At 38.1% G+C, this 72,089-nt stretch overlaps 1 protein-coding gene across 14 annotated transcripts; it reads left to right on the forward strand.

Annotated features, from left to right (window-relative positions):
• Positions 1-14,677: 14,677 nt before the first annotated feature.
• Positions 14,678-57,419, forward strand: LOC131041428 (uncharacterized). Of its 14 annotated transcripts, XM_057974525.2 has the most exons (16): positions 14,678-15,072; positions 15,231-15,366; positions 24,259-24,301; positions 24,715-24,795; positions 24,978-25,017; positions 25,182-25,323; positions 25,714-25,964; positions 26,069-26,252; positions 26,889-26,990; positions 27,115-27,447; positions 39,178-39,261; positions 39,385-39,543; positions 39,811-39,894; positions 40,157-40,291; positions 56,725-56,828; positions 56,929-57,419. In XM_057974525.2, the coding sequence occupies exons 5-16, from the start codon at positions 25,004-25,006 to the stop codon at positions 56,993-56,995; spliced, it is 1,659 nt and encodes a 552-aa protein (XP_057830508.2). In that variant the 5' UTR covers positions 14,678-15,072; positions 15,231-15,366; positions 24,259-24,301; positions 24,715-24,795; positions 24,978-25,003; the 3' UTR covers positions 56,996-57,419. The 14 variants fall into 14 exon arrangements, 12 of the variants coding, with proteins under 12 accessions (XP_057830508.2, XP_057830501.2, XP_057830502.2 ...); XM_057974518.2 differs by lacking the exon at positions 24,978-25,017; XM_057974519.2 differs by lacking the exon at positions 24,978-25,017 and having other exon boundaries at positions 15,231-15,322.
• The last annotated feature ends 14,670 nt before the right edge of the window (positions 57,420-72,089 follow it).

A 72,089-nucleotide genomic window follows, 5' to 3' on the forward strand; every position in this document is an offset into this window, starting at 1 on the left:
AAAAAGAAGGAGGAGGAACTGCTCCATATAAAGGAGGAATATTTGGTTTAGGGAGAAGACCAAGTCCATCATGACGAGGAGGTATAGGTCTACTCTTAGGAAGTTTATTAGGCATAGACATAGTCACATCCATAGGGATGGGTTGAGAATCTTCTTGAGGAAAGACATTAGTTTTATCTTTCAAAGGAAGAACTTCCTTCTCAAGAATGATAGGAATATCAAGTTTAGGTGCTCTAGGTTCACTTAGAGATAGGATCATATCTGTTTTCCACTTTTGATAAGATTTGAAAAGATGATCACTTCGCGGAGGAAGAGATTGGAATTGTTTAGGCCAAAAGTAATCAAGAGGAACGCTAGAAGTTCTTTCAGCTGGTTTAAAGAGACTATGATTGACAGTAACAACTTCACCATTATGGGGAAATTTCAAACACTTATGAATAGGAGAAGCAATAGCTTTCATGGAAGATAGCCAAGGATAGCCAAGCTTCACACGAAATTGTTCGGAAGATGGAATAATAGAAAAGTTCACATCAAGAGATTTGTTATGGACCTCAATAGGCAATGTAATAGAACCAATTGCAGGAGAAGAAAATGCATCAAATAATTTCACAATCACATCTGTTTTGTCATACATCACTTGATTCAATTGCAAAGTAAAAAGAAATTCTTCAGTAATAACATTAACCATGCACGAAGGATCAATAAGCACTCCACGACAAGGTGTATTCTTAACTTTTGCAACTATGTATAAAGGACCATCAGGTGCCCTAATAGTTTCACTGGAATCAAATGTGATGGAAGGTTCTTTAGGGTTTTCTTGCTGCTCTACAAAGTTAATCACATTCGGAGTCATAGACACAAGACCATCAGATGAGAGAGAGGAATCATTAGCCTCAATTGCATTAGAGGTATGAGAAGGCAATGGATCAGTGAAAATCTGAAGATTTTGGTTAGGAGGAGCTACAGATGTGTTGCCTTTATCATTCACTCCAGAAACAGAGATAGTATTGTTATCAATCAAATCTTGAATTTTACCCTTTAAAGAAAAACATTTTTCAGTATCATGCCCAGGCTGATGGTGAAATTGACAAAAGGCTTTGTTATCAAAATAAGGTGAAGTAATCTTTGCAGGATCAATTTGTCTTATAGGAGGAAGAGTAAGCACATTTTGTTCCAATAACTTATTCATAATACTATGCAATGATTCATTCAAAGGAGTATACTTTCTTTCTTTCTTGAAAAATTTAGAAATAGGAGGCACACCTGATGCTACATTCACATTGTTGTTGATGATGTTTTCATTGAATTTGATGGAATCTCTGTTCAGTTTAAACTTCCCAAATGGTTGTTGACTGCTATCACCCTTATCACTCGGAGCCATAGGATGTGATTGTTCCATTTGACTCACAGTCAGTTGATAATTGTGAAGAGTGGCGCACAACTGTTGGAAAGAAGTAAACTCAGAAAACAGAAGTTTGTCTCGAATATCTTTTTGTAAATTAGAAATAAAGATTCTTTGAATATCATTGTCAGGTACTGGAAAAGAAATTTGAGCATACAAATGCTTATATCTACCAATGAAATCAGTCACTTTTTCTTTAACACCTTGTTTACAATGCATTAAATCAATCAAAGTAACTTTAGGACTTATATTGTTTTGAAATTGTTGAATGAAAGCATTTGCAAGTTGTTCGAAAGAAGTAATAGAATAAGAAGGCAACGAGCAATACCATTGTAGGGCTTTGTCTCTTAATGTTCTCGTGAATAGTTTTGCAAGCAACCTTTGGTCATAAGCAAAATCGGTACATATTGTTTGAAAAGTCTTAACATGTGTTAGAGGATCTCCTTTACCATTATAAAGTTCCAAATGCGGGATTTCAACATGTTTAGGAGGGATAGCTCGAACAATGTCAAGAGAAAGTGGGCTCGCAACATCAAATGTGGGCACACTAAACTTAGATTGATTCATAGAGGCAATTTGTTGCTGTAAAGAAGAGACAGTTTGTGCAAGATTGTTAATGGTCGCTTCAGTCGAAGAATTCATATTAGATGTGTTAGATTGAGATGGAGGTGTTATGTTATTGAAAGAAGGTAAAGAGTAAGGTGGTGGGACTCTATGATAATTAGTCATAGGAGATGATTGGACAGGAGGAACACTACAAGGAGGAATAGAATGGTTAAATGAATTGCCCCCTTGCGTCATGTTCATTTGTGGTGATATAATAGGGACACTCATTGAAGGAATGAATGAAGAAGTCGGATTGAATGAAGGAAGAGGGTTAATTGAAGAAGAAGGGTTGCCCCCATGACTAGTAATCACGGGGGGAATGTCTTGTATAGAAGTAGCCATGATGTTTGATGTAAAGGTAGGTATACTAGCAATAAGAGTTGTCAAAGGAATAGAATGATTGACTTGAGTAGGAGGTTGTGTATAACCTAAGGTTTCGGCACAACTTTTCATAGGCATCACATTCGAATCCACAATGTGTGCAATACCATGCAAAATATCAATTCCATTCTTATCACTTTGAAGCATACGTTTTAGACCCTCAATTAAAGGAAGAGCTTGACTATCAGGGTATTCTTGAGACATCCATTGTCGAAAATCGTCAAATTGGTTATCCAATTTCGAAAGTTGTTCTTCAAAAACCTCATGGAGAGCTTCTTCATCATTAGGAGGATTAGAGGAATTACCCATGTCCTCGTTAAAAAGGCTATTCAAATTAGGTTCCATCTCCTCAGTAGTTAAACCTCGGAAAGACTTAATTCTACGGCTTCGTCTAACAGGAATAGTGTAAGTAGGGCTTATTGTTGTAAAACTCATGCACCAGAAAGAGAGAGAAGATTTTGAATTTAGAGGTAGCAATTTTCAGTAAAATTAGCCAATCTTCTGGATTTAAGCTGTTAAATGCAATCACAACAGTCTCCCGAAATTTCGGAAAAAATGCCCGGGACCGTGGCGCTCGGAGTGCAACACGGTCCTTGCAACTTTTTTCGAAATTTGCAGGGATGAAAGGTATGATGATTTTAGAGCTAATCTGAAAAAATTGAGTGATTTTACGATCTGTAGATAGGCCAAATTAAAGTTGCAATCTCAAAATTGAACCTTATCAAGATTGTCGAAAAATGCAAAATTTGAAAAAAAGAGAGGGAAACTGAAATTTTGAATGTTATGATTTTAAAGGGAATATCCAGAGCAATGCAAATTTTGGAATTCAAAAATTGACTCAATTTCACGCAAAATTCAATTTTGAAAGCGGAAATCAAAGTTGTTGTAATTAAGCACTTAATTTCAAAAGTCACAAAATGCAAGAATTTGAATAAAGCACTGAAATTTTTAATGAATGCAAACACACTTTTCAGATTTAGGACAGTAAGAACACAATTTTGACACAAAATTTCAATTTCAATGATTTTTGAATGTTTAGAAGCCTTAATCCAAGCAATCACAAGACCAACTTTGACTGTTATTTTGAAGGTGTTAAAATTGATAAAATCAGTCAAAATTCTGGATTTTAGCAGGAAAATACAGTAAGATCTCGCTCCCGAAATTTCGGAAAAAATGTCGGGGACGATGGCGCTCGGCGCCACGGTCCTCGCAACTTTTTTCCAAATTTTCAGGGATGAAAGATATTGTGATTTTATTGTGGAATCCAAAGTTACAGCTGATTTGGAGATGTTTTGATCAGTGAAATTGTCGGACAAAGGTTGAATCAAGAGAGTTTCAAAAATTAGGGTTTTGACATTTAACCACTTAATTTTCAGAATTAAAGCACAAATATGAATTGAAAATTTGTAATAGCAGGGCAGATCTGAAACAGGCATTAACATTTAGACATTTCGCAGGTTCAATTACCAAAAAGAAAATTTAGGGTTTTTATGCAATCACCTCTAAAATTTTGCAAAAGATCAAACATGGAAATGTAATCAATTTTTTTTTTCAGATCTAAGCATGAAAAATCAGAAAGGATGTTCACGTCGGGTTCACCAAAATGTAAAGCGGAAAATCGCGATCGAACCCTATTTGCACTCCCCTCTTCCAACTCCGAGGAGAGAGAAGGGAGGTTCGCTAGGATTCGATGGTTTTCACTTAGGGGAGAGACTTTACATTCAAAAGAGGGGTTGAAACCCACAAGATCCAATCCCACGCAATGCAAGATTGGATGCTAAATGTGTTTCAAGGGTTAAGACAGCAAGGCTACCCTCTTTTGTAAAGAATGTTGATAGGAGAATTAAGCTAAGCATGCATAGACAGTGATAAAGATTCGCTTATAAACTGAGATAGGAATACAGTATGAAGCTGCGGACCTGGAATTAGCAGTAAAATGTCGATACGGTGCTGTCCTGCAAATTTGAGCAAAAGTCGTCGGGATGATGGCGCCCGGCGCCACAGTCCTCCGAAAAATCCGCGAAACGAAGGGGGATCTGTTCGTCTCTGCACAAGGATTCCAGATCTTCAATTTCAGCCGCGTACCTGCAACCTACACACAGAAAAGTGAAGACGATTGGGGGGTTAGGGATTAGGGGTTTGCCTTTAGATCAAACCCCGGTTTTGGAATTAACCAAGAAATGAGCAAGAGCTGTAAATGTAAATGACTGTAAAACAAGTACTAATACCTTGTTCTAAGGATGTTTGTATCCTTATGTGCGAAGGTTTAGATGTTGTATGTTGTATGTTGTAGTAGTATGTTGTATGTAACATGTAGTATGTGATCTCCTCTTCAATGGTTGAATCCTTGTCTTGAATGCAACACTTAGCCTTGAATGGAGACTTAGAAGGAATGCTTGAATGCTTGAATGCTTGAGTATAGTTTCCACGCCTTTTTCATCATGTATCTGTTATCCCCCAAATGAGAGAGAAAAATGTAGTTTATATACTTGTCATTTAGGGCTGATAGACTGATTTTCTCGACCTTAGGCCGACCAGGAAAGTTAATTTCCAATTTGCAAACAAAAAGACCGGAGACCCCTTAGGAGACCGGGCCCAAAATAGGACCTAGGGACCAGGGCGCTGGGCGCCCTGGTCCTGAAGGACCAGGGCGCTGGGCGCTCTGGTCCCACCTCCCGGGACAGCAGGGTGCAAGGAGGTTCAGGCCAAGGTGCTTGAAAAATGCAGTTTTCAGTGTCGTGAGCAAGTTTCAGGGTCTCCATTCAGGTTGCGTGTTGCGTCGCCATCGTGAAGACCGAAATGCAGTCGAAATTGCAAGTGTCGCAATTTTAGGACGCTACACTAAGAAACAAGACCTGGTTGATAACATTCCCAAGATTATTGAACCTCACCAGAATAAGACTTTATCTGCTATCCCTACTGCTGATGAAATTAAAAAAGTTGTTTTTTATTTTCAAGGGGATAAGGCTCCGAGCCTGGATGGTTTTCCCATGTTCTTCTTTCAGGAATATTGGCATATTGTTGGGAAAGATACGGTCAACGCTGTCAAAGAATTCTTTGGGTCCAGAAGAACCCATAAGGAAATCAATTCTACTTTTATTTCTCTAATTCCTAAGGTGGTTGGGGATGACTCTATGGGAAAGTTTAGGCCAATAAGTCTTTGTAATTCCTTTTATAATATTATTTCTAAAGTCACGACTTCCAGACTTTTGGTTATTCTCCCCTTTGTCATCTCTGAGGAGCAAAAAGGATTTGTCCCTGGTAGGCAGATTTTGGATTCTATTATTCTTGTGCATGAGAATATCCATTCTCTTAATGCTGCTAACAAAGAAGGGTTCCTAATAAAATTAGATCTGGCAAAAGCTTATGATAGAGTGGAATGGCAGGTTCTTTTCAGGATTATGGAGGCCTTTGTATTTGATGAGAAGGTAATTAAAGTTACAAGAGAACTAATATCTGCCCCAAATTTTTCTATTCTTATTAATGGGTCTCCGTCTAGATTTTTTAAATCTTCTAAGGGACTCAGGCAAGGAGACCCTATTTCTCCTATTCTTTTTACAATCTTGGCGGAGAGTATGAGCAAACTGATTCAAAAACTGAAAGTGAATAAAACCATCAAAGGATTACAACCCTCCTCTGCTAATGTGTTTTGTACTCACCAACAGTTTGTTGATGACACAATTTTAATGGGATATTCTTCTGTTGGTGAGGTTGCTGCCTTCAAAGGTGCTCTTAGCTCTTATTCTTTGGCTACTAGTCAAAAAGTTAATTGGGAGAAGTCTGCTATTTATTTCATAAATACCCCTATTATGAGGCAACAAAGAATTGCTAACATCATTGGTTGTAAGGTGGAGATGCTCCCCTCCACTTATTTGGGTCTCCCTCTAGGTTTGGTTCCCCCAAACTCTTTCTGGAACTTGTTAATTGATAAACTCAACAAGAAATTGGCAGGTTGGAAAGGATCTATGCTATCTCAAGCTGGTAAGCTTCAACTTCTTCAAGCCACTCTTCAGAATCTTCCTATCTATGCTCTTAGCTTGTTTAGTATACCGACTAAATTTGTTGAAGCTTTAGAGGATTCAGAAAATATTTCTTTGGTCAAGGGTAGAAGACAAGAAAAGGATAGCCTTGGTTTCTTGGGACAAAGTGTGTAATCCTCATTGCAAGGGGGGTTTAGGTATTAAAGTTCTTAAAACTTTTAACAAAGCTTTGCTTGCTAAATAGACATGGAGGGCTTATGGCATTAAGAAAGATTGGAGTTGGGTGTGGTTTGATAAATATATTCATAACCAGCCACTTCATTCTCTTCTCTACTCTGAAGATATCCCTATTGGGTCTTTCATATGGAATAGTATAATCAAGTCGATAAAAGTTGCTAAAGCTGGAGGTGGATGAGTCCTTGGCAAAGGTGACAAAATCAGGTTCTGGGAGGATGTTTGGATTAAAGATGAACCTCTCTTTAATCAAGATTGCAACCAATTCATTGATGAATGCAAAAGAAGGTTTGGGTCTATGGTTTGTAATTACTGGAAGGAGAATAAATGGGTGAGGCTTGATGCTATTTATGCTAGTTTTTCGCTGCTTCAGCAGGATCTGATGTCCTTTTCTATTAGTAAAGACTTTGATGATGTGTTTCTTTGGAAGAGCAATCCCAGGGGTAACTTCACTATTGCATCTGCTTATAAAAAAACTATTACTCAGATCAACAACCCAATATGGACTAAAATCTGGAATAGATTCCTCATTCCTAAAGTTAACATGTTTTTTTGGCTTGTAGCTCACAACAAGATTCTCACCATTGATAACTTGGCTCATAGAGGTTTCATGTTTCCTAACAGGTGTGAGTTATGTCAGAAAGAGGCAGAATCTATGGATCATTTGTTTATCCATTGCTCCTTTACTTGGGAAATCTAGAGTAAATTTTGGATGCAATGGAAAGTTGAATGGGTAATGCATAACAGTCTCAGGGAAGTCATTTGGCAATGGATCTTTCCCACCAAATTTCCTCTCATCAAGACCCTTTGGTCCTTTGTCCTTCTTATGACCTGTTGGTATATCTAGAAGGAGAGAAATAACAAAATTTTTAGGGAGGTCAAGTGTACGTCTTAGGTGGTTTTTGAAAAGATTTGCAGGGCAATTAAAGAAAACATAAACACTCTTCACAGAAATAACAAGCAGTGGAGTTATCTTAATATGAATGATAATGAGAAATGTATCCTCACCGAATGGAATCTGATTCACAAGATTTGCAAATTTGACATTAAGAGTAGGAGAGAAAATGTTGTTTGGAGATTTCCCTTTCATGATTGGGTTAAGGTGAATTTTGATGGGGCAGCCAAAGGCAATCCTGGGAAGTCAGGAGGGGGAGGAGTCATCAGAAATACTCATGGTGTTTATGTTGCTGCTATTGCCTCTCCCTTTGGAGTTCAAAACAATCATGTTGTTGAAGCTCAGACAATTTTAAAATGCCTCCAGCTTGCTTAGGGTTTTAACTTTAAAAAAATATGGATAGAAGGGGACTCTCTCAATATTATTCAGGCTATCAAAGGCACTAGTTCTCCCTCTTGGAACATTTACAATATCATTGAAAGTGCTAAAAAATTATTAGATGCCTACGATAGTGTTTTCATTTCCCATACTCTAAGGGAAGGTAACAAGGTTGCTGACCTATTAGCTAATGAGGGGGTTTATTTAGAGGAGGACATTAAATATATCGAAGAATCCTCTTGTAAGAAGGATGTCCGAGCGCAATTATTATTTGATCATGTCCATGGTTCAAGTTAAGTTTATCATTACTTTTCTGGGTCTAGATATCAAAGACAGAGATTGGAGTTATGTGAAGTGTCTGCTGATGATCATTTTTAGGCAGTGTGATTATGATCATTGGTGTGATGGGGCTAATCATAATAAGTGTTGGTTCATTATGACTGTTATTAAAGACCTTTTCAAAATCAAGGAAATTACCCTTTTTTTCGAGCTCAACATTCTGTTCAAGAGTCTGCGCTTAAGTCCTGGTTTTCAATTTTTGAGTAACTTGTGCTCTATTGAAGGCCTCGACCTGAATTACAACATGGGAGACAATCTTAATCAGAATGAGCCCTCTGGCTGTGATAATTGGAAAAGTGAATAGAAATTTTGGCGGAGGCTGCACAGACATGGTTTCACAGACTACATGGAAAAATTGCATGGTAGTAAAAAGTCGGTGTCTCAAGGTTTCACCAAGGGATGGACCAATAACAAAGTCACTCTGTTCAAGGAGACTTGGAAGCTAGATGAGGATTTGGTGGCGGAAGTTACTGGCTTACAAAAGGAAGGTACCAAGTTTTACAGAGATCAAAAGTTTGCGGTGAAAGCCATCAAGAACTTCCCTAAAAGTGATGAAGAGAGGGTTCAGCTCGCCAAGAAGGACAATGTTTCTTACTACCTCCCTCATCAGGTAAAATCCTTCTGGCAGAAGATGTTAAGGGTTTTTGATGGAATTCTTAACAATTGATGGTAGGTTTACGAAGGTTTATAATTATCATTTTGCTATTCTAAACCATTTCCGCCATGGTTTTAAGATCTCTTTGCCTTTCTATTTACCTTCTTCCCTGAATGAAAGCTTGGCCGACCATGCAAAAAAACCCAAATCCTATCCCATAGCTCACCAAGGTCTCATTCTGCTTATTTATGAGCATTTGAAGAAAAAAGCTAGGGTTAATAAGGAAGATCCTTTGGTGGCAAATGCCCACATTTCAGATGGTCATGATGGTTCTGAGTTTGATAATGATTCGTCTAACATTCCTCTTCATAAGAAAGGGAAGGTTGGTGATGGAGATAAAGAGGACACGGATGTGAATGCTGGTTCAGAGGAGGAACGAGGGAAGGCGACTGATGATGAAGTAGAGAGTGAGAAGAAAGAGGCTGCGAGAGAGGAGGAGAAGGTGCAGAGAAAAGAGTATGTTGAAGAGTCTGATTCAAACCCTATTGTCTCGGATAGCAGGAATGAAGCTCAACATACCACAGAGGAAGTTAACCCTAGGTCTGTGAGCTTTGTACAAGGTAGGGAAACGACAGATTCCATTTTAAACGCTGTCAGAAATAGCACTTTGAACTTTTTCAATTTCCAGAAATGGGTAATTGAAAATATCTCCACTATTCAGAACAAATAGAGAGATTTGGATTATAAGATTCAGAATTTGATTAAGGATACCAATACTGGGAAAGAGGATGCGGAGGTGGACACTAGTGAGGTAGATGATGAAATTGAAATGCAGGACTGGCTGAAAAAAGAAATGTTTAAGGGAGACTTGAAGCATCTTGAAGATGTGATTATAATCGTCAAAGATAAGGTTGAGGTTGATAATGAAATTATTATCAACCGGATTACTAAAACCGAGAAGGCCTTGAAGAATTTTATGAATCACAGCCTTGAGGTTTTGAAGGTCTCGTCTCAAAATATGAACGCCTTGGTTGATTGTCTGGAGAAGAACCAACAAAACAAAGAGATGGTGATCATTGACAATGTGCCGACCTCCAGCTCTGCTCCTCAATCCTCTAGATGAAGAACAAGGCAGACTACCAGCGATCTGGAGATGAAGACTAAAGACACCCATCAGAAGCAGGAGAACAAAGACCTGAGAGAAGCTGCTAAGGCTATGATGATGCTGGTTAAGGACGCGAAAGAGTATAAAGTTTTTATTTGAAATGTAATACTGGTCTTTGGTTGCTAGTCTCTCATTAGCTTTTTACTGTCCTTTTCCTTAGCTGTTGTTTTCTCTGCTGGTCTTTTGCAGCTTTTCTTTCTAAGTTCTGTTCTCTCTAGTTTCTTTCATGCTTATCTTCTCGTTATGTAAGTGGGTTTCGGGTCCCTTAAAACCTGATTTTCCTTAATCAAAAACATTGATTATTATATAATATAATATAACAATCAATTATGTTCAAGAATTGGGCAATCTCTTACTCTATCACATATGTGCTTAAGATGGTTTCTTGAATTGTAGATGATAAGCTGTTTGATCGTTTTTTTAAAGAAAATTAAAATCTTCACTTTTTCTTTATTAACATCATAAACGGTTTGAGATAGATAAGAATTTTCAAATGAAATTTTAAATTAAAATAAAAATATTTTTTAATGAAATTTTAAATAAAAATAAAAATAGAAAGTACCATTGAAATGGACGAATAATGTTAATGAAATAGTTGAACATTAAATCAAATTGAACCCTAACCTTAAACATAATTGAACACTAAACCAAATTCAAACCTAACCTTAAACATAATTGAACACTAAACCAAATCAAACCCTAACCCTAAACATAACTTAACACTAAACCGAATTCAACTATAACCCTTATTAAATTAGGGTTAGTGTTGTAATCCCAACCCTAATTGTGAATCGATATTTAATTTTGACTCTAAAAATAAGCAAAATTAAACCCTAACACTAAACTAAAATTAAAACCCAATCTTAAACATAAATCAAATTTAACCTTAACCCTTAAATAAATTGTTCACCCTACCATTAACAGTGAACCTAAATTTAGTGGTACTCCTAAACCACATTGAACATTGACCCTAAAACTAAATCAAAGTGAACTATAACCTTAAATCATATTGAACCCTCACCCTAAACCTAATTAAATATATTAACCATTGAATTAGGGTTATTTTTAGGGTTCAATCAAGATTATGGATTTATAAAGTAAGTTTTAATTTGGGTTTGCCTTTAGTAAGGGTCAACTTAATTTTTTTAAATGTTGAAGTAATCTTATTAAAATTAAATTATTTAAGTTTAAAAATTATTAATTACCATGAAATTTGATTTAAATAATTTATATGAAAACGTTTATTCAAATTAGAAAATTATTATTATTAGTATTCATTTATTTAACATATAAACATTTATTCAAATTAGAATATTATTATTTTTATTCATATATATAAACAGTTTAAAAAAAAATTATTTTATATTTAATTTGATTTTAAATAATTTTCTCTTGGTTATAAAATTATTATCACTATCATTTATTCAATTTCTTATGTGATGCACCTCTGGATGCTACTAGCATATATATATATATATATATATATCACTATCATTTATTCAATTTCTTATGTGATGCACCTCTGGATGCTACTAGCATATATATATATATATATATATATATATATATATATATATATATATATATATATTGTGGCTTTATTTTTTGAGTATAATAAAATTAAGTTATTAGAATAATAGAAAAATTAAAGCCTCGATATCTCTAGGCTTACTTTATATATATAATAATATATATAGCAGCCTAGAGATATTGAGGCTTTAATTTTTTAGTATAATAAAATTAAGTTATTAGAATAATAGAAAAATTAAAGCCTAGATATCTCTAGGCTTACTTTATATATATAATAATATATATATGCTAGTTAAGTGACATTGAAAGTCTTTGTTTGACTACATAGCCATTGATACCAAATGAATTGTTTAAGTTTTAATATAATGATGTCATTGTGACCTAACCAAATAAAATTTGATATACAAAAGAAAAATCTCCATGTGGCTAATCAAGGTGATCAAATCCTCTCCATCAAACTTCCATGTGTATTTTTGGTAACATGTTTCAAGGGCTGATGTAAATGTTATGGATGGGTTAAAGTTATGTTACATTTATATTATGAATAGGTTTCCTTGATGATATACATTATAGAATTGAAAAAATGGTTGTGAGAATTAAAATTTATTTGTAATATTAACAAGTGCCACATAGTAGCTAGTACTTGCCTTGTTTTTAGTATAGTTTTAATAATAATTATGATTTAATTTTAATAATGATTATATTTTAAAAATTATAATAATTAAGATAAAAAAATTAAACATAATTATTTCATAATAATTGAAATTTTACTAGAAAAAATAATATAAATTAAAGAAAAATAATTGTTTTAAGATGTTAAGGAAAAGTAAAATTATTTTTAAAAGTTTTGAGATTTTAGATTTTTTAAATATAAATTTAAAGATGTTGATTGCAAACAATATTGATGCTCTACAAAATGGACAAGGTTAGCCTGAGATAAATAATACACACACAAGAAATTGTTAGTGTTAATCAATCAAAAACTAATCTAAATAGGCATATCAAAAGAGATACTAAAAACATGAAAGGATATTTAACTAAAGAAGCAAATATGATGAGACATCTCCAAATACCTCCTAACCTGCTCTTAGCTTCTTCTCCTTTGTTTCTCTCCTCTCCAAGTTCCAAAATAGTGTAGCTCTCAGTAGCTTTTTGCACTATGGATGCTTATGGAGGATTGAGATTTGAGTATTTTGCTTCAAATGGGAAATGGAAAACTAAAATACTAGATGCTATTAAAATGATTGATTTTAACTAAAATAACAAAGATATTAGTTTGCTATGCTAAATGCTCTCTAAAATGCCTATAGGTTAAATGCATACAAGTTTTCAAGATCTGGATTATGAAGAAATGGGCTCTATTTATAAGAAAAATGGAGCAATGGATGGTTGAGATTGAGTAATCTCAACAAGGGTCAAGATTGAATGATTCAAATCCATGTGAGGGCTTTCAACCCAATCCCAAGATGACAAGTGTCAATGTGAGATAGGTTGAGAGGAGAGGGAATAAGCATTAAATGCTTGACATGACTTTGGGAGTTAAAGTCAAGGTTAATTGAATGAATAAATTTTTTATTCAAAGAATAAAACTTTTATCCAATGGATAAATTCTTGTGCAAAGGCAAGAGGGATAAATATGGTCAAAGCAATAAATGCTTGGGGGGACAAGTTTGAAATAACCATAAATGGTTATGTAAGAGCCATTAATGGTCATGTAAGAGCCATTAGTGGTCTTTGAAGACTTTAGAGGTTAAGTTGTTAATCATTAAATGCTTTTCAAAGACTTTTGAAGTCTTTGAGAAGTGACTCCATTTTGCTTAGGAATGTGACAACAATTAGGGGATGCATTAGGCTAATTAGGAAGGGGTTAGAAGAATTTAGAAGGGGATTAGATTTTGCAATTGGATTTGGTGGATGAGGGAAAATAGGATTTTTATTTAAAATAAAATTAGTTTATTTCAATAAATGTGTGCAAGTTGCATTTGTAGGAAAATGCAAGTGGTGGGGGTTTTAAATGATTTAAATAAATGTTAATTTATTTAAAAGAGGAAAAGGGGGATTTAATTAAATAAATAGATTTTATTCATTTAATTGATTGTGAATTTGGTATAGTGAATTAATTAAAATAAATTGAATAATTTATTTAATTAATAGGAGAATGTTTGAAGATGAATTAATCAAATATTAATTTAATTAACTGATGGCTAGTGGATTTTTAATTAAATAAATAGCAAATATTCATTTAATTAAACTGGACAGATTTATGTGACTACAAATATTATTATTGTATATTGTATCCAATAAATTTAATGAAATATAGAATTATAAATTTTTTCTTAACATGGGTTCTGCAAATGAAAGTTTTTCAATCAAATATAATTTTAACTAAAATAATTACAAAATATATTTTTTTAAAAGTTGGTGTATTTCAACAATTAAAATAATATTAAATTATTGAAAATCCTATTTTAATAAAATTTTGGTAAATTAATATGTTTGTACACTTAATAAAAAATAAAATAAAATAAATAATTTATTGAGATTATTGATTGTGTGCCTTTGCATCAACAAATAGTTAAATTTAAAATTAAGTATTATAGATAAAAGATATATTAAATATATATAATTTTAAAAATATTAAACTCCAAGATATATCTCTTAACATTTTTAAATAAATATATTTAAATTATTTATACTAATACATAATCTAATTATTAATTAATTAAAAACAACATGCTAGAGTTATAGAAATCTTGTAAAATCAATTAACTCAAGTTAAAATATAAAAAAAAAATTTATTTTGGATTTTCTAAAAATCCGCTTATAACAGCTAAATTGTATTTAGCCAATAAGTGTACAGAAAAATAATTTTTGTAATTTATAATGTTAAAAAATGTACAATTAGACTTTGACCAATAAAAAGATTGAAAAAATTAAAAGTTAATTTTTTTTTGTGATTGATTCAAATTAATTTTTTTAATAACTAGTTAAGGAAAAACAAAAAACTCATTACAATAGTATTATGTATTGAATCTATCAAATATATATATCTTAATATTATAATTAATTATATGTTAAAATTAGAATTAGAATTATGTTTAATACATATCAAAATCCTGAATTCAACTATTCTACCATGCAAGTTTTTAAAATTTTAACTAATTATCCGTCCCTCGTCACTGCTGTCACGAGCGTATTATCAGGAATACCATAATCTCTTCCGATTGAGAAAATATAGAAGTGCAGGGATTCAATTCCCCGTTTCACAAATTGTTGCTGTCTAAAGGGACATGCAAAACTGATAATTAATTATTGCTTTTACAAATGGTATCGCCCTGAAGTCTAGTGAAATAGTAAAAGGCCAGAAAATATATGCGTGCCTCCTGGTGAAAATTTTCTGCAGCAAAGGTTTCAATATTAAAGAATCTGCAATGCATCCTATAAAATTCTGCTTCATGTGCAACTCTTCATAGATTGCATAGATAGCAGATTTTTTTTTTGTGGCAGACGAAGTTTGTTGGCAAGAAATTCGCTCCCTGTCAAGATAGCTTGCTCCTCTTCCTTGCGGTATAATTGTTATAATTTCCCTGTCATGTTTCGTCTCTAATCTAGATAATCTTTCTTCTCTTCAACATAATCCTATTAAGAATTATTAGCTCCAATAGCAGAATTTCTTCAACTCTCCACTGTCATTTGACTTATATTATTCAAGATCTCTGCATCAGGTCTTCATCTTGCATTCTAACAAAGAAAGTATACACAGCAGGGAAAATTTTGCTGGGGACGCCTAATTTTACAGGTTTTTCTAAGGACAAAGGTGAAAGAATTTCAAGCCTTGCTAGCATTTTTCTTATTTTCCAGGTTTTAATTAATCCCCTATCTTATTGTTTTGTTTGGTGAATATTTGTTCTTCAAATGTTTTCACAAAGTCCTTTTTGTCTGCTAATGCTGTTTCATGACAGTATTATACATATATTTTCTGGAGCTTTGGAACAGGGTATGGGCATTCGTCAAAGGATGATGAAAGCAGATTTTTGGCCCTTATCATCATCAAAATCGCTCTTCCTGTTGGTAATGCTCAGATAGACATATATGCAAGGTCTGGAAGCATAGACCAGCCCCTTGAACTGCTTAATCGATTGCCTAAAAGGAATGTGTCTACTGAAAAACCCCAAAACCCTCCTCCTTTGACCCCCTCAAATTATGCAGCCCATACTGAGTTATAGGGCACCCATACCCCCCCATGTTTGTTGTCAGTCCATTTATTTCTACCGCCCAAAGCCTATATTCTCACCTAAAGTGCAGCGACATTTCAAATCGCCACAAATGGCTACAGCTAACTCCTTTGATGGAGTTCACCAAGCCCTCTGATGGAGTGCCTACCTTCCGTTCATGCTCCCTCAAGTCGTCACCTTATTAATGTTTGCATCCAAGGTGGGGGATGCCATCCTGACTTAATTTGACGATCCCTGTGTTTGTCATGTCCAGTTTTTAGATGCGATTCCTTCCTGGAACTTCTCGCATGCTTGGCATTTGGGATTATAACAGAAGCCGAGAAAGCTTTTTCTCCTTGCTATCTTCCAGTCTTTTTATAAAGTGATTGGCTTCTCGTATATGTTATTCCTTTTCAGTCTCCTGCACTTAACTAAAAAAGAAAAGTGCTTTCAGTTACTAATGAGCGTGTCAAATTTTATTGAAATAATCATATGGGCCAGAGTATTGTTCAAACATGCAAATCTGAGATTTCACTTTAAATTTGAATTATAATAAAAATTGATTTAATCAAATATAAAATTATTTAGAAAAATCAGTATTACTGTTTTTATTACAAAATATGACGTTCATATATATGTGTAATGATGTTCTATAACAATAAAATATTTTATCAAAAAGATGTGTAACAAATGTGTAATTTTTTTAATATTTATGTGATCTCAAATTTTCTTCTAAATTTCTTCAACCGTTTATATTTTAAAGCTAGAACTTTAAACATCATATTGATTGTTAATATATGTAAAATCTCTTTGAGAACCAAAATGCTCGTCAGCCATTCATATTTTTTTAGTATTGGCCCTTTCTCTTTTGTATCTTAGGTCTTTTCTTCCCAATTCTAAATTATTATTTTGAAGTTTAAAAAAATTAACATTAAATGTGTTTTGATTCTATTTTCTAAATACTATTTACCAAATTTAGCTTTTTATCTTTTTTTTCATACATTAAAACAATTATTTTCCATCTACTTTAAAAAAAAATCATATTACACTTCAATCTTAATACCCTCAAGATTGTAGTGAGAGGCATTTTGAGGAGGGAGATTGGGATTTCTTTCGATTGCAACCCTACAAGCAAATCTCATTTAAGCAACATAAGAACATGAAGCTTGCACCCAAATTCTATGGTCTTTGTAAGGTTCTCCACCGAATCGACAATGAAGCTTATAATTTGGAACTTCCAGCCTCTTCTAGAACTCATCCTTCATTTCATTTCTTTTCCCTGAGAAAGTAATCCATAACAAACTTCCAATCTAGTTACGATTGTTTGAATTAGATGATGAAGGGAAGTCTATTTTGGAACTTTAGGCAATCAAATAGAAACGAGTGAAGAAATTGCAAAATCTAGGCATTTATGAATTCCTAATCAAGTGGAAGATTTTACCAATTGAAAATGCAACATGGGAAGATGATCTATTCATATAGAAAATCTACAGTTGCTAAGTGTTTAGGGCAACCCATTTTGAAGGGGATGGGTATGTTATGTCCATAATATTTTATTTTCTTAAGTGTAATAAGGTTAAGCACTCATGACATGCCTAACCTGAATATTTTCTTTTATTAATTCTAGTTATTTCTTTATGCCAGCCTGATTAAGATGAAGGGGTGTGTCCATACCTAATTACGTCTAAATAAGAAAGAGAAGGCCTTTTCTAGACCAGCATGAGTTGTAATATTTTATTTTATTTTCTTTGTTTGTTTTGAATAAATGGGTAAAAACTTAATTGAAAATCAGAATCAAGAATTACAAAAGAGAACCAGAGTCTCAAAACCCCATGAGGGAACCACAAGCCCAACCCAAGAGAGAACTAGAGTCTCAAAGCCCCGGGAGGGAACCACAAGCCCAACCCAAGATCAGCCGGCTTTGTAACTATCCATATCCTCAGCAAATATCTTATGCAGGTCCTAACAGTAATCCGGGGAGATTTGCTCCCAACCTTCAACTTTCCAATCATCATCATGTTTCGAGGCCCACTTAACCAAACAATCAGTTGCTCTATTCCATTCACGAGGAATGTGGATGAAAGACACCTTCTCCATCATAGAACTAATTTCAAGAATCTGGTGAATGATCCCTGCCAGTTGCCAATGAACCCCATTCACCTTCTGCTCAATCAAAAAGTTAACAATAATTTGCGAATCCGATTCGCAGATAACCTTCCGCCACCCCAACTCCAAGGTACACTCCAGGGAATAGAAAATTGCTAATCCCTCCATAAAGTTATTAGACTGCCGCCCTTTATGCATCGAGAAGAAGAAAACCACCTCCCCCCTACAATCCCTACCAACACCGCCAATCCCAGCAGGGCCCGGATTACCCCTAGAGGAGCCATCGGTGTTAATCTTGATGGACTCATCCTGAGGGGGCATCCACCTTCCCACCATTTGAACCTTCTTCATAGCACGTCTACCTCTCCTGACACACGCTGAGGCGGGAGACATCTCCTGCAGACCCAACTTACTCATAATATCAGCGTCGCCTCTATCGAGAGGAAAATTCACCGCACATTTAGCTTCCACCGTCTCCCGAATTGTATCAATGATTCTATTCCACACTTGCTGAACTAACAATTTGACCTCCCTAAAGATCCTCCTATTCCTCTCCAGCCAAATCTGCCACAGTATGAAAATGGGCCCAATATGCCAGATAGTCTGGAGAAAAGAGGACAGAATAGGAGACCTGCCCAAATTGCTCCAAAACTCCACCAAAGAATCCACGTGAACACAAGGATGCTTCCACACCCCCCACCAGTAATGCCAAATTAGCAGCGAGAAAGGGCATTTGAAGAACAGGTGTGAGGAATCCTCCTCCCCATTACCACTCAAAACACAGATGGAAGGCCCAAGGAATCCCCGCTTGCGAATATTGTCCCAAGTTAGACATCTATTCAAAGCCAAAGTCCAAGCGAAACAGTTACACTTCGGCCAAGAAAAAATATTCCACACATGTTTCAACCAAAGCACCTCCCTCCTCTCCAATCTTCGGGACAACAGCTCCTGGTACCCACTAGCCACAGTAAAAACGCCCTTAGGATTCGGGGACCAAGAAAGTCTATCCCTACCCTTAAGGGAGCTACAGTGTCTACTTGCCAAAATGCCATACAGCTCAACACACTCTTCATCCATACCAGCAATTGGCCATTCATTTGGAGCCTTCCACAACTCCAACTCCAAACGCCCACACCTATAAACAACCTTAAAGTCGCTCACCCTAGACCACCCAGCCTCCAGGAACCTCTAGCAAAGATTCCCAAGGTTGGGAAACTGATCAAGGATGGGGGGACATCCATCCCAAGAGTTGAACCAGAAAAGCACCTCTTCCCCCCTCTTACATATCCAAAAAAGTCCTTCCTTTATAAGAGAAGCCCCTTTCTTGAGAGTACTCCAAATCGATGAACCTTTTATCCTCAAGTGGATATCTTGGGATTTCCTCCTTCGGGATCCTTTGCATATATTTGCAGGCCAAAATCCTAGCCCAACCTCAATCTTGTTCAACACACCACCTCCAGTACAATTTAGCCTCCAAAGCCTCCCCAAATAAAACAGACTGCCTTAAGCCAAGCCCACCCGACTGCCTCGGGCTACACACCAAGTACCAATTGACAAGATACCATTTGTAGGAGGACATGTTGCCTGCCCATAAGAATTGCCTTGCCAGAGAATCCTATCCCTTCAAGAACCACTTAGGGGCCACTTGGAGCATACATTGATAAATCAGAAGAGCCTGAACCACCGACTGGATCAGTTGAACCCTCCTAGCAAAGGATAACCATTTGTGTGTCCAATGTTCAACCTTCATGCGAAATTTGTCCAAGATACCCTGCCACGAATCCTTGGGAGGATTACCAGTAGAGATAGGAATACCCAGGTAAGTCAAGGGAAGAGAACCAACCTGGAATCTCAGGATATGAGCAATCCTCCTCTGAATAGTTCTAGGTGTGTTGAAGAAGAGAATGGAAGATGTATCCTCATTGATCAACTGGCTCGAAGCGACAAGATAAACATCCAAAACTTTATGCAGATTCAAAGCTTCTCTAATCCGAGCTAATCCCATCAGGGCCGTGTCATCAACAAACTGCAAATGGGACTGAGGATGCAGGTCATTTCCCCAACTCCTACCTTGAATAATACCCAAACCCACATTATGCTTAATCAACCTCCCCAGACCCTCAGCCAGAAGAATGAATAAGTACAGGGAGAGGGGGTCCCCCTGGTGAAGACCCCTAGAAGCACCAAACAACTCAGTATGATCTCCATCGATTAGCACAAAGGAGGTAGACGTAACACAACTCATTACCCATTGAATCCATTCATCAGCAAAGTCAAAGGCCCTAAGGATGTTCTGGAGAAAGGACCACCAGACTCTATCAATAGCCTTAGCTATATCCAGCTTAATAAACATAGCTTTTTCCTTGGAAGTCGCCATAGAATGAATGGTCTCAGTAGCAATGACCACACCATCCAGGATTTGGTGACCTTCCACGAACCCACTTTTCTCCTCTAAGATGACATCCCCAAGCCAGTTCTTCAACCTCTCTGTTATCAACTTAGAAATAATCTTATAGATCACATTATAGAGAGAGATAGGGCAGAACTGGCCTAACCGGTCAGCCCCATCACACTTGGGGATTAGTGCAATGAAAGTCGCATTCAAAGCACGAAGCATCTGCTTATTCCTCTGAGACTCTTGGACCACCTCCAATAAGTCCAATTTGATAAAATCCAAGAAATCTTGAAAGAACTCAACCAGGAACCCATCTGGACCAGAGGCTTTTCCTTTCCTCATGTGAAAAAAAATCCTCTCAAGTTCTTCCAGCAAAACGGGACCCACAAGCTGTTCATTCATCTCCGTAGTAACTAGAGAAGGAATACAAGCAAGAACCTGATTCTCCTCTTCTGATCCCCCCTGAGTATCCTCGCTAAAGAGGGACCGAAAATACTGTAAAGACTCCCTAGAGATTTCCTGCAAGGATAAACATTGCTCACCTCTATCTTTGACCAGAACAAGAATAGAATTGCCGTGTCTTGTTGCTTTCACTAAATTGAAGAAGAACGCAGTATTCTTGTCCCCCGCTTGAAGCCAATCAATACGAGCTCTCTGTTTCCAATAGATTTCCTCCCTAAGCTCCCATTCCTCTAAAGCCTTGATTGCCCTGTCTTCCTCCCTAAGCAAGGCTTCAGACAAACCATGCTCTCTTATTTCCCTGGTAATGCCATTCAACACTATTTGAGTGGCTTTCTTAGCATGAAAAATATTCCCGAAACATTGGCGATTCCACCGTTTAAGCTGAACCTTAACAAATTACAGTTGCTTGGCAAAAGTGTACATAGCAGTGCCAAAGGCTAGCCTCCCTTTCCTCCACCACTCCGCAACATAATCCTGCAAAGAAGGATCCCGCAACCACATAAGCTGGAATTTGAATGAAGGAGCGCAAGCGACCCGAGCAGAAAAAGACACCAACTTTATGGGCCAGTGGTCCGACCCTCTCCAGTCTAGAATCTCCGAACATGTGGACCATCCCCCCACCAACCCAAAAACTAGAAACCAGAAAGCGATCCAACCTCTCTGCAATCCAATACTCCCCAACCCTCTCGTTGTTTCAAGCGAACAGACCATTACCAGGCTTAATGTCAACAAGATGCAATGAAGATATACTATGCCGGAGAAGGAAAGAAGAAGGTTCCAAATGCATAACACCACCCTTCTTCTCACACAACTTTAAAATGGCATTGAAATCTCCCGCCAAAATCCAAGGATGAAAGGGGAACAACCCTCGCATAAAAGAAATGTGAGACCATAAATTCTGCTTACCCTAAAGATTAGCGGGGGCATAAATGTTAGTAAACAAGATATATTCCCCAGTCTCAAGACTAGAGGCATCCCCGGATAAAGAAGATCTAGAAGCAACCCACCAAATAGGACGAATCCTCAAAGGGTTCCAAAGACAGGCCACCCCACCAGAGGAGCCAACTGCCCCAATACACTGACACTCGCCTCTCCCCCAAAGCTTCGGCACCACACCCATCATACTTTCCACAGAAAGTTTAGTTTCCTGCAAGAACAGGACATCAGGTGAATGACTCCTAATCAACTCCTGAACAACTTTTTGTCTAGGGCCACTGTTCAAGCCCCTCACATTCCATGATAGCACAATCATTTCGGAGGATTGGAAAAGTGAGAATCCAGAGTCCTTACTGACCCTGACTCAACGAAATTCTCCCCCATCAATTTGATCTTATCCAAATCCTTCTTTCTGCCAACCTTCAAATTCTTCTCCGATGCTCCTTTCTTAATGTTTTTCTGATGAAGACCCAAGTGTAAGGAGGTCTTATTACTTTTGACCCTAGCAGGTTCCAATTTCTGAGCTGCAGGAGAACCCTCCCCCCCAGCCAAATTCACTGCCGCACCAGAAGTGGTTCCCAACTAGGCCACTATTGGTTGATCCGTCTCCATTTGCTGACTTCCAACCACTTGCAGGGCCTGGGTAGAGTCCCAGATCACCCTTTCCGGAACCAACCCTGATGCACCTTGATCCAAAGGAAATAACCCCGGGTTCACTTCCTGTTGGCTAAGGTCATCCAAGGCTTCAAATCTGTTAAAGGTATCCTCCCCTCGTCTCTCCTGCAAGGACCTCTTTTGTCCTCGATTCTTGTTCTTTGCCTTAACTAAGACAAAACCATCAACACCCACCACCTCGTTTGACATGGCAACTTTTCCTTTATCAGCCCCATCTAGGTTATGGGTCGGATGTTGAGGTTGGCACACCACCAGTTTATACCTAGGACACTTGCACTGTAAATGACCATACTCATGACATAGACGACACCAAAATGGTAAAGTCTCATAATCCAACTGTTGAACCCAAGAATAAGAGCCCGCACACATATCTATAGCATCTGGCAAAGGTTTACTAAGACCAATTTCAACACAGATACGAGCGAAAGTCATTACCTTTCTCCCCAAGGTTTGCGTTGAAGATCCTAGTGGCTTCCCAAGCAATGAGGCGAGCATCCGCAACACATCCTCTCAGCAGCATTCCATCGGAAAACGCGATAATCGAACCCACACTAGGACCCTATTCGGGAGCTCCTCCGAAGGGTTAAACCCTGCATGCCAAGGTTTGATGAACAACCCCACCTGGTTGTAAAAATACGGGCCTCCTTCAAAAACCCTATTGCGATCCTCCATGCAGTTGAATGTAACCATGAAGTAGTTGTTTGCTAGCAGCATAATCTCCATTTCCCCTTCCGATGCCCAAGTCCTCTACGCCCAGTTTTCCAAAAACTGCAGAGAAACCCTCATCCCCCAAAACTTGCAATATAGCGAGTGTTTTGAAAAGTATTCAACATCTTCAGCTATCATCTCCGAAGGAATAACCAACGGCATCTCACTACATCTCTCCAGACAACCATTAATCTTCATAATCCGAGAGCCACCAGCACTACCAGACCCCGAATCTGAGGTAAAAAGATTATTATCAAAAGTCTTGATACTTTGGGATGGGGATTTTGAACCCACCGCAACACGAAAATCCATGACGGGAGGTGCCTTTGAGGCCTCTCCACCAATACTCGACATTGAACCTCACATAAAACCCACACCCCAAAGGGGACAAGCAAGGAATCACGGCAACAAAAAATCCACCCCTCCCAGCACCATCGAATGGCAGAGCAGACCGCAGCCCCTTGCCCCACTGGCTATCCATGAGCCCGCAGGGAACCCTGAGCCCCAGCTGCGCGCAACACAACCTCCCTCCCGCAGACCACCGCTCAACCAGCAACACCCGCCACCCCTAACGCATCTCCTCCCCTCCCTGTACTAGCCTCCACCGCCCTCCCCCCGATGCACTAGCAGGCAACGACCGCCCACGAGCTAGGGCATCGGTGCCCTAGCTTGAAACCCTGCAGACTCCCTCACGCACGACGCCATAAAATTTAAACCCCGCATGAGTTGTAATATTAACTCATTTTATCATATTTAGTTTTTTTGGAGGTCACCTCTTGAAGTGGTCTAATATTTTATTGCCTTTGGCCTTTATTTCAAATAAGTATACTAACAATTTATTTTGACAGAGCCTCAATAAATGTGCACTCAGCCATGATTATTACTTTTGCTTGCTGCCCCTTTCAGCAAGAAAAATCATTGTATTATATAAATAATGTTGACAACACTATTAATAAAACCATTTGTTTTTATTTGCTTTACTACTTGTAAAAGTAAATGATGGGCATTTTTGTTGGAAGGATCATTTCTAGCCAATTACTCAACCATTTCTTTTAATTTTATATTGTAAGTTTTTGCTTTCAAGTGTGTTCCAATTTTTTTATTTTTCAACAAAGCTTTCAAATTTTAAATAGACTCTCCAAGCTATTGGAAGACATCGGACTGCATCTTGTTTGTGATGCCTTTTTGTTAATTTGCATATGGCATTGGAGTAGTTTGTCTTGATTCATTTCTAAGCTTTTGTTATCTTTCTTGTAGTTGATGAACATGGCGCTGGATTTGAATAAGCATCATGAAGAAGGTAGTTGCATCACTTATTTTATACTTATTTGGATTTCATCAAAAGAAGATATAGATTTGTAATTCTAAATCCATTTTTTATTTAGTTTAAGCTTTTTTTTCTCAAACAAAATAATATTCAGAATAAGGTCATATGATGTATATAATATTTTGATATTTAATAAGCTTCTTATAGAAAGTTGTTGCATTGTATAAATTATGTATATGTAATGCATATCCAATCTTGATTTTGATAAAGTTCCTCGAAGCAGGTATTCTCATTACTGTTTTTAAGAATAAGAGGAAAAGTATATTTGAGTGCTAGAATTTATCATGTTGAGCTCTTTTCATATAATGAATATTATGAGTGTGATAATGCATTGTTTATATTGGATTTTTTTGACATGTCACTCTTGCATTTTTATGGGAGACCAGATCAATCATCAATCCTTATCATGCTTTTGAAAGATGGCAGCAAATGGGCCAAGTTTCATGTTCTAATTCTCCAGTGAAAACGTAAGATTATATTGACATAATATGTTTATAAGGTAGCTTTGATGGCTGGACTATATGAGTTGTTTGATAAGTTTGGTGCATTAGAAATACATTTTAATTCTATCTTTGATGATAAAACTTCCCTTTAGGGGAAATGGCAGAAATAACCTTTATTTATGTAAATTCGGTTCTCAAATTGCCAGAATTAACTTGCCTCAACAGCTGTAAAATGTGGTGTATATTGTAAGATGCTTGCCACTCCAGCTTGCATGTACTTGCTCATTATCTGATTGAAGTTATATATGTGAACAATTTTTTCAGATGGCATGTTGTATTTTGCCCATTCTTACTTTTATGTTTTAAGGGTTTGTTCATACTAAGTGACTTATATTTGAATACGTTTACAGCCTTGAATCCTTGCACGTCAGGGAATTTGCTCCTGCAGCTTTCTATCCATTCGAAAGTTTGCCAAAAGTTTACTTTCATGCAGCTTACCATCAAAATTATGAGTGGCAAAATTTTCTTACTTATCTCTTTGATAAGGACGAGGTGAAGATCTAATTTGCTTCCGTACTTAGCTGTTTATAAAGCATGCCAATATTTCATTTTCATTATATAAAGTCATTATGCTTCCTATGATATAAAATAGCCAGCGAGAAAAAGTAGAGTTATTTAATTTTGGTTGCTGCTGCCATAGGATGGGATTTACTTTGTTTTGCTGGTAGTAATATTCATATTAAAAGTTTTGCCGCTTCCTAAGTAAAAAGTGGCTGAGTTAACTATCCTCACTTAGGTTTGCAGTCAAAACTTTCTCTCTGTAAAGATGTGTTCACAGTTGCATGATGTATAACCCATGTTTGCACATTAACCAGTGTAACCAAATAGGTCCACCAATTTTGAAAAGATGATCTGAAATTATGCTTATGGTATTTACTATAGGTTGCAATTTACCAACATGAAAATTGTGAGTTCGTGATAACACCTCCTGCTGGACAAGACCCAGCAAATTGGGATCGTGTTGCTGTTGCTTATCGTTTTAAGGAGTTACCCATTTATGGTGAAGTTGCAAAGAATGTTGTGGTACACTGTGGGCCTAGATTCTTGTATACACATCATTTACTTCACAAGGGATGGACTTTTGGTGCTCTTGCAGAGCTGATTGATAATGCCAGTGATGCTAATGCATCAAAGTAAGCTTTAAAACTTTAAGCCGAATTGATTGTTAAATAAAGTTCCTATTTTGTATTTTTTATGAGATTATAAATTAAGATTTTGAGCTGGCTGTTTTTAACAGATTGCATATATCAATTCAGATGGAGTTTTACGAAAGGGCACAACAAAATATACCGGTCCTTTCTGTGATTGATGATGGACGGGGCATGTCACATTTGGATGTTACAGGGATGGTTGGAATTGGATCTGCATGCCCCACTGAACACCATATGGATCGTATTGGAATACATAGATTTGGATTTCTGGTAATCATTAGCTGCTGTTTGACATCGTGACCTTCATTGATTACTTTTAAATTTAAATACATGAAATCAATTGTCTTTGTATAATAATAACATTAGATGTCTATCTTCTGCAGCCTGTTTTGTTTTGATGTTTTGAATCTAAACCTTTTAGAATCTTCTTTGTAAAGGGTTTCAGAGCCCCTTCAAAACCTGTTTTTGCCTTAATCTAAAACATTAGATGTCTATCATTATGGATAACAAGATATATGTTATTCACAACATTTTCTGACCTGGCCTTATGGTCTCGCTGTCCCAAACGGTCTGTCCTTGTCTCACAAACTCAGAGAAACACTAATTATTACGGTTTCTGACCTGGCCTTATGGGCTTGCTTTCCCAAAACGGTCTGTCCTTGTCTTACAAACTCAGAGAATCACTAATTATTACAGTTAATGAGTGAAAACTATAGGATTTGAAACTTTCAATAGGCATATTAGGTTGCTTAACCATTGAATTCTTTAATGTTTAAATCTAGGGCATTTGTAGAGTCCCTTTTTAGGGAATGTGCATCTGGGATGTATGGTGTTCATAAAATGTTTAAGCATACATTTTTATATTCTGTATGATTTTTTGACACTTTTCTACTATAACGTGTGCAGACAGGATCCATGCAACTTGGAAAGGATGTAGTTGTTCTTACTCAAAGTAAAGAATCTCGGTCAATAGAATTTGTGTCACATTCATACAATGAAAATAACAAAGTGAGATTTCTCCCTTTGCATTGTTGCGTAATGATTTAATATGCACCATGCCCTTGCATTTTGTCATTTTATGTTTTTGCTCTGCTTGTTTTAGTTCTCATGTTTAAAATCTGAGTGTTCTCAGGAGATAGATATTCCAATTATAACCTATCGAAAGGATGGAGGATGGAGGGATTTTGACCTTGAGGTACATAGCGAATCTGAAGCAGAGGAACGTTTGAAATCCATTATGGAGTACTTGCCATTCAATGAATATACCATTAGAAGCAAGTTTGCAAGATTTGGAGAGAATGGCACTGGGACACACATTTATATCTACAATCTAGCTAAATGGGGTTCAGAGTATCGTTTAGCCTGGGATGAAAAATGTGACGATGAAACAGATTTAAAAAAGAAACGAGATATATGGATAAGATCAAGGTGGGTGAGGAAACGGCAGGGTCAAATTAGTCGAGAGGTCTGTTAATGAGCTTCTTAGCTGCATTGCTTCATCATTTTGACTTTTCCTTCTGAAAAATGTTTTAAATGTTTTAAAATGCTTAGCCTTCTTCATTCTCTCTCTTGCGCTCTAACTGTTTTTCTCACTTTTAAGTTTTCCTGATTTTCAAGTATTGCTGGAGGTGTTTGATGCTCTAAGAGTCCAGAACCTTATTTTTTTGTTAATTCTTTGGCATGTTCAGCAAATTGGAATTTTGTGTAGATTGGAAAGGGGTGTCTTCTTATTCACCCTGTTTTCAAACCTTTAAATCTGAAAACTCTCAACATTGTGTTTGAATTTTTCCTTTACAGTTAAATAGTAAATAAATTTGCACTTTTGGATTCTTTGAGGTTGCCATGTATTTCTCATTGACAGTTAACTGATTCTCAGAAAAGATCTGTAGCAAAATCCTCTTGGGTACTTCTAAAACTTTCTAAAACCAAGATGTCATTGAGCTTTTTAAGGATTTAGATAGGCTATAAATTTAAAACCTTTGTTCGGACCATCCACCTCCATGTGAATTGGTCATTCAAGTATAGGATAGGCTCTATTCTTCATGATGCATGTTTTGTTTTAATGCTTATGGCTTGTTTAATGCCAATATGTCTGAATGTTAAAACATTGCATCTTCCATGCTTGTCTTAATTTGATGTCTTGTGCATGAAGGGAGGATCTTGCAGATGGAGGGTAGCTTATTTCTTGATGCAAGAGGATGTATCTCTCTTTAGGCCCCTCTCTATCATCGAAGAAATAAATTTTGCTAGTAAATGTATCTAGGTACCTATATATGACCTAAAATCATACTCAAGTTTAAAGTTTTACATAATGTGAGCTGGAAAATTGTTAAAGAATCCTAGATTGATGTTTTGGTTAAAACCCATATCCACGGGAGAAAAAATGCAGTGTTTTTATCTTTAGCTTAGACGGTTACAAAACTACCAATCTAGCTTTGCTTATATTCAAATCACTGTATTAACCTTTTGATTAAGGACCAATATTCAGGTATAAAAAGATTTTATTCTTACTTTATCAGCCCCTCCCACTCTTGAAAGACCTTGTGGCAGGTACAACTTTAAAGGAGGTCTTGCACCTATGGATGGGGCGATTCAAAGATTTCTTGCAGGTTCACCAAATAATTAGACCTACGAATTCTAGCACATTGAATGACATTTTAGGCTATGTAAATTAAACAAAAATAATGATATATGCTGAGACTAGGATTTTGAGTGGGGATGGTTAACAACCATATTAATATGGTTAACATGTGAGTTGTGTTGATCATGTAATGGAAGTTTGAAATACAAATGTAGAAGGACCATTACATATTCAAAGAGAACAAAGCATATCAGAATTAGCTCTGTTACGCATCATGAACATGATATTGTATATGGGTGTAGAGGCTGGACTTAAAAGCGAAAGTCTTATATGATTGTGGTACAAATATAGATACAAAGTGGTGTTAGTGAATATGCTATGTAGAATAGTGAAGTCTGTTAGATGACAAGTTCAACCATGTTCCATCATGTCTCAATAGGAATTGAGAGGATGGGAGTTATAGATTCTCAAATTAGCTAGAAGGTGATTTAATTCCGGGAACTGTTGATGTGTTGATCATTTTATTGGCTAATTGGTGAGATGTGTGATTTTTAAGTGTCCCAATGTTTTCTTGTTTAGCACATGGAAGTCGACATGATGATACACACATTACTGTGCTGCAAGCTTTATGAAATTTACAAGCTGCAAAAGGGCAGTGCTAGTAACTTGCAAGGAATACAAAGATTTTTTGTTGGCAGTTGTAATATCTAAAGTAATGAGCTGTAAATATGATGTTGTAGGATGCTAGAAATAAATATTCATCATACAAACAAAATTTGAAAAAGATCAACATAATTCATGCAGAAGAGATTTCTGACACCCTAGTATGCTTGAATCTTCAATATACTTGAAAATAGAAATAGATAGGGTAGGGTTACACCTTAAAATAAATATTTTAAGGAATCCCTATAAGATATCTCCGGTTATGAGAGCCAAACATTCTTCCTAAATAAAACTTACCCATGTTCTATGATCTATGATTTACAATTATAGTTACCCTTCAGACATCAGGCACATGGAAAACCAAATATATGTTATTTACAAATTACCCCTTGCGCCCAATTTATTGAATCAATAATTATGCCCACCACAAATTGGCTACTCTATAAACTTGATGCATTGTAATATCATGTCCTTAAATGTATAATATTACACAAAAGTTTCACTTTCAATGCTTAGCAATTTTAATTATTAAAGGCTCTAAATGAGAATATTACAGTCTATATGATTTAAAGCTATTGGAATTTTAAGGCGAAAAGCTTCTTGAAGAATTATGTATTCAAGTTTAAGTTAATATCATGTCCGTAAATGTATAACATTACACAAAGAGGTTTTACTTTCAATGCTTAGCAATTTTAATTGTTAAAGGTTCTATATGAGTATATTTAATCTCGGACTCGGCGCGGACTTGTCAAGGCTGACCCGACTCAGGACTCGGCAAAAAATCGACAGGACTCGGCAAAAACTCGGCAAAAAATCGATAGGACTTGGCAAAAACTTGGCAGAACTCGGCAAAAAAACCAATTTCTAGTGATTTTTGCCTAGAGCGAGTCCTAGAGAGTGGGGACTCGGCAGAACTCGGCAAAAAAACCATTTACTATGCAGGGACTGGATTTTATTGGAGCAATAAACCCACTATCGTCAGCACAACACATACATTCTGACAGCAACCGATTATTGCACCAGATGGTCTGAAGCTCAAGCATTAAAGAAGTGTACAACAGATGCAGTAATTAAGTTCCTTGAAGAGCACATTATCACAAGATTTGGATGCCCTCATGCCCTAGTATGTGATAATGGTTCCGCCTTCACTTCCCTAAAGTTTTCTAACTGGGCATTCGATTATGGCATCACTTTAAAGTTCTCCTCAAACTATTACCCCCAGGGCAATGGATTGGCAGAATCAACCAACAAAAGTTTACTCAGTGTAATCAAGAAGCTACTTGAGAAAAACTCGAAAGATTGGCACACTCAATTGAGATTTTCTCTATGGGCAGACAAAACAAGAGCCAAGAAATCCTTGGGCACTTCCCCATATCATCTGGTCTACGGACAGGATCCAGTTTTCCCTATCCAACTAAGGATCCCGACTTTGAAGTTCATGCAAGAATTTTTGGATCCAAAAGAGAGAGTCCAAATTCGCCTCTCTCAACTGCTGTTATGAGAGGAGCAAAGAGATCAAGCCCTGGAGAAATTTGCCAAGTATCAAGGGACAGTCAAACGATGGTTTGATAGACGAGCTACCACGAAAGCATTTAGAATCTCAGATTTGGTCCTTTATTGGGATAAAGCCCACGAACGAAAAGGAGATCACGATAAGTTTGATTGTTTTTGGAAAGGACCATACCAGATTGCTAAGATACTAGGAGAGAACGATTTCAAATTGAAGACCCTGACAGGTGATGACATTCCTCAGCCTGTTAATGAGCAATTTCTGAAACACTACTTCATGCCTTGAGTTCCATGATGGAATTCGTTTGTACATAGTTAGAGTAGGTTTCTTTCATTTTGCGTGCTTAGTTTAGTTGTCTTTGTTTCCTTAGTTTAGTTTTCTTTCGTTAGCTTAGTTGTTTTTGCTTTCGCCTGCTTCCGCGTGCTTTAGTTCAGTAATAAAGGAGGATTCCCATTAGCAAAAGGTGATGTTGCTTAAGCACGTGCACTTTGGTTTGACCCTACTAAGTTATGTTCTGGGTATTCCTTTGGTAAATATTTGTGGAGAACTTTTGGATTTTAGATTAATTGTTTCTATAGTATCTTAAAGCTAGGATGAGCATTTGACTAGAAAGGGAATCGTCAATTGTATCTCGACATTGAGTCTTTTAGTCATTATATCTTATACACTTAAAGAATCTTGTGAGTCATTTTGGTCTCCCGAAGTGAAGTTGTGGCAAGAAAACATGAAGAAATTCGTCGAAAGTCTTACTTCAACGCCACTATAATGCTCAAGCCCATGGTAAGCTTCATTGCTTACAAGCCAAAGTGTGGAAATATGTGAAAGGAAAAGAAAAGAATATCAAGAAAGAATAAAAGAAAGAAAAAGAGGAAAATCAAAATACTTGGCTTTTGGGTGTGCAGAAATCTCTATAGGTGTACCCCTCAAATCAAAATATAAATCGCCGGAAGTAGAGAAATCTCCATGAGATTATAGAGATAACCTCGTCGGGGCTATGGACGCTCGCTGGCAACGAGGCTCTATCCAAGGATGCTTTTGACTGGCCATGATGGAACCAAAGAGTCATAATGGTCTTTTGAGATGGGAATGAATGCATTTGCACACACTTATAATTGAAGGATGAAGGATCTTGATACAATTTAGGATTCCTCTTTCCTTTTTTAATGCCCTTCTGAGCCGGCGGGTAAGTTAGCTATAATTAATTTTTGATTCTAAGTTTGAAATGGGTTTCATCCTAGGAATATTCAGGAACATTCCCCTCGTGGAGTCACCAGATGTTGTGACCTTTTTCACACATCGCCCCATTGCAAATGGTGACCCTCCCTTTTTCTTGCTTTCTAGGGTTTTTGTTAGTGCCTGTGGCCTTCCGCTTCAGTTTTGCCAAGCCTTGCTCAGTTTTGAACGGTTCGAGTCCTAGAGATTGAAAGTTAGTTTTTGCAAGCTGAGTGATAGCAAAGTCCAGATACTGTCAAAGTGCCTAGAAAGGCCAAAGGACAAAGATCACAATTGATTTGGACGAATTTGAACAACTTTCTATTTTTAGAAAGTTTGCTTTTTTGCTTTTTCCTATTTTTTAGGAAGATTCGTTTTTGGCATTTTTAGCCCAATCCCCGGTATGGCTATTTTTAGAAAGTTTTCCCTATTTTTTTAGGGATGCCTGCTTTTTTCTTTTTCGGAGTGGGGACCTAGGGTTTGCACTGATACCACTGACTTGCTTTGATCACGATAAAGAATTTCCAAGTTTTGACCTGAAAAGCTAAGTTCCTACATTTTAGGGGTCATGATGCTTCAGATGGTTTGCTTGAGTATGGATTTCAAATTTCAAGTTAATCTGGTTAAAATTGACAAAATTGTGAAATTTTCCAAATATTTTTCTAAGTCAAGGTAATGAATAATGTTGAGTGTTATGGCAGGTGATGAAAACTCTGCCCAAGGAGCTAATGATGGAGAGATGCTCAAAGTTTGCCTTGGTGGTCATTGCTTCCAAAGTCCGCCTTGGTGGAAGCCTAAAACTCCGCCATCCTTGGTGAGGACGCGTCTATTCTGGCTCCAAAAAGACAGTACGGATTGACTAACACGTGTGTTAGTCGCGCGTTTTACACCGTCGATTTTGCAATTAACGGCTGTGATTGACTAACCTGTCGCTAACATGCTGTACGAAAGGTCTGTTTTGGAGCCAGAATAGCTTCAGCCCCTTGGTGAAGGCTCAAAAATCCGCCTTGCCTAGAGCCTCCAAAAGTCCGCCTTGGAGGGAGCACGAAAGTCCGCCATGCTTGAAGAGGTCATTCAAAAAACTCCGCCCTTGAAGAGGTCATCCAAAAGTCCGCCCTCATGGTGAAGTGAAGAAAGTCCGCTTGCTTGAGAGGCCTTCAAACTCCACCCTCCAAGCAAGGTCATGTTGAGAAAGTCCGCCCATGGTGAAGTCTCAAAACTCCGCCCTATATGATGATGCCTCAAAGTCTGCCATAAAGTGGGAAGCCTTCAAAGTCCGCCATACTCAAACATGAAGTGGCTAAACCTCCAAAACTCCGCCCAAGCTATGATGGAGGTAGAGGAAAAGTCCGCCCTTGTCTTGGAAATTGAGGCAAAGAAAGTCCGCCACCCTTGGAGAAGCCTAAAAACTCCGCCCAAGCATCAAGTTGGAAGCTCAAAACTCCGCCCTACTCTTGGAAGTCAAACAAAGTCAACAACAAGTTCAAAATTGAGTTAGGATACAAGTGATGTCACCCAAAATTCCGTAGAGTTCGAACTGCTAACTGATTTAGAAAGTTTTAAAGAAAGAGATATTTGAAGATCGAGTTCGAAAATGAGCTGGGAAATCAAAATGGAAACTCGAGTTTGAACCATGAATCAAAATTAGAAAGAGGATATTTGCAGATTGAGGTGATTTTAAGACTGAGTTCCAAATTAGAAACCTTTTGGGAAGATGCCAATCTATAGGCCTAGTTCGAATATGAAGTGGGAAAACAATTTAGAAACTTGCACAAGAATAAGATTTTCGAACTCAAAGAGATGACAGCACAACTCGAAATCGAACTGGAAACTTTCTCAAGGTTGAAGTCAATTTTAGAAACATTTGCATGTTTCTAATTGTAAAAACCAACTTCATTACAAATAAATTCTTCATTTCTTCATTCTCACACAAGAAGTTCGAACTTTTTGAGCAAGCTAAGGAAAACATTAAGAATTATTTCGCAGATTGAAGGTCATTTGGAAGAAAATTTTGGTGTTGCAAGGATATCTCTTGCAGTTTGGGCGAGCTTCTTGAGGAATTTTGATTTATTAGCTTCATTCTTGTCAAGTATCCGCAGATTTTTGGAGTGGAACTAGCTGGTAGAAGGCAGATTCGTCAATTTTTCTGAGTTTTCTTAATATTCCTTCTATCTTCTAGCCTTATTCTCATTCATTTGAAGGTGAAGTTGGTTTTAAAATGCAAATCTATTGCATTGTCTGAGTTTTTCCAGATTCATCGGAAGTAATTTTTGTGGACTTATTCAAATTTTTAGTGAAAGAAAAATCATTTTGTTGACTAAATGGAGTGAGAGTTTTGAAGTTATAAAACTTGTTTTTTTTTTTTTGGATTGCAATCATAAATGTCCTTAGGTTGGAGAGTTTACATGTGAAAATTCCATTCTCATGGCTAAGTATTAAAATTGAATAAAAACTCCAAGCACTTAGCCATTCGTAGCCTCGATTTTCTTTAATCTAAGATTTGATTTCTAACTTAAGCTTCATGTTTATTCACAGATTTTAGGCATGATGAAGTTCCAAGTAGACAAGGATGCTCCTCCTGAATCAAGGATGACCTCAAAATGGAAGAATACCAGCGACACTAACCTTGGGCATATCAATCTGAGGGAGTTCAAGAAGCGGATGTTCTTTTTAGATAACCTCTTGCCTACCATGACCGCGCGAAAGATGATGAAGAGTGGCATCGTGCATGTTGCCGGTTTTCTCCCTACCATGCAGTGCACTGAGTTGGTAGTTGAGTGCGCTAGGCACTACAACCCTGTCAGTAGGGATATTGTCGCACCAGATGGAAGAGTGTTGGCAAACATCAGCGATGAGGCCATCAGGGAAGCCTTCAGAATTCTAGAATATCATAATGTTGTGTATGTAACCAAGGATGAAGCTGATCGCATGTATCAGGATCATTTGGAGGAGTATGATGCCATCGTCAATCATTCCTGGCTGGACAAGCCAAGGAAAGGTGCCTCCAAACTACAGAGGAAGAGGTTGGTGAGGGTGTACTTCAAAGAAGACATTGGAGATATGACTATCCTATTGAATAGGAGAATGGGGAATCCTCAAGGCGCTCCATTTGAGCCCTGGATGTATTATTTCATAAACGAAATAATGAACGGAGTTAAGATGATAGACTGGGCTCGAATGATAAGTGATAGCTTGGACCTTCTTCATGAGCTCGTACTTGTTCTATTCCTTGGCTAGAACCTATAGATACAGAGGCCTCACTTGCAGAGGGGAAGTGGGAAACAAAGAAAATCAGTCTCCCGTATATGACTGTTATCCCCAGCTTCACATGGAAGAAAAATTCTATTTCAAGAGGGTGAATGATACATTTCTCATGTACATCACATGGACGCTGCAAGGTGGACTACATCAGAGACTCTCTCAAGAGTCTATGGACTTCATAAGTAGATTTGGATATTGGTATATTCAATACCCAAAGTTCACTTACATCAAAATTCAGGGGTTTTCCGGATCTCCCTATAAGCTCCCAGCTTACCCTACCAATCGAGTTGTGCTACTAGAGGTTGTGAGGCAATTGGAGGGATATATGACAGTTCAAAGAGATAAGCAGAAGAAGGCAGGAACCTCCTCTCTCACAATTGGAAATGGACTAGAAACGTGCTGGTCATCACAAGCCGCTGCCACTGCTGAGAAAGAGCTGGCTTGGTACCCTTTTTACCAGTACAAAGCAAGAAAGAATTTCGATCCATTACATAGGATGAAAAGGGTCGAAGGGATGACATTTGAACACAGAGTTGATTTGGAAGTTTATTGGGCTAACGCAACCGATAGTTTCGAAATTAGGAGGAGATTTTGGTCAAGGATTCCCTTGAGCATGGTAAGAGCAACGAAAGTATTTAGAGTTGCTGATCAAGTAGAAGACAATCTTGAGTTTCAATAGCCAGGCTTTAAGAAGATGAGGAATGAACCACTAGCCTTGGTCGATTGGTCAGAGGGAGAGAAGTCAGATCTAGCAGACCTCATGAGGTCGGTGGTCGAATACTCTAAGTGGCGGGCATCTGAGAGGACGAAACAATTGAAGTCTAAAGGTGTGGCCCTGACCTATGATTTAATGGGAGTTGATGACTCTTTGTCCTCCAACCCTTGTATCTCTGTTGGCAATGCTCGGAATCCAGAGAGTGTTGGGTCTCGGAAAAGGAAGGAATTAGTTGGAAGCTCTGGAAAGGCCAGGGGAAAGAAAATTGTCGAGGAGAGACGTGAGTCTAACGAAGGTCATTCCATTCTGAGTGCCGCATCTGCTGTGCCTGATCAAAATGCAATTGAAGAGTAAGAGATGGACACATATATGGTAAATAATGAAGTGAGAGTGCCTTCTCCTTCAATTGAGGAAATAATGAAAGAAGCTGTCCAAAGTCCGGACAGGGAACAAGTTTTAAATGTAGCCACAGAAGTTGAAAAGCCTGAGCCCCTAGTAGTTTTCCTCGATGGTATAGTTACTGGACCAGGAAGGACAGATGATGGATTTGATCAAAATACTGTGGAGCAGTCAACCATTCCTGATTGGTTGAGGGAAAGGATAAGGGCTAAGGTTCCTAAGGAAACCCATTCTGAAGAGAATACAACAACATTTATAGCAAAGGTGAACGAACTTGTCATAGTCAAGCCACCTAAGCCAGCCAGAAAATTCTCTTTGATTCAGAGGGATCGTGCAGGGTTTAGGACAGTTCAGATAGCTGTGCCAAAGGAAGGAAAAACTAGGGACATTATTGCCCCGGAGGATTATAAGATTACCACTATAGAGTTGGGTAAGCCTACTTAGGACCAAGAAGTCCAGTACTTTGACGACTCTTGCAACGCCCTCAAGGCGAGTCTAGCCCAGGAGAAGGAGAAAAGAAAGAAGGTTGAGGAAGAGAACCACCAGTGGAGGAAATATGTTCTCCATCTAACCAGGCCACTCGACCATGAGATACCAGTCACCCCTCCGCAGCCCCTTCAACAAGAGTTAATGAAAGATTACGAGGACATGAAGGGCACATTCACACAGACCAAGGAATGGATTTTAGATGCTTCGACACACGTTGACATACTTGTAGAAAATTTAGTATCAGCACATGAGTCGGCCTCTTCATTGGTTAGCCGAATTCAGGACCTAGTTGCAAATTGGGAAGATGTTGAAGAAATTCAAGATGAAATACTTCTGCAATTGAAGGTTATACGAGGTCTATCAAAGCGAAGTTTGGTGGATGCAGGTGTCATATAGGTTGGAGATAGATATGACTTTAACACCTGGTATTATGCTTTGGTCACCAGGATTGAAGTCCTGAAGAAATCCGAGACTAAGTGCTTTGAGAGAGAGGAAAGTGTCAGGGAAATTTTGAGTAAGGTGTTTCGTGTAGCATCAGAGATCTGGAAGAAAGAGAGTATACGAGAAAAACACTTGCAGGCAAAGAAGTTGAGAGCCAGAATTTAGTCGAGCTTTTTCAAAGACTCGGGGATGATTGATAAGGGCGATCTTTCAAGGATTGCAAGTTTTCTCTTCATTGGCGAGAACTTTCTTGCCCAAGCAGTTGAGTGGGAAGGCATCCTCGCCACATGTACTAATGATGTGGACATCATCGACTTCCAGATTAGCAACTTGCCAAGTGTCACTATGAAGGAGGTCAGGCTCATCATGTCCAGATACATCGAATCTGCAAAAGGGGAAACTGGACACTCACCTCAATGACCATAGCAGCTGTGCCACTTGTCACTTTCTTATTCTTTCAAACTAATAGAGTTTTGGGAAACCCTAATTAGGGTTTGTAGCTTTCAATCTGGGCCCTTGATCACTGTTTGATCTCGACCGTTCATTGATTCTTGAAAAACTATATAAGGCTACCTCCTCTCATTTGGAGAGTGTGAGGTTTTTGACATATTGTTGCGTGAAGGTCATTTCCAAATAATATATTGCATGTGCGCTTTCTCTTAAGGCGTTGTAATCTCTGTTGTTTGAATGATTAGCATGGTTTCAATTTCCTCAACACTTTAGTTAAAATTATTATAGATTTGCTTTCATGTTGTTAGAATTGAATGAAGGATTTGATAAGTGTTAATTAACGGTGTATCTCTGCTCATACGTTTGGTGAATGGATGATTTCCATTTCACTGTGCAAAGTTAGTCTGAGCCTATCCTCTGTGCCTACCAACATTTCAATCATAAGCACAACCCGTTGATGTGTAGTTGTCCTCAGTGTGGCGAAGCAAAGTGTGGTTTCCCGAGAGCACCCAATTGATACCGTCTCCAGAATTCCTAGATTTAGATCAACCTTCTTAACCCTATCCCCTTTTCCCCTTTCTTTTGAAAGTCCAAATCCCGGAAAATCCAAAAAAAAAAAAGAGAGCCTAAAATCAATAAATCTATCTAAAGTCCAGAAGCTTAAAATACATTTGTTAACATAAGTCCCCCTTGAAATTTTCAGCAAACACTACCCGAGTAGCTATCCCACTAAACTCGCTTGTTTGCACATATAGACCTTGGAATCAATAGTGATTTTTCAGGATAGGATAGAATACCTTCGGGTATCTTATTCTAATGTTTGGTAGATGATAAAACAGACATCAACAAGTCACTCGGCTTGGGACTCGCCAAGACTTAGCAAATCCTAGAACTCTATATTACAATAAGGTAGAAAGATTGTTGAAGAATTATGTATTCAATTTTAAGTTACTAGGTTGTATGTATGCTTACACATATTGTAGATATGCATCTATGTGTGGCAAGAAATTACAGAAGTGTAATCTTGATAAAAAATTGATTATATGGATCATCTTGGATTTTTTCTTTGAAAAAATTTATTGGATTTGAAATGAGATGCCATTTTAATGCATATTAAAAGGACAAATAGGTACATTGCTCACCAGAAGACTGGGCTATAATGTACTCCTTTTTAACAGGTGGTGGGGCACTGCTATTTTATCTTTTGCTCTGGAAAACTACAAAATCTGTGTGTTGTTATGAAATTTTCAATTGACAAATTGAAGTTGGTTTTTGTATACAAAAGAGATAAGCACTTTGCTTTGTGTACATTTTTGCATTGCATGAATGCCACTTTCATATTGGCATACAACTCTAAATCTTTGTTCTTTGATCTGGTGCTTTTAGTCTTTCTAATATTTTTTAACCACCTCTAAATTTATTTACTCTTATTTCTTATATGTGTATTGTATTTTTTTGTTAAAAAATGCTACAGGTACCTCTTGATTATTCTCTCCATGCCTACTTAGAAGTTATGTTCCTTAATCCTCGAGTGAGAATATATGTACAAGGGACAATGGTATTCTCTACAGCTCTTGCTTTTTCTTTGGAGAGCAGGGTCATTTCAGCTTAAAAATATGCTACCAAGTTCTCAATTTACATAGCATGTGTTTATCTATATTAATGTTATGAAATATCACAGGTCAGAATGCGTCCAGTTGCTAAGTCGCTCAATAAGACCAAGGTTGTAAGGGATGTACTCATGGGTAAAAATGTTGAGCTAACTTTAGGGCGAAGTCAAGTGGAAAAGGAGAGAGGTAACTATGGGATATTTTTATATTGGTGTGGACGACTTATTGAGGTAATATTTTTATTTAAGATCTGGTTAAATGATGAACTGTGATTTAATTTTATTTTTTTGTAATTTTTTTATGTTTATGCAATCTTGCATTAAGATTACGTTAATCCATAATGCTTTTCAGAAAGAAAGAAAGAATTTGGATATTAGGTCAGTGCATTTCTTGAGAGTAGGATAACTTTTTGAGATTATTTTGAGATTATCTTGTCCTTTTTTATCTTCTGATAGGAAAATATTTGTTTATGAGTATTTTTGTTTGCCTGTATATAGGCATACAAAAGAGTAGGAGCGATGGTTCGAATTGCAGATATGGGTTGTGGAATTATTGGTGTTATGGATGTCACTAATATCATGGTGAGTTTCTAAGAATTAAATTATATGCTCATAGATAGCTGCACAAATTCTTTTTCTTACAGTTTTGTATGGGTTTTCATTCTGTAATTGAAGTTATACTGACAATTAATGTAGAGTAAATTAAGCCTCCTTTAGTAGTTATGTTTGATGTTTATTAGAAGTTTAGAACAGAAATAAACTATTGGAGCTTAGCTTATATATCTCATCAACGGATGGCATGGCATGAACTAAGGAACACATTTATGGCCATTGGATGATGCAGAATGATAATGATGAAGTTTTGGTTGCAGAAACCAAGCAACGGTTCCAGGACTGTGACGCTTTTGATAAACTGGAGCAATGGTTAGGACACAAGGTTGATGAATATTGGGATGAAAATTTTGATACCCTCGAATTGGTAAGTAATTGTACTAGCTACAATTAATTGTCATATTTTGGTTTATGAAAATATATTATAATATTTGGATTTGGTACTTCCCATTTCACAAACGATCTGTATTGAGACAATTGTCTCTATGTTGATACATTTCTGTTTATAAAGACATAATGAAGCATGCTTGATGAATATGAACTGAGTTACCGGGTTCGCCCCTGGGACGCCCTGGTACGGGTCCGGGTTTGACCGGGTCTGTGGTACGGGTCCGGTTCGACCTGGGTTTGAAAAACCCAGGGTGGGTTCGACCTTGGTTGAACCCAGTCGAACCTGGGCGGACCCAGTCGAACCCGGGCGGCTGGGCGGCCCATAAAGTTAAAAAACAAAGCAAATTTTAATTTTTTTTCAATTCCGCCTTTTAAAAAGTGAAAATTATAACCTAAAAAAGACTTCTAAAACATTTTATTGACACATTTCACCTCATTTGTGTTGCAAACAAATTTTTTATGAGAGCAGGTTGAAGAAAGGTTGAACAAAATTTGGCTTCCAAGATCAAAGAGGAGGAGTTGAAGACTGATTTTAGAAGCTTCAACAAGTGTTGCAGCATCATTTCCATACATTTTCAAGCTTCCATTGGCTGCAAGAGGTAGGTTTTTAAACATTTTTTTCCAACTATTTTTGTTTCACAAATTGTCAAATATGAAACTTGAATTTTTTTTCATTATTTAGTTTTTGTTTTTGAATATGTTTATTTTATTTCTTGCCATAGGAACTAGAATGGCATCTACATCTTCCTCCATTGGCAATGAACAAATAATTGCAAAACAAAGAAATGATCCAAATTCTCCCTTATGGAAATATGTGGACATTATAAAACAACTTCCGTGAGGTGGGGGATTCCGTTGGAAATGCCATGGATGTGATATTGAATGTAATAGTTCATATTATCGAGTGGTAGGCCATTTGTGTGGAATAAAAGGAAGAGGCATCAAAAAATGCCCTGGAAAAAATGGTAAACCTATACCAGATGAGATAGTGATGAAATATATTAGGGAGCATGAGGCGGCAGAAGAGAGGGAAGCCCGCAGATTGAACCAAACCGTATCAAAGAAAACAAGGGGAATGCAAGGCCCTTCTAATCCCAGTATTGTAGTAGAAGACCACCCCTTCTTTGCCACAAATGAACCTCAAAGTGAACCACCCTTGACACGTAAAAGAACAAAGGGGCCTTTAGAAACCGCATTCCAAAATGAGAGTAGAGACAATGCTGATCAAGATATAGTAAGGTGCATTTATGCAAATGGGTTGTCATTCAATGTTGTTCGCTCCCCATATTGGAAGCAAATGATAAAAAGTGTTAATGAGGCACCAAGAGGGTATAAGGGCCCCGGTTATGAGAAGGTACGTGGAACATTATTGGAGAAAGAGGTGAAGAGGGTTGAAGATGCATTGAAACCCATAAGGGATTCATAGGTTGAGACAGGTGTAACAATTGTTTCAGATGGGTGGAAAGATGCTAAAAACCGTCCCTTGATCAATGTCATAGCGGTGTCCCCTAAAGGGGCAATGTTTTTGAGAGTTGTGGATTGTGAGGGCCAAATAAAAGATGGCCAATTTATTGCAGAAATTCTCATCTCTGCCATTGAGTCTGTGGGACCCCTCAATGTTATCCAAGTCATAACGGACAATGCAAAAAATTGTAGAGCTGCTGGTTTGTTGGTTGAGCAACGCTATGATCACATCTTTTGGACACCTTGTGCGGTACATTCACTCAATCTTATGCTACAAAGGATTGGGCAAAAAATAAAATGGATCAGAGATGTATATGCAGAGGCTGAGGACATCCAGATGTTCATCACAAACCACCACATGTCTCAAGGGATTTTTAGAACCTATTCGAATTTGGAGCTATTGAAGGTAAGTGAAATAGTAATTTAATTTTACATTTTCTGATTTTTTTGAATTTTCAATGTTAATAATATCATTGTGTAAGCTATATTGTGTATTCTTCTTTAAAGTTTGGCTTTATTTTTTAATCATTTGGCATTAATTTGTGTTATAGGTTGTTGAGACCCGTTTTGCATCAAACACAATAGTCTTAAGACGACTTGTGAAAGTTAGAGTGGCACTATGCAATATGGTGATCAACACCAATTGGATTGTATGGAAGCAAAGTAGCATTGAGAGGGCAGAAAAAATTAGGGATAGAATATTGAATGAGAAATGGTGGGATCTTGTTACATATCTCCTAAGTATCACTGAGCCCATCATGAGCATGATTTGCTATACAAACATGGATAGGCCTTGCATAGGTGAGATTTATGATGGCATTGATTCAATGCTTGAAAAAATAAAGTTCACTATAAATGAAAAAGAGAATGATCCTCAGGAGAAATTCTTCAAAGAACTGGAAGTAATTATTGTAGAGAGGTGGAATAAGATGACCACTCCTTTGCACCTTCTTGCCTATGCCTTGACACCTAAGTACTATAGCAATCAGTTTCTTGATAAACCAGGAAGGATTCCACCATGGAGAGATCTAGAAGTATCTGATGGGTATAAGGCAGCATTTCTTAGACTATATCCCGATGATGATTTGCGAGATGTTGTTACAAATGAGTTCATAGAATTCGCAAATGGGAATGGTCTAAGTGTTGATGCACTTCGTCATAGATCCAAGAAAGATGCTCATAGCTGGTGGTACTTCCATGGCACATGCTTCCAACACCTACAACCCCTCGCTATAAAAGTTTTATCACAAGTAAGTTTAATTAATTAAAATTTTAAATTTACAAGTTTTAGTTTATTTATAGTTTACTTTGTCTTCATAGGTTGCTAGTAATTTTATTTTTATCAATGTATAACTTTAATTGTTTATTTTGTCTTCATAGGTTGCTAGTTCATCTGCTTCAGAAAGAAATTGGAGCACATACTCATTCATCCACTCAGTAAAGCGCAATAGGCTACTATCAAAAAGAGCGGAGAATTTAGTATATGTGCATTCCAACCTACGTCTTCTTTCACACAAACAACATGACTACACACAAGGGGAAACAAAGATGTGGGATATAGAGCCAGAGCATACTGATTTGGATGCTCCTGCTTCTCAAATTCTTGCATTGACACTTGATGACTCGGAAATTGAGCCAACTTATAGTGCAAGTGCAAGTGGCATTGGCTCATGTAATGTCAATGTCAATGAGGAGGAGGAGGAGGAGGAGGAGGATGAAGAATTAGATGATCCATTTGATGATTAAACTTTAAGTTTATATTGTTGAAAGTTGAAACAATGATACTTGAATATTTTGTCATTTTGATATTAAACTTGATGTATATGATGCTATTATCAATTATGGTATGATCATGATGCTATGATTACAAGTTTATGTTTGTTTTGTTGTTCATATGATGCTATGTGACATGCATATTTTAATTCATGCTTATAGGCTTCACAAATATCAAAATATATATATATATAAAATTTACATGTTTTTGTACTAACGAACCCAAACCCCTTTTCAAAATTTTGCCGTACCGGCGTACCGGGTTCTTCGAACCTGAACTGAACCCGAACCCGAACCGGCAACTTAGCCAAAAAACAATGACATGTATCAAAGATTCTTTGGTCACAAATAAAAAAATAATGGATGCTGGTAACGTTTTCCATGCATCAAAGATCCTTTAACAACAAATAAAGAAATAATCAGCCTTGAGAGGATAATAGCTTCTACTTTTTATTTCAAATTCTGAACCGTTACTTCTTATGCTTCAGCAAAAGCTTTAGTAATGTCTACAGAATTTTCAGAGCTTGGATTTCTGCTTTGGTGACTTGTTTACAGTATAATGCCCTTTGTGTTAAAGGTTTCTCAAAACAGGGGTAATATATAAACTCAAGTATTCATTTTCTTGAACTGCTAACAGTACAGCTAATTCGGATTTCCCAAGTTATTGGTAAAAATTATATCTAGCATAACCATCATGGCAGACAAAAAAATATGGACTTTATTTTACTTCTTTGCTGCTTGGATTATTCTGATATTTGAACACAAGCCATCTTTGATTCTATGGGTATCCATTATACACATTTTTGTTCAGATTGCTCAGTCCAAATTCTGTAAACAAGTATCTTTGATCAGCTGGAACAATAGGTTTATAGGAATGAGCAGGGTTGTATTATGTTTGGTAAGGGATGTGCCAGCAATAGGCGGAAGCTCCCAGTATAGGTCCTGCACAGATTTAACAAACTTGCTATTCTCAAAGTTACAATTGAAGTTGTCTCTGGTGTATACTCTGACACTCCACTAGGCAATGCCTGAGCCACATAGCTCTTTGATGTGTAAGACCTTGTTATGTCTCTCATCTTGGTTTCATCACTAGTTTAATATCCGCAATGGCCACCACCTAAAATTGTATAGTGAAATAAGATTGTTATCACAAAAGCTTGCACCCTTGCTAAGCTATCAACTCAGTAACCTTGTGAAACATGGAAACAACCCCGAAGTGTGGGACCTTGCGCAAGGGGTTGAATCTCCGAAGAAGGCCGGCTTCCTTCTTCAAATAGGTGCAGGTGTTGAACCAACTCAACACTTAAAAACTAACTCCTAAGCCTATCCTAACAACTTGCAGAGGTAAAGGGAAGAGACAATTGCTTGAAATAAAAAGAGGTGATGCACCAAGAAGAGATTGTTTCTCTCCCTACCGAGATGGCACAAGGAACCAACTAAAAAAAAACCAAGAGATGCACAACTTCAATTGCATAAGTGACCAAAATGCATGTATGGAGGTTAGAATTTGCTAAGTGTTGAGGGGAGAAGGATTCCCACAAGTCACACTCAGAAAACAAGTTAACACAACATATATGGAGAGAAAAGCCACAAGACATACACCTATAATGAAGGTAAGAAAAGCATACACAACATACATAGGTTAGAAGGAGGCAAGAATGGTGATTTTCAATTAATCATAAGGCCAAAAGCCAATCTTACAGTTGCAGAAATGCAAAAATAATTACAAGTCTTTAAGAGAAGAGAAGAGCATAAGAAAGCTCAAGTCAGCAGGGAGAGAACCCTTTACAATGAGACTTAACAACCTTTATATAGAAAAATGGGTTACAATGGTGATCATGACCCCTGCATGTCAGTCTGGAAGTGCAGGGAAGTGCATGCACTTGGCTTGTACATGCAATCAACCTAGCCATACTTCAAAAGGCAATTCTGAGAAAGGTGGATTGACTAACCTTCCAAAGTCAGTCATGACAAAAGTCACCAAGCATGGCCCCGTACCTCCCTTGATGGAAATCCTGCCAAAAACATTTAATGCACCCTTGTGGTTCCACAAAAGAAAGTGCACAAGTCACCAAAACTGTCGGAGCATTTAAAGCCTTGAGTGTCGATCACGCCATACGAAAGTGTCGCCAGTCGGAAGGAAGCCCGGAGACTTTGGAAGCTCGGACTACCAAAGTGAGGAAGACAAGGGAAGGAGCAAGGAACTTCAGAACCTCGGGGTTCCGGAGTTCCGAGATAGAGAGAGGAAGAGAAGGAAAGGAACTAGGGAGAGAAGGCAAAAGGGGACTGCTCAAAGGAACTTCGGAACCTCGGGGTTCTGGAGTTCCGGGATAGAGAGGGAAAGGGCTAAAGAGAGAAGGGGAACTTCGGAACCTCGGGGTTCCGGAGTTCCCGGCAAGGATAGAAGAAAGGCTATGGAGAGGAAGGGAACTGCGGAACCTCGGGGTTCTGGAGTTCCGGGCAAAGGAGAAGCTTAAGAGGAGGCGAAGGAGAGGAAGGCTAGGAACTTAGGAACCTCGGGGTTCCGGAGTTCTGAAGAGGGAAGGAGAAAAGAGACAAGGAACTTTGGAACCTCGGTGTTCCGAAATTCCGGAGAAGGAAAGAAAGCGGCTAAGGCAAAGAACTTTGGAACCTCGGGGTTCCGGGGAAGAAAAAAGGGGGCCTAGGAACTTCCGACAAGGCAACATTTCAAACCATGATTGCTTTTCTCCTTGATCAACTAGGGTAGTGCTGGTCCATGGAACATATCTCTGATCGGTTCTCACTGATGGACTAAGGGTGTCATAAAATGACAACATTTTTGGCGATTTCTGTGGGATGCTTGCTTGCTAAGCGTGAAGTCCAGAAGCCTTGAGCATCCATTGGGCACTGAGTCATTGAAAAGACCCAAAACATGTGTGTGCCATCACTTGGAGGAAAGCTAGAAACTAGAGCGCACACCCTCTTAAGGAGAATGCGGCATGTGCATAAGCACTTATGAAAGCAAAACAACTTTTAGTCTAATATTTACAAGGTTATCAACACCCTCTTCAGAAGCAAGGCTTGAGATGAATCCCATTCACTGGGATTGGAAGAGCTTCGCCATCAAGCCTGGAGAGATGAAATGCATTGGTCTCCTTGCAAGTAGTGATGACATATGGGCCACTCCAGATAGCATCAAACTTGGAGTGTTGCCCAGCTTTGGCTCTGTTTGCAACCCACTTGAGAACTAGATCTCCCTCTTTGAAGACCCTATTAGTCGCCTTTCTGTCAAAAACTTTCTTGACCTGCCCTTGATGAGTCTCAAGTGTATGCATAGCCTTACTTCTAACCTCCTCCAGCTCCATCAGCTCAGCTAGCCTTACTGTCATGGCATCATTCGCTATTAATTCTAGTTGATGTGCTAGTTCAAGAGAGGGTAGCTCTAGGGAAGTTGGGAGTCTTTCTTCCTTCCCATATACTAGCATGAAAGGGGAGTTACCAATCGTCCTCTTAGGTGTGATCCTGTCAGCCCATAAGGCTGTCTTCAACTTAATATGCCATGCCCTCTGATTGTCTTCAATTGTCCTTTTAACTATCCTGATGAGGTTCTTGTTGGAAGATTCAGCTAAGCCGTTACCCTGAGGGTAATAGTTGGATGATGTCTTCAAGTATACACCATGCTTAACTGCCCAAGAACTGATTTGGGTTCCAACAAATGCCCTGGCATTGTTTGATATTATGGTGGAGGGGATACCGAATCTTGTCACAATTCCCTCAAGGAATTCCAACACTGAGGCCTCAGTGGCATCCCTCAATGCAACTGCCTGTATCCACCTAGTGAAGTAATCTGTTGTGGCCAAGATCCACTTATGGCTAGCACTAGAAGGTGGGTTTATCATCCCAATGAAGTCCAAATCCCATTGGGTGAATAGTTGATCTGCTTGGATGGGATGAAGAGGTAGGGCAGCTAGTCTTGCTTCGCAGAGAAGAGAGCACATATCTTGCAATTCTTCACCCATTTATGCGAGTCACTGGATAAGGATGGCCAGTAATAACCAGCCCTCATTATTTTGATAGCCGTAGTCCTTGCAGAGAAGTGGCCCCCTGAAGAGCCGTCATGGAATTCCTCTAACAATCTATTGACTTGGTTTTGCTCAATGCATCTTAGTAAGATTCCATTAGTCTTTTCAGAAAAGAGTGCCATTCACTAAGACATAGGGAATGGATTGCAACCTGAAATGCCTTCTTTTGGTCCTGCCCAGACTTTGGGGGTATCTACCTTCCATTAAGAAGATGGTCATGTCACCTACCCAACTGAATTGAGTGTTGTTTCCAGTAGGTTGATCCTCTTGTAATACAAGGGCGACCTCTGAAGTAGTCTCAGAAGATGAGACAAGTTGTTCACATAGGCCCCTATCTCTTACAAGCTTTGTGATCTTGATATTGATGTCATACTCCATGACCTTGGTTATCCACCGAGCCCTCTTCTCACTGATGTCCTTGTTTAGAAGGAAATCCTTGACACTTGCATGCGGAACTAAGAGCTGGATCTTGTTGCTGGACAACATGTGTCCGAACTTTTTTAATGCCCTTACAACAGTGAGGACTTGCTTTTCTACATAGCTATACTTAAGCTCATAGTCCTTTAGCCCTTCACTAAAGAAAGCGATAGGTTGCTCCAACTTGTTGTCGTTTAGCTGAGATACTGGATTCTCCTCCGAAGGTATAGAGGATAAAATCCCTTTCATAATTAGGATTGACAAGGGTAGGGGCCTGAACAATTGCTTGTTTGATCTCTTCAAAACTGGCCCTTCCCTCCTTGGTCCAACTGAAAGCCAAGTTTTTCTTCAACATGGAAGTGAGGGGTTTTATCATGGTGGCAAGGTTGGGAATGAATCTCCTCACAAAGTTGATCCTACCAAGGAAACTTTGCAATCCTTTCTTGTGATTGGGGAGTGGAAGAGAAAGAATAGCCTCCACTCGCTCTAGATCAATGGTCAAACCCTCCTTGGATACGATGTGTCCTAGCAATCTTCCTTGATCAGTAGCAAATGCACACTTGCTAGGGTTCAAGGACACACCATACTCCCTGCATTTCATGAAAACCTGCTCAAGTTGACCAAGATGGTCAGCTGCATGCTTCAAATAAACATTTATGTCATCAAGGTATACAAGCACAAACTTTGTTAATACACCCTTGAAGGCCATGTCCATTGCTCTTTGGAATGTGGTACCGACATTGGTTAGCCCAAAGGGCATTTTACAATAAGCGTAGGTAGCCCACTTAGTAGTAAATGCAGTCTTGTATTGGTCTGATTCTTGGACCAAGATCTGATTTTAGCCTGAATACCCATCCAAGAATGAAAATCTTTCTGAGCCATTGACATTTTGGAGAATCTACTCCATAGAGGGAAGGGGATAGTGATCCTTGAGGGAGGCTCTATTGAGATCCCTAAAGTCTACACAGCCTGATTTCCCCATTCTTCTTTCTTACAGGGACAAGGTTGGCCACCCAAGAGGAGTGCTTGATAGGGAAGATGATATTGGCTTCTATGAGCTTGGTCAACTCCTTCCTCATTAGTAGCTCAATCTTGGGGTTTGTTGGCCTTTGCTTTTGTCTAACTGGCTTTGCATCTTGGTTTATCTCTATAGTATGTTGGGCTAAGCTAGGGTCAAAACCCTTCAAGTCTTCATAGGTCCAAGCAACTATGTCATCATATTGTTGGCAAAGCTCAACAAAGGCCTCTTGCTCGGTTGAGGAACACACCTTGCCCAAGTTCAAGGACCTACCCTTAGCAACAACAACTGGCTTGTAATCACCCCTCTTTGCAGCCAAGTTCATTTTCTTCTTCAACTGATCATCCGAGTTGAAAATGCCTTCCAAGGTAACTACACCTTTAGGCAACTTATTGGAGTTGAGTTGCATGATTTGATCTCCATACCAGTCTTGCAGCTTAGACTGATTTTTAACAGAAAACTCTGCTTTATTTTGCAAGAAGTTGACGATCTGCTGATCGCTTTCGAACACTTGCCAATTCACTTGATTGTCTGGGACAATAGGCCTCACAACAAGCCTGATGTGTTGCTCCTTCTCACTTGCAATATGCGCTGGTATGTCGAACTGAGCACCAACTGCTGCAAGCCTATTAGTATGCTTGTTCTGACCCCTAGGAATGCTCTGGATATTGAAGGCCTCAAATCCTTCAATCAAATCCCAAACCCTGTGTTTGTATGATTTGAGCAGGTTGTTCTTTGCTATACTTTGGGCTCGGATGTGTTTAACAACCAACTCACTATCTCCAAATACTTGCAAAGATCTGATCTTTCTGCTTTGTGCAAGTTGGAGACCTTGGATCAAGGCTTCATACTCGGCGACATTGTTAGTGCAACCAAATTGAAGCCTAAAAGAGAAGAAGTATTTCTCCTGCTTAGGAGACACAATCATTATCCCGGCACTTGCACCATTCTTGTTTCTTGAACCATCAAAAAACATGTTCCATAACCCCTCTGAGTCTCCTTGTGTCTTGACGAGGTTAGGGATAGGAGTATCCTCTTCATGAATACAATAGGTGCCAAGCCCAGTCTCTTCAGTCTCAGCTAATGGATCAAACTAAAAAGCATTGGCCCATTCGTCCAGCAAGCAATCAGGGACCTCCTACAAAAGAGTAGCAGGCTCACGGACAGCACATTTCTCCCCCTCTTCATGCAAGTGCAATTCATGTTTATAGGGCTGGGGGTGTAGGGCTCTATGTGGTTTTGGGCAATGGGTTCTGCCCTTATGGTTACCTTGGTACCATACCTTGTTCAAAATAGCATATGGGACCAGTCAAAAGACAGGTACCCACCTATCTTGGCTGTGAAGTCTCTAGACAGGCAGATGGCAAAGAAGGTAGGGAGGTTGATGATCGATACGTCTTGCAAGACAGTGAAACCAGGGCATGCATGCAAGGTTAACTTCAATTTTTTTACCACCCCTACTGTCTTAATAGAAGTGCCATCTAATTGGACCACCCCTTTGGTCACGGGTTCATATTCTATGCCAAGAAGATCAGCTACCTTCTTAGGCATGACTAAGCTATTGGCCCCTGAATCTATCATGCAGTTGTGAACCAAGTTATTTCCTATGATTAAGGAGAGATAGAAGGGGGGACACTTGCTGATCTTGCTTGAATCTTCCTCCTCCTTGGGTTGCACCAAACTGGTGGAGGCTGCCCTTTCTCTGACTGCTGCCTCATCACCTGACTGATTTGCATCCTTCAGTGCCTCCTTAAGAAAATCCCTTTGAGATGGGATTGAAAGGGCCTCCCACATAGTGACGTTGAGGTTGGCCTTCTTCATTTGATCAACTATGTTGAAAGGAGCACCGGCTGACTTTAGAGGCTCCTTTGAGGCTACAAGGTTTGCCTTTGCTCTTTCGACGACTTGGGCCTCCTCCTACCTCTTGCTCCCTTGTATGGTATTCTGGCTTGTATCATGGACAACTACATTGGGTGTTAGAGCTTGGGTTGATGTTGAAGGTGAGGCAGCCTCCATGGCTCTCTTCTTTGACCTTGCATACTGCAGCATGAACTCACCATTTGTTTGGTTCAAACCACAAAATTCTGCCTCCTGCCAATTGACGAAGGTAGAGTCTCCTTGTAAGTGAGCTTGAGTGCCAACACTAGGCTGATTTGGGTCATAATGTTGGCCAGGAGTGGTCGGCTCATCCTGCACTACGAAGGTTTGGACAAACCCTCCATTTTGGCATGCGCCTTTGTTGTGTGGCTGATTACATGGTTGACACCAATCTTGCTCTTGGGTGAGGTTATTTTCCATTGGGACTATCGCCTTTGAGTTGCTTGTTGTTGTGGGGTTCACACTATTCAATGGCCTGGCATTGCTCCATTGGTGTTGCCCTTGAAAGGCTGGCCTATTCTGCTGATAATTCTGACCTTGTGCTTGGTAAGGTCTGCTACACTGAGTTTGCTACCTCTTTAGTGTCACCAACTCATTGCTAAAGCTTTGCAATAGAGCCTTGACCTCATGGAGCTCATTGGAGCATGTAGAGGGTGTGGATGGTTGACTTGCAAGTGCCATGGGAATAGGAGCCAAGGTGGGTTGTTGAGTAGGAGCCTTTGGGAAGAGAGGCATTGGAGGCCTTGGAGCTATCTTCCTAGCCTGATCAAACAATTTTCTGCTCTTATGGCTATGTCATATGCACCTGGTAGAGAGGCTCCATCCATTGATTGGATCGTACAGCTATATCGCTGTTGAGAGCTCTAAGATAATACAAGAAGGCATGATTTGGGGATGGCTTCACTAGAGAAGGAATTCTATTCCATGGTTTATGGAATTTGAAATTGAAGTCTCCCATGAACTCATGGGGTGCCCTCTTGATTGTAGTCAACTGCTCTACAAGTGATAGGTGATCACTTTTGTCTTCGAAATGGTTGCACAACCTCTCCCCCAATTCGTCCCAATTGTGAATGGAGCTAGATGGCAACCCTCTATACCACTGCAAGGCTTTGCCTTTCAAAGATGTGGCTAATAGTCTGACAGCAACATCATCCTGAGTGATATTATGGATGGAGCAGATGTTTGCAATGTCTTGAATATGCTCAATGGGCGTAGTAGCTGTTTCACCAGTGAAGTATGGTATACTCTTCAATGCAGCCACTGGTATGTCATTCCATTGAGTCAAGATAAGGGGACTCCCCCCATTGAAGGTAACAAAGACTTGATTTCTTGCCATGTGAAACAATGGTCTATTGATATGAGTGGTGGGAGCCCTTGATAGCAAAGGCCTTGCAAATGGAGTAGAATGAGACCTGGGAGATGGAGTGTTTACAACCTTGACACCCCTGACTGGTGACAATGAAGGCCTGCCTCTCCGCCTTCTAGAGCTTGCAGATGGGAGCTCTACGAATTGGAAACTGCCTCTAGAAGGCGCCCTTGTATGAATTTTGGGCATGCAATTTGCAACCGACCTCGGAAGTTCGGAGGTCCGAAGTTGCGGAGTATGACCACTTCAGCACCTCGGGAGCTCGGAGGTCCGGAGTGAGGAAGTTCGGGAGATCGGAACCTGGAGGTTTTGGGTGTTCGGGCCTAAGCACCTCGGAACCTGGGGGTTCCGTACTTACGGAGTGAAATGGCTTTACTAACCTCGGAACTTGGGGGTTTTGAACTTCCGGGGTAAGTAGAGCTGCGAACTCTGTGTGAACAAGAACTAGTCCTTGAGCAAAGTCGCCAAGTGCTTGAAGATGTCTGCCCCTAAAGGCTAAAACACTAAGAATTAGCACTAAATCCTTAGCATGTGAATTGAATAAAGTCCCACCGGACGTGCCAAAAATTGTTATCACAAAAGCTTGCACCCTTGCTAAGCTATCAACTCAGCAACCTTGTGAAACATGGAAACAACCCCGAAGTGTGGGACCTTGCGCAAGGGGTTGAATCTCTGAAGAAGGCCGGCTTTCTTCTTCAAATAGGTGCAGGTGTTGAACCAACTCAACACTTAAAAACTAACTCCTAAGCCTATCCTAACAACTTGCAGAGGTAAAGGGAAGAGAGAATTGCTTGAAATAAAAGGAGGTGATGCACCAAGAAGAGATTGTTTCTCTCCCTATCGAGATGGCACAAGGAACCTACTAAAAAAAACCCAAGAGATGCACAACTTCAATTGCATAAGTGACCAAAACACATGTATGGAGGTTAGAATTTGCCAAGTGTCAAGAGGGGAGAAGGATTCCCACAAGTTACACTCAGTTGACATGTTAACACAACATATATGGAGAGAAAAGCCACAAGACTCACACCTATAATGAAGGTAAGAAAATAATACATAACATACATAGGTTAGAAGGAGGCAAGAATGGTGATTTTCAATTAATCATAAGGCCAAAAGCCAATCTTACAGTTGCAAAAATGCAAAAATAATTACCAGTCTTTAAGAGAAGAGAAGAGCATAAGAAAGCTCAAGCCAGCAGGGAGAGAACCCTTTACAATGAGGCTTAACAACCTTTATATAGAAAAATGGGTTACAATAGTGATCATGACCCCTACATGTCAGTCTGGAAGTGCAGGGAAGTGCATGCACTTGGTTTGTACATGCAAGCAACCTAGCCATACCTCAAAAGGCAATTCTGAGGAAGGTGGATTGACTAACCTTCCAAAGTCAGTCATGACAAAAGTCACCAAGCATGGCCCCATACCTCCCTTGATGGAAATATTGCCAAAAACATTTAATGCACCCTTGTGGCTCCACAAAAGAAAGTGCACAAGTCATCAAAACTGTCGGAGCATTTAAAGCCTTGCGTGTCGATCACGCCATCCGGAAGTGTCGCCAGTCGGAAGGAAGCTCGGAGACTTCAGAAGCTCGGACTCCTGAAGTGAGGTAGACAAGGGAAGGAGCTAAAGGAAAGGAACTTCGGAACCTTGGGGTTCTGGAGGAACTAAGGAGAGAAGGCGAAAGGGGAAAGAACTTCGGAACTTCGGGGTTCCGGAGTTCTGGGGAATTGCTCAAAGGAACTGCGGAACCTCGGGGTTCCGGAGTTCCGGGATAGAGAGGGAAAGGGCTAAAGAGAGAAGGGGAACTTCGGAACCTTGGGGTTCTGGAGTTCCGTGCAAGGATAGAAGAAAGGCTATGGAGAGGAAGGGAACTTCGGAACCTCGGGGTTCTGGAGTTCTGGGGGAAAAGAGAGAAAGGCTAAGGAGAGGAGGGGCTAAGCTAGGGAAAGAACTTCTGAACCTCGGGGTTCCAGAGTTTCAGAGAAGGAAAGAAAGCGGCTAAGGCAAAGAACTTCGGAACCTCGGGGTTCTGGAGTTCCGGGGAAGAAAAAAGGGGGCCTAGGAACTTCCGACAAGGCAACACTTCAAACCATGATTGCTTTTCTCCTTGATCAACTGGGGCAGCGCTGTTCCATGGAACATATCTCTGATCGGTTCTCACTGATGGACCAAGGGTGTCATAAAATGACAACAATGATGTTGAAGAGTTCAATCATGGTCAAAAATTTACACAGAACCCAACTGAGCAATGCATACATAATTGTAGAGGATGAATGCATTTCTCTATATTTGTTAATTATTTATGATCAGTTAATTTAAGCCAAAAAAATTACAGAAGGGTTTGTGCCCCCTATAAATTAGACTTCTTTGTGAAAGTTCAATCCGTCTGAGAAGCTTTATTGATTTCTGATTCTGCTGAGGACTTCTAAAACTTTTACTAATTGACAGCCTCTTCAAAGGAGTTCGTTGTGATTGAGTAACATGAAGCAAGGTGGGATAATCTATCCATAGTCAACAAGAACACTTGCAATATAGACCTGATACAGAATTATTACCAGATACATTTTTAAATTGACTAAGTATATAGCTTGCAAAGTTTTTTCATAAATTGTTGATGTGAAGGAATGTAAATCAGAATTATCATCTCATGGTGGATGTTCAATGTGAAACTGATCACATATTTGATGAAGAGTGTAATGGCAGTATCATAGTTCTCAAATATCAAGTGCCTAAATCCTGCCTCGGACCTTACATCAACCTAATCAATTGAAAAGAGAAGAGATCATTGTCATGTCACATCCCATAACCAGCACTTGAAAGTTGAAACAGTGCAAGATAGCTTGTGGGCACAAACCATAGCGAGCGGTCATTCTCATTGGGGACAGTCCACTTGTACAAGAAAATAGAAAACAACTAAACTAACAAATGATTTTTGAATAGTTCTTTATTGAAAAGAATCCAAGGCCTCACCTTCTAAGTTCATTCCGATCATCAAAGAAAACAACTGCCTCGCTCTGGTCTGAAATTTCATATTCCTCCATTATGAATTTCCGTTGAATACTAACAAAATCAATAAGCTGTTTCCTTGAATAATATCTGCAATTTGGATCAGCACATATATTCCTTCAAATGGATGGCAAGGGGTAACTGGTATTATAGGCTTGTTGGACATGGCTTGCTTCAACACCCATGTAGAGTGACCTTTGAAAGCACAGATTTCTATTATCAGATCTGGCTTTAACCACCTTGTAATGAAATAGAGAGGAAAAATGTAGTAAAAATCCATAGCAAACATATTGTTTCTATAGGTCTGGTATGTTAGATGTGTAGTGATTCATTTGATGTGTGAAAAGGGTGCAAAAAGCCTGTGATTTGGCCCGGAGTCTCCAAAACAATGTGATGAATGAAAGAATGTCTCACTGTTTGACTCACTTTCTCTCCGCATCCTGCTGTGCAATTGTTGTCTTCCTCAGAATTCGCTGATTGGATATTTGATGGTCATTGGTCAGTGTCAGATGCATTGTACAGTACATTAAAAAAGTGTTAAAAGACATGCTTGGTACAGATTATTTATATGGTAGTCCTCCCTTTCTGCACCATTGATTCCACACTATAGATGTACTGGTTGCAAAGCTTTTCTCCATATGGGAATGCCTATCGGCCTGGTAATCAGAAGCCAAGAAAGTTAATCCTTGATTGGCTCCTCTACCATTTCTTGGCCATGTCCTTCAGATAATGACTTTTGCGTTCAAAGAATGGGATGCCACAAATGTGCTAGAACCTACATCATGAGAATGATTTTGATGCAAGGAAGATTAAAATTGTATGTAACTTATTGATACCTATATTTATATGGTAGTCCTCCCTTTCCGCACCATTGATTCCATACTATAGATGTACTAGTTGCAAAGCTTTTCTCCGTATGGGAATGCCAATCGACATGGTAATCAGTAGCCAAGAAAGTTAATACTTGATTGGCTCTACCATTTCTTGGCCATGTCCTTCAAAAGATAATGTCTTTTGCTTTCCAAGAATGGGATGCCACAAATGTGCTAGAACCTACATAATGAGAATGATTTTGATGCCAAGATTATTAAAATTTTATTTAACTTATTGATTCTAGAAGCTATTCATTTAACTACTTTTGATGCTTATCCTATTTTAAAGGCTGAATATCTTCCTCCACTTATGATGCTTAAAGGCTGACTATCTTCCTTAACCATTTCTTTCCATGTCATGTCTTTTGTATATGTGTTTTCCATCAAAGTCAATTGAAGGATCATATCCTTAACAAATGCGGACAATGATATCTTGAATTCATCACAAGCATACTAAAATGTGGTTTCTTTTTGCACTTAGTGTAATGAGTGATTTTTTCTTTTCTTTACTCATTTGTTACATAGTGCATTAAACTTTGTGTACGCTCACACCTTTTGTGCTCAAATGCAGAGGGACAATAGCAAAAGCTACACACCTGACCACAAATTAGTTCAATGTAATAGATGGCGAATATATGATCCAAATTTCAATGCAGAAAATTTATCTGCTGATTGGTATTGTTTTGGTTTTAATCTTGTTTTTGGTTATTCATTTTTTGGTTTGATTCTTTACATGTTTTTTTCTCACTTACTAAATATTTGTTTGACACTTCAGGTGCTGTTTTATGCCTCCTTTCAAAGGCTTGTGTGATACTCCTGAACAAGGTCTACCGTTTATGTGATAGGCCAAATGTTCTTTTGGTAGCTTTGCAAATGCTCGGTGTAGGAAATGAATCTAACACCATGAACCATTTCAAGTAGTCCAGACTTTGTTATTAGACCAGTTTTGAAAATTATATACAAAATAAATTAGTGTTTTTGTTTTGTTTTAAAAAATAATATGGTTGATCCGCGAGTCAAACTTATTTCAAATGACTACGTGATTGTACAGTTCTACTACTAGCAAGAAGGGTAAGTTTCTGAGCACTCAAACATATGAATAGTGAATTCCACCATGGAAGAGGGGTATTCACTTTCTTCCTTTTGTGTCTAGGATATGTGTTGTAAAATGCTAAATACTTTGTTTTGTTTCAAAGTTTATTTTATTTGAGTTTTTGGAGGATAAGATCCTTTGTGACTACCAAAGGATGCTTGGGGATTTATATAGTTTTGATTTCATTTTGTGATTATTTTGTCATTGATTTAGCATTTTGGTTGTATACTTTTTGTTAGTTCACTCTGCAGAAGTCATATGCATGCCTGACATACATATTTTTCAAAAAATTATAAACAGAAGTAACACTACAAAAAATTGGTAAGAACAATAATCTTAAGCATTTTGTTTAGTAATTTGAATGTCAACGAATGAGAAAATGCTATAAGTGGAACCTTGAAAACATGAGCTTTCTACATCTGTGATTGCTATTTCGATCACACATTATAACAAGATTTTTAACTTTTGTTCTGAAAACTATGCAATGAATACCAAGTTAACTATGCACATGCTGTCAAGAAGGCATATTCAGAGTCATTATGGAGATGGGTTCGTGCTTGATGTGAAAACCACTCATGAAATATCAGATTAGAACTTAGTCACATGAATGCCATTCATATGCAAGTGCTTGACATGAATTCCGATTTTAATTTTAAATCATAATTGTTATATTACGTCTGGGAAAGAGTGGCATATCCACCTTTTATGATTTGTCTTGTAGGCACCAAATGTTGAAAACAATATGTTCATAATATTCTAGAGATTCTATGCAAATTAAAAAATTTGATATTTTCATATTAAATTTGCTTGCAAAAGATATGGACTCCAAAAAAAAAGCAGAGCTTAGAATTATTAACAGTGGTGGCTTTGTAATCAACTTTGGTGAATGCAAAATTGCAAGGCTTGTTTTGTGATAAATGGTTGGTTTATGATCAACATTGGCAAAACCATAGTTGATAGGATGGTTTTGCAATCGACTTTTGTTAGAAGAGGTGAATTTGTCCTAGGTAGAAAAATATGCAGATTATAAATGAAAGGGGGGGTCAAATTTTAGGGGATGTGCTGACAATTAGAGGTTGTACCTTGGAGCTCATAAGAGGAAGTCTTATAGAATTTTATGAACATTATTGAAGCTCAAACAAATGAGAGGACAAACAGAGGTTGTACCTTAAGAAGTAGAAGCTAAAGTAGATTGAAGGTGAACAAGAGGATTTCAATATCTTGTTTTGGAGTATAATTTTTGATAAGAGTAGTTGCTCTCATCAATTGGGTTTTCACCGCTTATAAGGGGTTTCCTAGCTAAACAATTGTGTTATAATCGGTGCTTAAACTCATCTCAAGGTGTGCATGTTGTAAAGGAGCAATCATGAAAAAATCAAAAGAAAAATATGGAAGACTTAAGAAAGCCACGATTTAGTTTTGGGAAAAAAATAGAGATCTTTAGAAAAAAATGCATCATTTGAATAGAAGAGTTGCAAGATAAGTGTAAGAAATTGCAAGAAGAGTTGACAAAGAAGAATAAATACTATTAAAACTAAAAAGAGAAAGAAGAGTCTACAAAAAGAAAAAAAAAGTGGACCAACCCTTTCTCAAGAATATGTTACTCCAATGATTTGAAATCTAATGATTGTTTGAAAGGATGAGACTTGATTGAAAGAACCTAGAGGATTTACTTAATAAACCAATGACATAGTATATGCATTTATAGGGTAATCATAAACACTTTTACAAATACTAGTATAATTAAAATATTTTTTTCTTTAAAATAAATTTCCTATCTGTTTTTTAAAGATTTTTTTTTGACATTTCCTTGTTTCTACCTACTAACTTGTGGTGCTGCCCACACTTACATTAGGCTTAAAACTAGTATTGATTATCATTGTATACATTTTTTATAAACACTTTACTACCTTGTACACATGCTTCCTAACCTACAATACTTACTTATCCCTTTCTTTTTAATAATACAAAGGGGGCTACTTTTGGTTATTTAAAAATCCTCAATATGCATGCAAAAGATAAATTATTGATTTAGTGGTGAATCTCTTAAGGTAAAGATGGCCAAAGAATACTCTAGCTCGCCATGGTGTAGGAATGAATCCTATTTGAGGAACTTGGTGTAATGTCCTTCAATTAAAATTTAATTTTGTAAACTAAATGTCAATTCTAATATTTCTCGAGGATTCAAAGGGAGAATCGCCAGGGAAACAATTTCTAAGTAAATTTAATACATGGACTCAATTTTTTTTTTTTTTTTCAAAATTGTTGAAATGGATAAAATAAATATTAAAATATTATTTAAATCCTCAAATAGGGCATTGATTTCCTCTAAGGAGCAGTTGTAACTCCTAAAATACTTTGACATATCTATAACATTTTTTTTATGACAACTTATAAATAAGGAGTTACAATTAATCATTTTGGCAAATAGGGACATGTAATGAGCTAACAAACAATGAGGGAGTTGCAAAAATTAAATTTGGTAAGAGCATCTCCATTATAATATTGTATAACCATTTTTGTAATGTTTGTGAGGCATTTTGATTCACTAAAAATAGCCAAGATTCAAGTGGGGTTGCTTCTAGTTTGAGCACCTATGTTCATCTATGGAACACGAGGAAGAAAAACACCTCTTTCGATTTTGTGATTGGAGCATGAAACACTTTGGCTTTCTAAAGACAATTTCATCTAGAGTTTGCATATATGCTGAAGGATTGCCAATTGTTTCAATTGTTGCAGAATTGTGTAGAAGGGAGCTCGAACATATGGAGTTTGTTTAAGATTTCATAATTATTATAATTGTTAATTTATTCTAATAGTTTGTTGTACACTTTATTAATATAAATCAGCTCCAAATTTTTTGTGAAGTTTCAACTTATGTGTGCAAATATTGTCCATCCTTTTGTCATATTTTTTGTGAGCAAATCAATGAATAAATAAAAAAATCATTTCTTGTATGCTCTCACCTCACCTTAATAGGATCTTAATTATCAAAAAGTGATAAGATATTAAAAATTTATGTGCTTTATTATAGGGGTATCAAAGCATTGATCTTGCTAATATGCAACGTATACAAATTTTTGATGCGAGAGAAATTGAATTTCTTCATTTTTTATGCATGTCCTAAATCATGTGAGGATTCTCGAGATCTCTAACAAAAAGGAAAATAACATATCTTACTCAAAATAAATTAATGAAAATGTAGAGTAATCAAGATAGATTTATCAAGCTTCTCGTACAAATGATTGTTTGCTGTTATATCTGATAAATTAAGTACAAGAAATAATAATACAAATGATAATGCATACCGGACATGATAGTAAAATATATCTTCCTTGGTAGTACACAACATATTTAAAGGACTTGACAGTTGCCAAGAGGAACACAACCGTCAACCAATTGATACATTAACTACCTGAGAGTGACAACCCACTTAATACAAACAATTTATACATTGGCAGATAACAAATATTATCAAATATAACCATAGGCATTTTATGCCAACTACAACATCCCCCCAAAAGAAAAAGTCGTCTTCCAGACGACAAGTAAACATCAAGTAATATTCGGGAAAACTAATGATAGACAATGACTTGGATTGGACAATCCCAACTTGTAGTGTACCTGCCAAATCAAATGGGTGTTTGGGGGCAATACCCCCAATGGAGGTCCGAGGGCAACACATGATTTTCATGATTTTTTAAGATGCCAAAAACAATGTTGATGAAGCCATAAAATAGAGATTTCGCATATACCACATGCTTTTGACCACGTATGACTCCCCTCACCACAAGTACGACAGATCATATGCATCACATACAATCTGATACAAATTACATACGGTCTGCTCTTCGGCACGTATGGACCGCACACCTATGTGCCTGTACGGTTCAATGACTGACCTGTGTGACCTAAGCTTGTCCTTATGTACAACCAAATCTGGATGCACTCTTCGTCAGGTTTGATGCTCCTCATGTACAGTTCCATACAGCTTGATCCCTTTGATGTACATACAACCTTCCACCTGTGCCAATGTCCATACGACTATGTTATTCATGTATAGGTTGATGGTGTTCACATACAACTCTTTTATTGCAACCCTGTACAATGTACCAGTTCTTCCTCTATGCGATATGGATTCCTTTGTGTATGGCCTAACCTCTACGTATGGCTTGACTTATGTGTATGGCTTCTTCATTGAGGCATACAGTCTTCATTTCTTTTGTTTGTGTAGCGTACCTCCTAGCATGTGCGGGTCTTATGATACCTCCCTGTGCGGTACCTATTTCTTCTCCATGTACGACACCTATTCTTCCTTATATGACATGTTCAACTTGATGCATGTGTCATACGAATTCACTTTGTATAGATCTATCTCATTCGGACACCGTATGTGCCTCTTCAATCGTCGTGCGGATCCCTTGTACGAATTTGTTTCCTTTAGACACCGTATGTGCCTCTTCAATCGCCATACAGACCCCTTGTACGGATTTGTTTCTTGTAGCCACCGTATCAAATTTTTTAGATGTAATGAAAACTCCTCATATGGTTGAACTCATACGGACTTCCCTTCCCTTATGACATACGAATGAAGACTTCTTCATCTATCTACAATTCCATACAAATGAAGCACTCTCCAATTGTCTATGATTCTGTCTGGTTGTTGTGCCTGTATGGTAAATGACCTACTCCTTGCATGACCCCTTCTTACCTTCTCTACAGTGCACAAAAATAGCCTCATGGTCAATCTTTGTGCTCTCTGTATGGTGTATGGAATTCTTGCGATGTGTTCTTGTCTTTGCCTATACAGTTCCTTTTGTTTTACTTTTTCTTTCAATTTCATGTTTTTAATAGTACACTGTACAATTTGACTCCGTACAAGTATGATTTCCTTTCGTGCAAGCTCCCTTGTTTGTACGACCTCTATTCTTTGTTCATGGGCTTTTCCCTTCCACTTTCCATCTCCATACTACCAGATGTATCATTCATAACTTTACATGCTTTCATCGGTTGTTGTTCACCAGGAGTTGTAGCTTAAAGAAAATTACATGTTGATGAAAATACCTCATAGTCCTCCATTTGCCAGTGGAATAGTCCATTCAAGAAACTCGTCTCATCTTTATAACAATCTTCTAGTTTGATCACCCCTTCATCATTGGATTCCATTCTTTTCCTCCCTTCGTCCATACCTAACTCTCCACACTCGAACTTTGAGTCAGAGGATGCCAGTTCTTCACTCACCCCCTGGTTCCTGAAATTGATGATGTACTTTCTCCCATCACTCTCGATTGAGTGTGTTCCAATTCCAATTATGATTTTCCTTGGCTCTAATCAACCAACCCCTCCCAAGGAGTGCATCGTACACCTTCTTTTGCAATGGGATGACTATGAAGTCCAAGAAATAATTTTGTGTCCCAATCATTACTTTTTGTGCCATCAATGTTCCCAACAGCTCGATGTCGTGCTGGTCGACACCTACCAAGTGGAAGTTTGGTGGCCAAAGTATCGACTTCTTGAGACATTTCCAAGTTTCCTCCGACAACACATTAAATCCTAAGCCCCCATTGATGATGGTATTAGCCAACTTTTGGCCCATTATTTCCATCTCCACAACAACTGACTTCCTCCCGATGCTCACCATCAACAATATTGGATCACTGGCCTCATTCCCTTTAGGTGGTGGTTTTCCTGTTAGTTCCTCCTCTTGTGGCTTACATTATTTCTAGATGGCTGTGTCGTCATTGACTGTGTTGGCGATTTTCATTCTCATTTTTGGCATAGTTTGAAGAAGGTATGCCATATTGATGGTTATGATTATCTGTAGCACCTATCGAACTATGTTCTTCTTTGACTCTTGCAATGACGTACTTGCAGTTCCATTGGAGGTTACCCGTTCCTTCACTAACACTTGTTCTACTTTGGCTCTAGCTTCTCAGAGTCATTCCTTTTCTATAGAAGCGTCTAAGCACATCGCCTTCTTCATCTGTGCTCTCGTGATTGCCAAAACTACCTTGTCTTGTTCCTCTACATCCAACATATTAATACCCTTTTGCTTCGAGCAATTGGTGTCTTCACGTTTCCTGGGTCCACACCATTTGCATAATAGTTGTATGTTGTCTTTCTTATTTAGGCAATCTCTTGCAAAGTGTCCCCATTTACTACATTGTCAACACTGCATGATAGGATGTCCTCTGGAGTCATTTTGTATTTGGTTTCACCCTTGTTCATTTCCATTGCCGCCAAGCAATACATTTTATGGTTTTTATGGGATAAACTCTCCATGTGTAAAGAGTACTTGCGTACTTCTAGTCTTCAAATTATATGGACACTCCTTTATTGTATGACCCATCACTTGGCAAATCTCACAAAAAATATGTTTAGGACAATTATCTTTCATGTGCCCCTTAATTTTGTACTAAGTACACCATAGTTCATTACTTTATTTATTGGTTCCTTTTTTGACCTTCAATTCTTTCATCATTCTCAACATATCCCGTCAAAGGGCCTGTACAGTTTTGGATTCTTCATCACTGCTACCTTCGGTGCTCTCATAATCGATCTTCCTCTTCCCTCGGGAGGATGTTTTTTTTCACTCTCGATGTCCATCGCCCAATTGTAAGCATCGTCATATGAGGACGGAGGCACTACTTTCATCTTCTTGTGCAGTAAAGGGATCAATCCCTTAGTCAACCACCTTGTCTTCAACCCATCAGCCGACTGGTGTTCCATCTCGTTTAACAACTCTTTGAGCCTACGGTTGTAAACACGTACACTCATTTTTCCCTTGCTTAGTATTATTGATTTCGGTCATGATCTCGTTGTCATCCCTTAGGAGTTTGAACTCCTCTTTGAATGACTTCTTCAATTCACTCCACCCAACCTTGTCCTTAGCATCCGGGTCTGTGTACTAGTCAATGGCAATTCCCTGAAGGATGGTGGGGAATGCCTTCAACCAATAATCGTGGTCATCTTGGCCACTCGCCTCCCATATCATTACACATGTCTTACAATGTTGTACCAAGGGGATGAGAAATGGAATAGGTGAAAAGTCTCGAAAGACATGAAAAGATGTGACCATTAGCACAAGAAAATGTATAACCACCATGGGACACAATATAGGAGTAATATAATACCAAATCCTAAAAATCCATTGAAAAAGATAATAACAATAACTCAAGAGAGATCAAGGAGCAGATTGAGATAGAGAAGAAAGGGACAATGGAGAACCCTAATGGAGTTGAATGGAGACTAAGACAAACAATTAAGACGGAAGAAAGACATAAAATAAGGATTGAGCATGTCATAGTGGGTGCTTCTGGAAGAAGAGAGAAAATAAGAAAAATTGGAGAGTAGAACATCCCAAAAAGCACAAGTTCACAATTTGATAAAGTGAAAGGGTTAGTAAGAAATATACAAACAACTATGGATGAATATGAAAGGAAGAGGAGATTCCTATTAGGGAAATGTAGTAGCAATGTGGCTCCTATCATACTACAACTTCCTAGGAAAGACTTTAGTAATATTACAATAGATTCAATTACAGATTTAAGGAGTTCTTGAAAACTCCAGAAAGAATCAAATCCATAAGTGATGTATATCTAGAGCAATTAGTTAATATGAGTATAAGTATATTAAGGGAAGAAGAAAATAGAAGAGAAGAAACTAATCAATAGTTGAGAACAAAGGTTCAACCAAGTGACATATCATTTACAAACCAAAGGATGAAAAGGATTTTTGGAGAGATACAACTTAAAACTAGGATCCTTCTATTAGACACAATGCACCACTGAGAGGGGGGTGAATCAGTGGTTCTCAAACTTTTCCCTTTACCCTATATGCGTATACTAGTTATCAGATCTAACTGAAAGCAGACTTACTAGTTAGAGGGGAGACTAACTCAAAAGCACTCACACATAAAAGAGACATCACATAACACCAACATATACGAGGAAAACCCAAGATGGGAAAAACCTCGGTGAGAAATGCTGCTGGAGTCTACTGCTCCAAACTAGCCGCACAATGAATCTCTGATTACAATGTTTAGGGCACCAACCCAAGAAGCACCAACCCCTGATTTAAGGTGTGAGATTTTGCCAAGATCTAGAGGCAATGGAAAGCTCAAATAAGAGAGAACAAAATATATGATAGGAATAAACTATATTCTATCAAGATGAAAATACTGATCAACTGTATCATCAATCATTAATTACAATGAATATGAGCCTACTTATATAGGTAGGCTATATGGATATGTGAGCACACAAACATGACATGTGGCTCAATAAGAAACAAGGGTAGGTAGGAAATAGGTGTGGTAGGTAGGAAAAACAATATAATATTCCACATGAGGTGGATCACCCACCGAAGGTGGAATTATCATCCCACAATAAGAGGATATGATAGAGTAGTAACAAGATCACACCATAAAAGGTGGAAATTCTCCCACACACACTATCCCAATGTGGCACAAACACCCAAGTGTCTCATACCCAAACTACTATGAAATGCATTTCCTAAGTAAATTTAAGTATAGTGTAATGATATCCAACATGAATAATTATTTACACCAACACCCCCCCTTAAGTGCAACTTAGGGGAATGTACTTAAGTCTACAATGCAACTAAGCAATGCAAGATGGGTCTCAGCTACAAGGCCATGTTAGGTACCCATGTACAAATGCAAATGCATACAAACCAATGCAATGAAATCTCTCACAAAGCAGGGAAAGAGAGAAAAACCCAATGGGAAAAAACCCTCCCCCAAAAGAGAGATGAAAGCTATACAAGAGAACTCTCATAGAAGTATGTGAGGAACAAAACCCCATGTGAGGAAAAAGTCCCCCTCCCATATGAAAGAAGAAGAGAAGTTAGGAAGCCCCCCCTCAATGTAGAATCTGCACCAATGATAGAAACTCGATGAAGAATGAAGAAACTACTTCATGAATGTCGAACAACATTCCTCCCCTTAGGAAGAAACAAAACCAAAGGTGTATCCATGAAGTCTCCCCAATCATGAAGGAAAGATGTAGGAAAAAAAGTCATGATGAATGGAATCTCTAAAAACTTCTCAAGTGTCCCCATGTCGATGCTGAAAGATACCCCTTCCAAAGGTGGTAAATTGCCCCACACTGCTGAAAAAGGCACGCCAAGATCTAGTGGATATGGATGTAGAACATGTCCCAAAGACTCACATGTCTCCTCTAAGGATAAAGAGACCTCCTCCAACTGTTGTACATAATAATCCACAATCATGTCAACCTCGAAAGAATGATCATGTAGAGAATGAACAAGAGGGTCAGAGTGTTCCCTCTCAACAATCGAAGAAGGATGATCTTCATAAAAGAGAAGAATATCATCAATGATGTCTCCAAAATCTACAATGTAGGATTCCACAAACAAACCTGCAATGTCTCTCAAGTACTCATCCCATGAAACTGAAGCTGGAAGACAAGATATATCCCGCTGCACTAAATCACAAGAAGGCAAAACTGTCGCACTAGCTGCATCATTAGGTGCAATAGGTGATGTGATATCAATAGGATGAGATGAAATGCAAGGCTCAAGAATGGGGTCACATGTGAGAATCCCCAAGTTCAAGTACCCAAAGCTCTCCTCAAAATCTGAATCATCACAAGAAGTGTGATCATCATGTGAAGAATCATAATATGTGAAACCATCATCATCAACAAAATCTGAAAAGGAGTATAACCGAGATGCATGATCAACCACCCCAGTCGCAATGATATCTCTAGTCTCCAAGTCTCTAATGAAAATTGACTCAGGTGTGAACTCCACAATTCTTTTAGTTGCGCCATGTGTGATTTGATAGATGGAAAGGAGATTGTTTGTCAAGTGGGGTACACACAACACATCATTGAAGGAGTTATCCCCAATGAAAATAGTTCCTTTCCCAATCACATACATGCATGTATGATTGCCCATCAAAATCTGCGACATGGTGCAAGGCTCAAATGAAGAAAACATAGACTGTGAAGATGCCATATGATGAGAAGCCCCTGAATCTAGAAGCAATCTCCCTGAATCATGACTTGTAGTAGCACAAATAACTTTTCCTTTTCTTGTCCCAAAAGAGTGAGTCTTCCCACTTGTAGAAGACATGAATGCTTGCCCTTTCCCTTTTGAATGTGTGGAAGTGTAAGTTGATGAATCATCCTTCTTGTAGACATTAGGCAAATCAATGTTATGCTTTTTGAGGATGTGTGTGAGCTCATCAATCTTCTTAGAATGGAAATGATGCTCCTCATGACCAAACTTTTTACAATAGGCACAAGTAGGTCTCTCCCTCTTTGGTGAATTCTCCCTCTTGGAAGAGGATGAATCTCCTTGTTGTGGAGAAGGTGATTCTTTGTCCTTAGGCTTTGATTGCCATTTCTTCTTGTTGGAGTTGTCCTTTCCTTGATTTCCTTTGTTCCCTTGATTTGACACTAATGCTTGAGACTTAGAAGTCTTAAGAATGCCCATGCTTATCAACTTAGTTTGTTCCATCATCAACATTTCAACGAAAGCATCAAATGTAGGCATTGTGTAGCTTGAACCCATTGTCATCCTATGGGTTTGTAAACTAGAAATAAATGTTGCATATTCTTGTGGAAGCTTTCCCATCAAGTTGAAGATCAATTGAGTATCCTTCTTATCAATGCCACAATCCTTGAGTTGTGCCCTCAACTCTTTTTCCTTAGTGACATAATCTTGTATAGTATCAAAGTTCTTGGGATCTAACATGGTGAGATCACTATCAATATGATATCCCCTAATCTCATCAAATTGACCATACAAGTCTTGAAACTTTTGCCAAACATCCTTGATTAGAGTACATTTATCAATATGAAAAATGAGATCCTTTGATACATACTTTCTTAAGGTACCAATTGCCATGATATTTTTAGTGAGCCAATCCAAGTGACCAATAGGATTAGCCTTAGGATCAGCGGGAGCAACAATAGTTCCATCAATATAATGAGTTAGTTATTTTTCCATAAGTTTACTCCATGCATCAATTTTCCAAGTAGCATAATAATGAGGAGTTAAGAGAGGAAACTTAGGAGAACCCATAGTAGCAAAAAGGAAAAAACACAAGATAGAGAGAGACACAATCACATAAGACACCCCCCAAATTACTCAATCAAGAAACCCCCCTCCCCCAATGTCGAATCTCCTGCAAAGATGGTCCAATGATGATGCCCAAAATACCTCCCCATAAGGAAGAAAGAGAGCCTATGTTGCACCAAAAAATGTCAAAAGTGTGACAAAACCAGGTACCAAGTAGATGACGATGAATCATTCGTTGCAACATGATAAAGATCAGGCATGGAGACAACCTTCTTTGAGCATCATCTGGATACTTGTAAATGGCAGAAATACTGGTACAATCCAAGTCTCATGAGAGCCATGCACAAATGTGTACAATCTAAGTCTCAACTGGAGCCATGCACCAAGTCTCACAAGATATTCCTAATCTACGTGTACAAGAGGATTACATCAAATATGTCAACGATGACAAGATACAAAGAGGTGTGACACTTTATGATAGTGCGAGTACAACATTGCTCATGCAAGAGTATACAACATGATAGTGCAAATTTGGAAACATGAAAATGATGCCACTAAAGAAGCCCTATAGAATACTGCAGAAAAAGACGCCTCTGATTGGGATGTGGACAAGAGATATAAAGGAGTGAATCAACCCCCCCCCTTGACTGCTGGTTAGAAGCACTGCAAAACAAATATGAAGTGACAAGAAAAAATTGTGTTCCCAATTTGACTTATTAAATGATATTTGTGTTTTTAAAAGATTTGAAAAACCCATTAAAAACCAATTATTATGCCCCCAAAAAAACTTTATTAGAAAATAAAGAAAAAAATTTAAAAAGGCGATAGTCATTTTTTTTTTTTTAAAATTAAAAAAAAACCTTTAATAAAAATTTATTAAAGATTAAAAAAACTTTTTTTTTTTTTTATTAAAAAACATATTTAAAAAAAATGATAAAAACAATTTTTTTATTTATTAAAAAAATAAAAAAATAAAAAAAATAAAATTGGTACCCCCCCCACATGGGGAGGGGCAATGAAACCCCCCACAAATTTCGATTTCCTAAAAAAAATAAAACCAAAAACCAAAAAATGCCCCCCCCCCCCCCAATTAAAAATTAATTTTATTTATTTATTTATTAAAAAATCTGAAAGAATAAACATAATTTTTTTTTTCTCAGACCTGTACCTATAAGTCCGTACGACGGGCTAGGAGGGGAGATTTTTTCAACTCGGGGTGACAGAGACAGATTTTGATGAATGACAATTGATCTTGGGGTTTTTGGGCCTTCTGAGCGTAATGGTGATGACAGATTTGACAAAAAATGCTCCAAAATTGTAGATCGGTGTCAGGACAAGTCACCACCCTCCACCTTCAAACGGCTCTAGATTTGGCCTCAGATGTCGGATTTGGACGAAATAAAAGACGATTCTTAATTGCTCGAACCTTTTCAATCCAATGGTGACCTCAGATCTGACCCAACAAGCTCCAATAATAACTTGCAATAGAAAGCTCCAAAATGCAAACCCCAAATTTCTCTCAATTGACAAACCAATGGCACTCTAATGGCTTTGATACCATGTGATATTTTGCCAAGATCTAAAGGCAATGGAAAGCACAAATAAGAGAGGACAAAATAGATGATAGGAATAAACTGTATTCTATCAAGATGAAAATACTGATAAACTGGATCATCAATCGTTAATTACAATGAATATGAGTCTTCTTATATAGGCAAGGCTATATGGATATGTGAGCACACAAACATGACATGTGGCTCAATAAGAAACAAGGGTACATAGGAAATAGATGTGGTAGGTAGGAGAAACAATACAATATTCCACATGAGGTGGATCACCCACCGAAGGTGAAATTATCATCCCATAATAAGTGGATATGATAGAGTAGTAACAAGATCACACCATAAAAGGTGAAAATTCTCTTACACACATTATCCCAATGTGGCACAAACACCCAAGTGTCTCATACCCAAACTACTATGAAATGCATTTCCTAAGTAAACTTAAGTATAGTGTAATAATATCCAACATGAATAATTACTTACACCAACCCCTGATTTTAGGGCACCAATCCAAGGAGCTACAACCCTTGCACCAAACTCCAACTCAATGATTACAAAATCATGTTTTTATACCAAAGTTATTTTCTTGTTACAAAATAACTTTGTAACTCGAGCAAGTATGTCTCTCCACCGGTTCTCCTGTCTACAAATATATTCCGGTTCTTTGTTCACCTTTTCTCTGCAACAACCTTGTCTCCTGCTACAACTCACTCTCTATTGCACATCGCTCTCTGTTGCACTTCCTACTGATTCTATGTCTACCTTCTCTACAGTCTTCTGCAACTCTCCTCTGCCGGTATGGTCACTGTCGGTTTTCTCACTACTGCCGGTTGAACACTTCCTCCTCCTCCTCCTCCTCCTCCTCCTCCTCCTCCTCCTCCTCCTCCTTCTTCTTCCTCTTCCTCGAGGCAAACCAAATCCAATCAGATCTTCTTCCAGAGATCAACCTCCTGCAATGGATCAATCAACTCCACTAAAAGTGCAACTTCCAATACACGTTTGCTAAGTTTAGCAAACATGACTCCTTCTTTGGTTTGCACTTGCCAGTCACCTATGAAGCGATCAAGTAGATATCTTCACCTGCCCTGATCAACACCTGGACACTTGACCTCGATCATGAAGTCATCCAATCAAATCTTTGTCATCTGATCAGTCTTGAGCCACACTCTTCTGCACCTTGACCCGTGAAACACGCTATCGACTTAAATGTCGCCCTGTCACCATCCACCTCGCCAACAACACATTCACCAACCCAACATGCCAACCTGTGCATGCATGCCACTTCACCTCCATGTGGCCTCTGTGTCAGCATCTGTCATGCCCAAACTTTTGGGCACGAACGAAATAATTTTTTTTTTTAAATAACAAACTAATAACATTAAATTTGCTAATATGAAACGCACTAACAAGTTTTGTCCTAACTATGTTTTGAGTTAACTCTAACCACTAACTCAAGTAAGTGAAAATAATTTAAATTTAATGCGGAATATTAACTTTCCAAAAGAATTTATTATTATCTCATCAATTAATAAATAATAAATTCATTTAAGCAAAAACCCCTAAATTAATTGACAAGGGATATTATTAATCTCAATTATTCTTTTTAAGCATTAGTTATATCAAATCTATTTTTTTTCTTTTTGACTATTTACAACTTAACATTTAATGATGCGATAAATATAAAGTGTTTAAAATTCGACTAAAGGGCTAAATAAATCCATAATAAAATTTGCCCTATAAAGTTTAATCTCGACAGCCTAAATTTAGGTGAACTAAAAAAAAAAATCCCCTTTGGCCAAAATAACTTACAAAGTCATTATAAATTTCCTAAAAGATTAAACTCCAAAATAATTAAAATTTAAAACATCATATTCATCGTTTATATATTCGTTTATAAAATATGAATGTTTAAATAAACTAATTAAATTAAAGTTGAATTTATACATTCATATTTTTAACTATATATATATATATATATTTTATTAATCACATATATATTTGTACATGTGGATATTTATTTTTCTAACCAATCTTTATTATAAAAGTATCCATGTAACCTAATTAAAAATGTTATTAAATACCCTTGCAATCTATATTTTTTTCTTTACCACTTCAAAACTACCCTAACCTGAACCAAGTTAGGGTTTTACGTTTTTGTGCAGGGCCAAAGTGGGAGACTGGGCGGAGGAGTTTTAGAGCGGCCGTATGGTT

The sequence above is a fragment of the Cryptomeria japonica genome, chromosome 11 (genome assembly GCF_030272615.1).
Source record: "Cryptomeria japonica chromosome 11, Sugi_1.0, whole genome shotgun sequence".
In the NCBI taxonomy this organism is placed as follows: domain Eukaryota; kingdom Viridiplantae; phylum Streptophyta; class Pinopsida; order Cupressales; family Cupressaceae; genus Cryptomeria; species Cryptomeria japonica.

Excerpts from the sequence above, each read along its gene's own strand:
- LOC131041428 (XM_057974517.2), top strand. The coding sequence starts at position 24,929 with ATGGCAGAAATAACCTTTATTTATGTAAATTCGGTTCTCAAATTGCCA. Across the intron at positions 26,991-27,114 it reads CATACAATGAAAATAACAAA|GAGATAGATATTCCAATTAT; the intron begins GTGAGATTTCTC and ends GAGTGTTCTCAG. Across the intron at positions 39,262-39,384 it reads TATATGTACAAGGGACAATG|GTCAGAATGCGTCCAGTTGC; the intron begins GTATTCTCTACA and ends GAAATATCACAG.